The sequence below is a fragment of the Tetrao urogallus genome, assembly GCF_951394365.1.
Source record: "Tetrao urogallus genome assembly, chromosome: 7".
Lineage (NCBI taxonomy): Eukaryota > Metazoa > Chordata > Aves > Galliformes > Phasianidae > Tetrao > Tetrao urogallus.
This window is the reverse complement of record NC_136820.1, coordinates 6,557,845-6,618,792: the sequence shown is the minus strand read 5'-3', so window position 1 is coordinate 6,618,792 and position 60,948 is coordinate 6,557,845. Positions and strand designations below refer to the sequence as shown.

At 41.5% G+C, this 60,948-nt stretch overlaps 1 protein-coding gene across 1 annotated transcript; it reads right to left on the bottom strand.

Moving 5' to 3' along the window:
- Nucleotides 1-746: 746 nt before the first annotated feature.
- Nucleotides 747-43,639, bottom strand: TRANK1 (tetratricopeptide repeat and ankyrin repeat containing 1; the record flags this gene model as incomplete). Its single annotated transcript, XM_079538367.1, has 23 exons — nt 747-859; nt 2,048-2,149; nt 3,095-6,165; nt 8,061-8,206; nt 9,168-9,300; nt 10,855-10,958; nt 12,559-12,647; nt 13,236-13,392; nt 14,076-14,219; nt 17,804-17,941; nt 18,392-18,591; nt 19,208-22,081; nt 24,131-24,307; nt 25,105-25,356; nt 25,694-25,846; nt 28,427-28,597; nt 30,371-30,502; nt 35,991-36,129; nt 37,963-38,046; nt 39,883-40,001; nt 40,281-40,431; nt 41,788-41,911; nt 43,506-43,639. The coding sequence occupies 23 exons, from the start codon at nt 43,637-43,639 to the stop codon at nt 747-749; spliced, it is 8,907 nt and encodes a 2,968-aa protein (XP_079394493.1).
- Between the last annotated feature and the right edge of the window lie 17,309 nt (nt 43,640-60,948).

The window sequence follows — 60,948 nt, the reverse complement described above, 5'->3', positions numbered from 1 at the left end:
CATTACAAAAGGCTTTCTTTGATTGAAATTTATAAAACACCATGTAATACTTTTAAAAGAGAGATTACCTATATTTCAATACGTACAGGTAACGGTTTATATCAAAACTTTATGAAAGAGAAGAAACTTCAAGATTTCCTTGCTTATCTAATTAGAAGTATGTACATTGTCAAAAAAAAACAAACATGAACAAGTTTAGGAATGATCATTCTTGTCTATAAAAATATGGAAGAGAGGTACCCCAAGTACCTCACCTGGCGACTTAAAAATTTCCAAGCACAAGACAAGGGACAGTAAGTTTACAATGGCAATCTAAAAACAGAAATTAAAACCTCTTAAAATCAGAGAAGCTGTCTTTTTTTCTGAGTGTTCCAGCTCAGAAGAATGATTATGTCAATTAACAGAGAAGGGAAAAAAAAAAAAAGAAGACTTGGTAGAAAAATACCCCTGAGATAAGGCCAAAACATGACTGCTTCTTCCTACTTGCTGGTTTCTTTGGCTTTTGGTTACTTTTAAGAAGCAATGTAGATGTGAAAGGAAATCTGTCCTCTCATAGGTTTTATCAGCTACATCATCAGCACAAATCATTATTCTGACAGAAGTGTTAACAACTGAACAAGTTGCTTTTTCTTCACATTCTTACAATTTCTGACCCCAACACTCTATTCTTCTTTTTAATAAGCCTAATATTTTATTCTAACATTAGGTTACCAGAGGACAGAATAGCAGCTGCATATTTTTTCTGATCACCATTTCCCACATCTTCCTTTTTTTCTTGATGGTTTTTTATAAGCAAGTTCTTCAAAAGCCATGCTTTCATCTTCTACTTCATTTTCCAAGTCTCTATCATGCACAAAGTCTGTATTTAAAAAGCAAACAACAAGAAATTAATGCAAAATGGAAAGACATGACATCTTTTCTCTCTTAGTAGTATGACAAGATCTACCACTAGGATTTTATATCAGCAAAATATCTTCATACGCATACTGTCATGTTTAAGTGCTGTGTTTTACATGACAAAGCACCTTGCTGCTCTAGTTGTTATTTTTACACTCAACATCTGTTTTGATGCTATAGCTTTTGGCTTTTTAAAGAAGAGCGTCTTTCCCCTCTCAAGGTTCAGTTTCAGCAGTAAATACATTTGCTTACTGACTTCTAAAGAGGGAGTGACAGAGTATAATGTTGCTTGTAAGACCGTGAGAGCATTCTCATGCAGTCTTATCATTCTGTCATTATTGGAATAGAAAATTGTAACACAAAGCTTTATCACAATAAAATTCTCTAAAATAGAGTCACTTTGGTACTTTACATACCGTGCAACTTGTAAGCACTTTATTTCTGCTTTTTTATACAGTTCTTGCAATTCTACCATTAGAATATGTGCTTATCCTTAAACATATGGGTAGGCACAATGAAGTCTTAAACTTGCTAAAAGTCTCTAATGCAATTGATAGCATCCAAGCATATTACTTTTGATCTAATACAAAGTAAAATGACCAAAACCGAAAGAAATCTAACTGCATATATTTTTACTTCACAGAGGTCTTAGAAACAAGCTGAAGATCAGTTTTATTAGGACACTGGTTTTCAAGTACTCGGGGACCACTTAACTGCCAATAAAAGCAGTGCCAAAGCACAGTTAAAAGCAGGTGTAATAGGTGAAAACGAAGACAGCTGCTCTTCTGTCCCCTCGCTCAGGTTTCTATCCTAGGACTGCCCCTGAGCCATAGCTACACACACAGCTGTATGCACACACACACACACACACACACACACGCTCCATGCAGGCTGGGACAAACTGAGTGCCAGCAGTGGGGCCCTGCTCAATCTGAGTCGCCCTGCAGTCAGCTGTGAGGGAAGACCAAATTCCTCACATTTTCCCTAATCCCCTGTGGAAGTGCCTGTTTCTCATTGCCTAATGTTCTGTGTTGCTGTGTGAATATCCACAGCACTGCTGACCAGGGGAGTGAAGCAACTAAAGCTAAGAGACCGTTACCAAACAGGGACCACTAGAGGGCACAGAAATCTGTGTAATTTCAAAACGTACCTTCTTCCTTTATTCTCTGTAAATCCATTTTCTTCAGCCACTTACAAGCCTCATCAGTGACAGCAAACAATTTGCTGGCATGTTCAGTTATTATTTCTTCAGCTGGAATGGAGCACAATTAGCATTCTGTAAGAACACCTGAGTGTTCTGAGTGACAGACAGGAGCTAACAGCCAAGCATGCTGACACAAACATGTGTACAATAATGATGCAAAGCAAGAAGTCTTCATCTCCAGTGATTTCATGTACAGACCAAAGTCACTACTGGGGATGAAGAGGCTGTATGTATTACTCTCCGAGCCAATTAACACTGCTAACACAGAGAGCAGAAGATCACCTCTCCATCCTTGTGCGGCCCTTTGAAGGTGTACCTGAAACTCTTGGAGGACGTATTCTGGTTTATCTATTTTGGAGAATTAAGATTGCTGGCTTTCATTATCCCTCTGAAATTCTACGTGTCAAGCAGCAAGGACAACTGTCATGGTTCACTGAGCAGAAACCTAACTAACGAGCAAAATTTGCACATTTTATCCTTATTGAAAAGGTTTCAGTTAGGAGTGAAGATAAAGCTTTTACAGTGCAGTGAAGACCACAACCTAACATTTAGTTACAGATTAACGTATTGTGCTGGTAAGAGCTGAGGAACACATAGAACACTACAGTTTTTCATTACTGCCAGCCATCACAGTGACAACTTGACAGGGTTGCTGGATTTCTACGCTAAAGCCAGTAACAATATTTTGATGTAAGATGTCACTTTTGCAGAGCAAGTACCCCAAACAATTTTGCTTCTAGGCTACTCACTTGGTGATTCAATTTTGCTTGCAAAAGTCATTATAGAATGATGATTTAAGCAATGAGAAAGAAATCCTATATCAAAGTATGTATCTCCTAAGTACCAGAACTTACTGATCTCTGTACTGAAACATGTAGTGGTTTTTTATTTCTTTTGACCACATTAAGATTTTTGAATGGAGCTTTGTCACGTCTAGAAGCTTGGCCACAAATGACATATTTCATTGTTTAAAAGAAAAATGAAAAGCCTCACCTTCAGCCCAGGCTTTTCTCTCATAGATTTCCACTACTGCATCTGAAATCTTCTTAATATTCTCTTTGATTTTTCTCTGGCGTAAGTTGGAACCTTCTTTATAGGCTAAATGGTCTTGAGTATAAGTCTTTTCTGTAATGGCCTCCACTACATCCAGTCCGTCACGTATTTTCGGATCTATCTTTCTTCTGAAAAAGTCAGCATAGTTTTTGTAGGCAGCGTTATTATTTCTGTGCTCATCTGTGTTTCTGTGCTCAATATAGGCCTCGTTGGCTGCAATAATTGCATTTCCTTCCACCTGCATCTTTTCTTCCGTCGGTGTCACAGCTTCAGCAGTGTCTGCCTCCACGCTTTCAGCCTGGCCGAAATAGTTCTCAGAGCTCTGGATAAATCTGACTCCACACAGGTCACACTGGGTTTGGTCAATGTCTGCTTTTTTGAAGATATCTGATAAAAATTCCTCTCCTTTCACTGCTACAGGCTCTGCTTTGCAGCAGGCCTTCCTTTTCCACCTCATGCACACAAAACCAAAATGGAAGACGCGATACAGCTGGCGTAGAGCAGATGCTTTCTGCTCTTGCTTCTGTTGCTTGTTGAATGCAATCACTTCCAGGGGATCCTTCTGGTCCTCTAAGCACTGATCGCTTTCGAGTTCCTTCTCTATCTCATCAGCATATTCTGTTTTATCCAAAGAGGTTATAAACCTGTCAAAATTGACGTTTTCATACAGGATACCCCGGATGGGTGCATAGCCCTGAGTATACACACAGTCCCACCTCCATCGGCAGTCAAATAAGTACTCCTCATCTCGCTCTATCAGAAGCTCTTGCAAGCTTGCAGCCACTTCTCTTACACTTGAAGCATCAGCCACTTGTTCCACGACCTTCAGTAATCTTACAGGCACTTTTGAGGGAGAGTCTTTTCTCATTGATTTCAGCATCGCCTTTATTTCAGGAAAGAGTTGGCTTAGCAGATATTTACACATAGAATTCTGCACCTGATCAGCATTCAGTATCATCACTAAGCTCAGCACTACAGTTCGCTCAGCCTCTCCTGAAGTTACACAATCAGGATCCTCAAAAGCATCCAGAAGGACGCTGAAATTCTCATGAACTCCACACAAAATTTTTGCCAGGTAACAGAGATGAAACCTGAAATTCTGTTCAGCTACAAGTATGTCTTTCGGTCTATACTCTTGTATAATGGAAAATGTCTCTGTGAATTCTTTGCTACGGCCCTTGTTTCTGAACAAAAAATCCCAATAATGAACGAGAGCAATGTAACTCTTGGGAAGGCACAGAGTCACATTCTTGTTGAGTCGCATCAGCACAGCACAACAGATAATATACTGGAATTCCAACAACATTACTGTATTTCCTATGCTTGGAATCAGGTACCTTGTGCATTTCTTGACCAGGACGTTCATAAAACGGAAAAACAGCCTTTTACAGCTTTCAGGGTTCTTATAAACATAGAATTGCTCAAATGAACTTTGAAGGAGTCGAATGAAGCACAAGTGTGTTCTTCCTGCATTTTCAGTTTTTTTGTCAGGTTGCAACATACCATGCCTGCCATCTATTCCTTTGATCTTTCCTCCTTGGCTTTTACTTTTTGGGGAGTTTTTTGCCTTTGACAAAGCAAGGCTTAGCTCTCTGTTATAATCGTCCTCTTCCTTAAAAAGCAGCTTCTCAAATTCTTCAGGATATCCGGAAGATAAGAGAAAAACTTTCATGGCACTTAGCCACAAGTCACTTGATTCTCTTCTGGCTCTAGCATCTTCATTTTTGAACTTAAATGAGATGTATTCATTCAACATTGCTCGACATGGTTTGGAAGTAATGTTACTAAATCCCAGTATTTCTTTACATGCCTTTGGGTTCTCTGACAGTATTCTCAAATGGAAATGATTAGGGAAAAATGTTTCAAGAAGGGATTTACATGACACATACTTGTCAGAAGTCAAAAGACCATCAAAGCTTTTGCAATGAGTCAGCAGCTCTTTAGGGAAAGTGTGTGTGGCTTCCAAGAGCAGTCCATATATTGCTGATAGATGCATTTTACACTGAAATACCATCCTTGCTTCATGGCGCATCAAGGGCTTATGAAAATCCTCACAGGTTGTATCCTCACAGTTCAAGCCAACAATGAACTTCATACAAATATCGGGGTAATGCTTGTTCAGTAACTCATGGGTGACAGAGCACAACCTGCTCAGCAAGTGCTGCTTCAAAGCTGATTTTACTGCCTCTGTGCTTACTGAGAAATTGCCTTTTGTTTTCCTCTCTTTCAGACTTGCCTTATCTAACAAAAACTTAAGGATGGGTTCGGCTTCATTTTGAGACACCTGGCAACAACTGTCACCTGTTGGGATGATACCAAAATAGGCAAAGCATGACTTTACCATATCTTTCTCTACATTGGTGGTTGCTTTCTTTAAACTTTTAACCAGATCCAGGAGAGCCATTAAGCCATGTGTCGCCTTACAGAGGATGTCCTGGCTTGGTGCGCTGCAGTGAGATAGCACAAAGAGAACTTCAACTGCACCAGCAGAATGATTCACAGATAGAAACTGACAGTATGCGTTGCTCAGCTTTTCAAAGTCTCCCTTCAGAGCTCCCTGCAAAAACAAAGCCTCAGCAATGCCTGACTTCTGATTAGTTTGTTCACAAAGCTCAAGGGCTTCTCTTAGCATGACCTCTTTGTCCGCCAGGTCAGAGGTGGACTCTGAACAAGTTGTACCAGCACGAACTGCAGCAAGCAAACAAGATGCACGAAACTCCTTTACTGCTGTGAGGTTAGCTGCTTCAAGAGCAAACCCATGTTGTTTCATTAGTTTTGCAGCTTCTTCTTGTCGACCTTCTCTTTTCAGTAAGTCTGCAGTCTGGTGCAAGCATCCACGAGACTTCAGAAACTCAAGCTGATCCTCTATGTCAAGTTTTGAGAGGACCTGCATCATTTCCTCAATTCTGTTCACACATAGGTACTTTGCAGCTGCTTCCAAATACAACTGGTTTGCTGTACATGAGAGTTTGGATACCATTTGTCCTCTTGCACTTAAGATCTCTTCATATCTGAAATAAAACATATGTCAATTTACTACTACAGATGATCAACCTAGACACAAAATCACTGCCTTTTTAAAAATTGCCCCAGCAAGGAACAAATAGCTACCCCTAGACTCTCTTCCATGAAAAATGACAACTAGTTCAACTATGACTATTGTTTATCATGAAAAAAACAATCACGTAATCCCAAAAGATTTTAAAAAGGAATTTAGTTAAAACAACAGAAGGTTGCCTGAAATAAGAACATTAAAACTTCTGGTAAGAACAAGATCACGAGGTTTACAGCATTAATTAATCTTTCTCCACACTGACAAATTACTTCAGTCACTTTTTACCAGTAATAATCTGCTTGTTAAAGTCACCCTCGATGCAGAGTGGTTATTTACATGAACAGGGACCAGAAGGAAAATTGTCTTACGAGGAACAGCTGACAGTACTGGGATTGTTTAGGCTGGAGAAGGCTCACGGGAGACCTTATTGCTCTCTACAACCACCTGAAGGGAGGTTGTGGTGAGGTGGAGGTCAGCCTCTTTTCTGAAGTGACCAGTAGCATGAGAGGGAATGGCCTTAAGTTGTGCCAGGGGAGGCTCAGGTTGGATATTAGAAAAAAATTGTTCTTAGAGTGGTACGTCACTGGAACAGGATGCCCAGGGAGGTGGCAGAGTCACCCCCTCCCCCAGAAGTGTTCAAGAATTGTGTACAGGTGGCACTGAGCGACATGGTTTAGTGGGCATGGTGGGGATGGGTTGACAGTTGGACTAGGTGGCCTTAGAGGTCTTTTCCAACATTAATGACTGTATTAAATTAGAAAATAAATCAGTTCTCCATGAGGCCAAAATACATAGTATTCTGCAAAATGAACATACACCAGTCAGTGTGGAAAACTGTTTCAAGTCTGTCATACATAGTCTTTGCTGCTTACTGAGTGCCTGAGCAAAGTGCGTGGCTGCATCTTTCAAAACACATACTTTGAAACATTCAGTTATTAATTACTTGTGGCTGATGTCAATTTATTAAGATACTCTATAAGCCAGTCTTGCAAAAGGATTCTCTCTTGCATGCTGAGAATGAATAATGTCCTGATGAGTGTCTCCAGTTGCACTGCCTGCTTTTCTTGTTGCATCTTTTAGCAATCAAGTGCCTGCCACCTGGGTATGCACACTGGCTGTGTGGTGGCTGTTTTTTCCACAATAATCCCTGCAGCCTGACCTGCCCTTAGAACTCAGTAGGCAGTAGCAAAAATCAGTTCTTCCTGGTTGCTCAACTCCATGAGTAGCTGTCGAACACAAAGGCTTGCCAAGCAGGATACGTCTCAGATGGGTGACACTGAACAAACTTTGAGACAAGAATGCTCCATACAAATCTCTTACAGTGAGTAAATTGTCATTAGCTTTTCATTGCTATTACTTTTTGTGATAAACGTGGGAGTGCAGATTTTTGTACTTTTGATGATGAATTCATATAAATGATTTGGGGAGGCTGGTTTAAAAAAAAAAAATCATTAGTTAGTAAGGTGAGTTTAATGCTTGAAGCTTTGGACCAAACTATCTCTACACACTAAATCAGCTTTAGTCCTTTATTACTATTATTAGACATTTTTGTTATATTTACCATAGAAACCTAGTTCAGAGGACTGGTCAAAGAAGAATTTACATGACCAGTAACACAGGACTGGAAAAGAATTCTAGGAAAATCAAACTAGTTTCCGGGCAAACTGTGAATGCAGTAGAATGTTTTGCACATTATCATGACCCCGGTGAGAATTCTGACAGTTAATGAATTTATATAAAACAAAGTCACCAGCCAAAATTCTCATTAAAACCTTATGGAGAGCCAGCTGTATTATGCTGAGGTTGAAAATGGAAAAGAGAATTATTTTCCAACACGGTACTGAAAGATACCTTTCAACTGCCTTCGCTGCTTCTTCATAGAGCTCCTCTTGACAATACATCTTGATTGCCAGATCAAACTCCTCGATTTGTTCGTAACATTCAGATGCTTCTTTGTAGCACTGGTTTTTCTGATAGTACACTGCAGCATCTTTCATCTGCAATGCAGAAGTTAATAGTGAAATCAAAGGGCTCTAAACAGCCAAAACTACACGAATAGAATAAAATTAGTAACTCTATCACTTGGGCGTCTCATACACAAGCACACTCTAATAAAATGTAATCAAAGCCTTTTAACCTAATCAAGTACTTGCTAAGTAGCCACCAATAAAACTGAAGAGATTTTTTTTTTTAAATTAAAATGTAAAAAGCCTTCAAAATACTTGCATTGGAAAAATTAGACCTTAAAATTAAGGATTTACAAAGTATTTGCCATTCTCCACTGCCTGTTATTGAAAAACACCACACATACTTTTGTTGAGTTTCACACTTCTCAAAATCAACAGGAGTAAATTAAATGAGAACAGTTCCAGCTGCCTTAACCTTGCATCCTAAAGTTTAAATATTTGGGAGCAATCATTTTAAGATATTTTGGTGGAAATACACTGCAGATAAAAACAAAAACCCTCACAAGCCTAGCAAATTGTTGTTCTCAGTACATTTCTTAACCCATGCAAATTTCAACGTTCCACTTAGATGTCTGTAATCAGTGAAGCTGCAGCATCATCACAGTAACATACGAGAGAAACAGCAGCTTGTATTTTGTGAAATCAGTCAAAAATCAACTTTCAACTGTAAAGCAGAAATGACTGATGCTGACATTTGAGGAAAGCCAAAGAAATAAATCTAGACTTTATAACTGCATTGTCCTCTTCATTTCTCTTAAAGCTATTCTGTGACAAATGCTTCCTTGTGAATGTGCTCATCTTGAATGGCCTAGCATAAGGAGCTGTTTTAGTTCAGCTAATACAGGTCACAGAAAGACACTGTTGCTTTACCAGCTCTGAAACAGATCACCTTTAAAAATTCTATAGGGTCGTACAAGCACCAAATTGGAGGGGAAAAAAAGCTGTAGGAAAATGAAAGAGGAAAGCAGAGTGCAGGGTAAGGATGCAATACCTTTCCCAACTTTTTACACAGTTCTGCACAAAGCCGGAACTCCTTTGACTGAAACAGACATTTTAGTGACAGTTTTGGTTCTCCACATTCCAAGTAAGTTTTAGCCAGTGACATATATTCCATCTGTTTTTCTCTGTAGAAATAAGTAAGAGAAAATTATCCAAATTAAATGAAGTTTAAAATCACAAGATTATAACAAGAATCCAACCAACACTGACATAATGCATTCCTCTTCATAATTAAACTGATGAGGCATTACTTCACAATTAGCTGGATTTTGGACAAATGCTGCTCTGCCCAGAAGGCTGTTTTCCAGAATTTCATGAGCAGTAAAAAGCTCTTTTTTAAATTCTCAAACCAAGTATAGTAAAGGCTAGTATGGTTTTGATTTCTCATCTTGAGCTTAACTCGCTCCTTCATCCTTTCTGCTGTTTAGCCCCTATGTCATTAAAGACAATAATCAAATTTGTTCTGTCTTTGTTTTATATGACTAAGCCTTCTTGGTGTCCATGCAGCCTATCTTCCTCCCAAAACTACTTTGAATTCACCATTCTTGAGTCGAGAGAATCAGAACTGTACAGAGCATCTCATACCATAGAGCACACAGGAATTTTATTCATGCTTTGTGCGAGAGCATTAACATTTTTAATTTTAGAAAGCCACGTTTACAGCTTCATTATTACGTTCTGTCAACACATCTTGTTCTACACCAACTTTCTTTGTATCATCTTGTATGTCATCCTACCCTTTGTCGATTTATTTTACAAGTTATCCTAGTTAACCTAACTTCTCAAATTCTGCCCATCTGACAAGCTTACAGCCAACTAAAAATTTCAGTCCCCTCAACAAATTTTGATCACAGAATTTTATGCCTATGCTTGTACTTCTTGCCAGTGCTATTAATATAAAACGAGCCTTTTACAAAAGCTAATCCTTAATAAATTCCAGTCGTAACATTTTTCCAGACTTTCCTTCTTCTTCCCTCAGTGCTGTGTTCCTCTGCTCTGGTCACATTCTGCTACAAGCTATTTCCCCTGTCTTACACACGTCAAATCTCAAACAGTTTTTCAACCTTTGACTTCAGAGAACTGCAAACTTTCTCTCCAGTCCAGCCCTGGAGCAATTTTGCACAGCTGACAGAATAAATAAATGATTCATCTCAAAATCTGTCCCCTTTTTAAAACTGCTCTTTGGTTCAGATGTAGTTCAGGTTGTTTAATTTAGACTGACTCAAACACTAATTCTACTTGAAAGCTCACTCTTCGTTAGCAGCTTTTCTTCCCAAATGTAAAACACCATCCCTTCTTCTTGGTTAAGCAGTAGGATTAATTGAAATTGAGAACTGCTGATAGTATATGCTTTCATATCTTCATCTGAGAAAAAAAACCCTCTTCTGGTAATTCAAATTCTGTTGCATTTTCTCACGGAATCTTGCAATGGTCACATTTGGTTTGGACAGCCTACAGTTTACAATTGCCTTCACTTCTTCCCAAAGGAGGCAGCAACTCAGATCCTGCAGCAGCTGTGCTGAACTTTCCAGTTTCTTCACAAAAAGCTGTAACAGACACCTCACCTACATGCCTATTCCAGGTCTCCAGTGTGGTCTCACAGCTGTGGTGGGCATCCTCCCCAGCACACTTTCATCAGTCTGGCACCCCAGAATGATGCCCACCCGTGTTATACTCACCTGGGGCTGCTTTTCTTCGAGTGCACTTTGAGAACAGCATCGTGTGCCAGGGCCAGCTTTGACTTCTCAGCTGCTCCTCCCTTTTGGTAACATTTGGCTGCTACCTAGAGTGAGATCACACACAGAATTTACCCATGTGCATCCAACCTGCGGCTTATCACATAAAAGCAACTCTCAATTTTACAGTCGCTGTAATGGAAAACAGAAAGACCTCAGGGTGCATGGAAGAAGGAAAAGGTGAAAGACAGCGTATTCATAGGAAAAAGGAACAGCTTTAAAGTCAGTTCACATGAGACTGTGTCACAATTAGAATTACAATGAAAGCATTCTATAAAATCGACATGGAAGCCACAAAAGCAAAATTCCTGAGAGGCTGATGGCACAAATAGCACACATGATTTTGAATGATGATCCAAGTCATGAATTGGCAAGTCACTAGGCATCTGCCACGTTAAATCTATTAATAAAAACTAGGAAAAACAACTTGTGCAAAGTTAAATCAGGCGATGTGTGGTGGGAAGTTTATTCATGCTTTTACCATACGAGTCCCCTTGTGTGATAAGTTAAAGGGGATCATCGAGAGTTAACTATGCACCTAACAAGGCTGGCTTACTTATCACCTTTCTCATTTTCCCACATCATATTTCTTTATTCAAACCATCAATTTTGTTTTATTCTGTTGGGAAATTCCACATCGCAAGCCATTCACACAGACACACTGTTGCCCAGACAACTTCCTTCTGTGAGCAGAAATAGTAAAAAATCAAGGTTATGAAAAAAAGAGAATGGCAGATAATTTGGGTGTTATATTTCAGATTTCAAGATTAATTTATTTTTCAACTTTTTAAATGAACAATTTTCTGTCCATTTAGAAAACTGCCTTTTTTCCTCCCAGGAGAGATAAATACCATCCGTGCAAAGGTAACTTATTATTTTAATTTTTGCCTTCTTACAAGTACCTATTTTCAGTGAAAAAAAACTATGCTGCCATCATTAAAAAGTGGAAGTTTTCCTTCTTCTATCACCAAAATAAGTATTCAAAACTGCTTTTGCACTCTGTTAGTTGTCATGCCAAATCTGAATTGTGTAAACTAACAATTTAACAAGTAAATAAATGTAAAACCTCCACGTTCTTTAAATAGTAAGGGAATATAACAATAATTTTGCTGCACTTTTTCCAGATTTCTTGGTGTAGCAAATTCCCTTAGTTCTTACATGTTGTTCCTCAATATGCATTTTGTATCCATCCCTAATTACTATTAAAAAAACAAACAAACATAGTAGAGCACTGAGATCATCCCCAAATCAATACACTTCAAATAAGTGCCTACAGGAATCAATGTGTAATGATAGTGCCATGCATGTGGTTTAGATTCACAAGCTCCAGCACTTTGTATTGTTGCTGACAACTGTTTCCAATCATCTTCAATTTGTGCATATTAAAGTTTCCCCCTCCCTGCCCTACACGTTTCTGTCTGTAATTTACAGACAACAGGCTGCTCTCCCCTTGCTTATTTCTTGCAAGTTGTTTATAATTTGTCTGTAGACATCTATAGAATCATAAACCAACAAATAAGAAAAACACTGCAATTGAGCCACTAAAGGTTTACAGATAATTTTACAAATGTAAAAAAAAATAATAATAAGGAGGTTTCAGAATAGGCAAGAATCCTTATTTCAGCACATGCTACCACATGCCCTTACCTCCCAGAACTGGTGTTTAGCATAGTAGTCTCCCTGTGCAATCCATTCTTCTGGAGATGAAGTTTTAGCAAACATGCTATCATCCAAATCTAGAACATTACGGGAAAAAAAACTGTTGTGTTAGAAGAGATAAATAGCAGAAATCAGTTGTTATGCACGAAAGCTAAGCACGAATATCTCATAATGTTCCAAATCCTATGTTTTGTGCTCACATCAGTAATGGTAACTGTGAGTTAAATAAATTTTTATCTCTTCCAGTCAGTCCTGGAAATAAACAAATAGTTTTGAAAAGCCTATAAAAATTCTGCTTAATAGATAAAACTAAGTAAATCCACTGTCTTTATAGAAACCAAATTCTCTGATTTGGTAAATCTCTTTCAGCCAGCATGGTAATCCACAAACTATCTTTAGTTCTGTGCAGGAAAAAATTATACCTATGAATTAGCAATTCTGTTATTTATTAACACATACAAATGATCTTTAGAGCCCAAACAAGTAAGACCCACTGAAATCAGTGAACATTTGCAAGGGCAATATCAAAGCAGGGCAAAATCAATGGTCCCTCCTAGAGGGACCAAAGAAATTAACATTCTTTATTATACAGCTTGAAAGCAAGAAAGCATTCAGAAGGTTGTCTTGTATTAAACTCTTTTATGGAAGCTTTAGTATAACTTTACCTTTATTTTCATCTGTTTTGACAACTTGAACAAATCCTCTTTTGATGAAATACTTAAAAGCTGGCGCTCGTTTATCACTGTTTTCATCAAAGATCCAAAGATTGACCCTGGCTCTTGTAATGGCAGTATACAATTGCTTCAGTTCTCCATTCAGCATCTGAAGCAGAAATCACCACACACACACAAATGAAATAGAACAAAATAGAACAAAGTTTAAAAATAATAAAACAAATGCCAGATTACCTGATTTTTTATGAAGTGTCATGCTTTGCAGTTTTAAGAAAACAATGAATATGTACACAGAATGACAAAGAAAGTACCTCCAACTAAGCAAATCTAAATATGAAATACATGATTTTTTAAATGCCTAAGCAACTGTTCATACAATATGCAAGCAACTATTACCAGGAATCCAGTAGCTGCAGGTGTGACAGTCTGTATTGTTTCTAATCAACTGCACATGCAATTACTTGGTTTTTTCCCCAGTACAATTCTGAAAATATCTGATTCAAGTGAGTATAAATAAAACATCCTTAATCTTGAAGTAATGACAATGATCTGAAGCCAGATTACAGCAATAATTAACACTGACAAGATGGTTTGCTATTTGTTTTAACCGCTGTATATATACCTGAAAGTCTAGTTTTTGTTTCTTACCACATTGCATTCACAGAAAAATCTTTAAAAATCAAGTTTAGATTATACAAGTAGGAACTACCAAAAAGATAACACAACCTCAATAAACATGTAACTAAAAGATTGATGTAATTCTTGAAGAAATCTCCCTACTTTTAAGAGTTTAGTGTAGCCTTGCTATTCGCAATGTTATGAAAAACTCACCTTGTACATTTCTACGTTAAAAGAAGTAGGTCTCTTCTGCATAGCAGTAGCATCCTCTAAAGGCATTTCAATTAGCAGTTTGCTTCCTACTTGCACATCTGAATCAGGAATGTAAGAAGAAATGATTTTCCATTCTTTGCTAGCCTAAAACATCAAAAAAAAAAGAGAAAGATTACATGTATACAGCAATCAGTACTGCCCAAAAATGCAAAAGATAAGGTCATATTTTGTGAACAATAAACCCCCACAACTGAAGACAATTTCTCAATTTTCTCAAGGAAGAACCTAAAGACAATCAAAAAAGCGGAATTCCATCTCAACACATGGGATACTAGAGAGTAACCTTCGAGGCACATGTCTGTATCAGGTCATCATCAGGTTTTCCTGACATAGCTATTACAAAATGATGTCTCCCTGAGCTTGTCAGCCCAACACAGGGGAGGTAAGCAACTCAGCTGAACACAGAATAAAGAAACAGAGCAACAAACAAAGCAAACCTGGATGAGAGTAATTGGCTCGAGCTGGCTTCAAGCTACATTCTCCTTTCCAGAAAGTGCGGATGTCTAAGGCTGCAACAGTGGAGCATACAGGGACTGTCTGAAAACATACAGGAATCATGTCTGTATGACATGGCTCCTCTGCGTACTGCCACTGTTATACCATGCTTCTCTTGTCATTTCAGCATACTGCTGAATTAGATTTCGAAATCCAAATCACATATAGCACCACGTGTATCAGTTGTCATCATCTGGTACTAAACATGAAATCCTCCTTGGACAGCAAAAGCTGCAGATACACCCCTACAATGGATGGCTCATCAAGGAGTACATCAGCTTAACCTCACCATGGACAAGGCTCAAGCTGTGGTCCTATGGCCAAGGATTCTTCTGCAAAGCCCAACACTGCAGCAGGCAGACTTACTGTGCCTGCTCCCTGCCTGGGATGGGTTTCAAAGACACTGGGAGAATGCTGACAAGTTGCAAACTGCTGTGCTAAAATGTGCCATGTAAGAAATGTTGAATAAATCCAAGCCTGAAGGATGAGCAGCTGCCAAGTTTCCGTGGTACTACAGGGCTGACAAGCTCAGTGAATCAGTGAGTTGCAGACAGGCTGGCCCACAACTCACTCACCTCATCCCAGAAGCACCAAGGAAACCTGCAGCAAGCAGTATCCAGGCAAGCAAAGACAAGCAGCTGCTGTTCTTTGGATGGTGCACTTAAGAGGCATTTCTCTGAACCACTGACTCAGTAGAAAAAGGCTGTGGATTACAAAAAGGGACATCTGGGACGTTACCTTTCACAAACAAATCATCTGTGGTGATTTAAATCATGATGGGCTGGAGCCCATGGACAAAACAAGGGGGCTGAAGTCATGGAGGTGGATCCACCAGTAACGTGTATAGGTTTATGTTCTCACCATCACTGTGTACATTCATGAGATCTGGCCAGTCATGCAATGAATTTATTTAGGCTCAGTGTGCAGTGCTGGTGATTGCTAGTGCTGGTCTGAGCCACAGGGTTGACCCTAAGTCACCAACACATCCCCCTCCTTGAAAAAGGGTTAAAGAAGAGCAAAAAAATACTCATGTGGAACATCTAAAAGAGCCTGGTTGGATCGTATTGGATTGTGAGACAGGTATATGTGAGTAAATATGAACCTGCAAAAGTGCACAAACTTGCTTGAACATACATTCATCATGATTCAGCACGGCAGCAGATTTCTGTTGGCCCTCTCATGCCATGCAACAAATGCCAGATCCCAGTAGCACCTTTTGCTTGATCCCCCACAAAACTAATAAAAAGAAAATCACGTTCTAAAGTGTTGTGTTGATTTTATTTCCTTTTTGGTGTTCAAAGGAAAGCTGACTACAAAGTGCTAAGTTTGTGCCACAAACTTAAAAACACACTTATAATGCTAAAACAGCTTTGTTTTCTGCAGCCCAGAGCCCTAAGCAACCTAGCAAAAATGCAGGACATTTGCAAAACCCTTCCTGAAATTCTGCTTACAATAAATTATCAGTCAAACCATTTCTAAGCCTGTTACAGATTATAAAATGACAGCCAGATAATGGAATAACTTCGGGACTCATTCCAAATCTCATTTTCAAGCTCCATCAAAACAAAATCAAGCAAATGATAAACAGCACATAGCAACATTTGCTTTCTTCACAACAGTTCAGAGATTCACCTTTTCAACTCAGAAAACTTGTGTGAACTTCTCTTCCCTACTTATTTAACTACTCAATTCAACTCAAATACTCATGACTTGCCAAAAAAGTGAATATTTATATGAAAGCAGTTCTCCTGGTCTGACATAGAACAGTCTAACTAAATTAAAAATGCCCAAAGCATTCAACTCTGTATTCTGCTATTAGTTCTTGTTCTTCTAAGCTCAGCTCACATCATTCAAAACATATCAACTTCGAGAAATCTGTCATGACAGCCAGTATCGCAATGTCCCTGAATCTCAGTAAGCCACATTCAAGTCATTTACCTCAAGCTCCCTCTTTTCACCCTCACCATATAGTGCTCACTTTATGAAAAACCACCAGCAAGCGGCCCTCAGTTTTTATTTATACACCTGTGGTCTTCAGTTGCTGCTAGCCATCTCTGAAACACAGTTTTGAGAGCTCTAGCCCAAAGGGTATCTGCAAGAGAGATATTCACACAGAGTATTTAATTGCATGGTAACTCAGCAATGGGTGTTTATGAGCCAGCAGGCATCTCCAGTAAGGATACTGGCTACTGCCTGGCCACAGAGGTTCAGTGATGCTTCAGCAACAAGTGAGACTGCTGTGGTCAATAGCTCCTCGTGGGGAGCCCTGAGGTTGCATCCCTCTGACTGACAACTCTCTCAGACACATGGTTTGACTTTTGGTAGCCTTATGTGAAGCCAGGAGTTGGACTTGACGATCCCTGTGGGTCCCTTTCAGCTCGGGATATTGTATCTCCACTAGGTGCTACTGGAAAACCTGGGCAGGGTCTGAGCTTCCTGGAGAACCACAAAGGGGAAAACAGGAGTAGACAAAACTGTCAGCACCTCCAGGAAAGAAAGCCTTCTTCATGCAAGGCCATCCTAGGGAAGATGGTCTCTGCTACAGACTGTTAGACCTTCCAAAGTTTTTGGAGTTAATCCACAGACTGCTATAGAGAATACTTCCCTTTTAATACACGCACTTCCACCCTTCTGAACATAGTTGTTTTACAAAACCTTCAATTAAAACAAAAACAAAACAAAACAGCATTCAATTTGTTTTAATTTGTCTCCAGCTGACAAATGATTTCAAGTCTGTAAGCTATCACACACACAAAAAAAAATCACTCTGTGAACACAGTAGTGATGCAAAGTAGGGGATCTAATGTGCTTTTTCAGCAGCCTAGTAAAAGGTGAAAGGTATGCAGGGATAGTAGAATGTCACTCCAACTGCTGTGACCTGAACAGGTCACAGGCAAGGAGGGACATGCTGCAAGCTAACAGTATTCTTGGCATGTGGCAGAAGTGTGATCCCTAAGGCTCTCCCTGAAATTGCAACAGCCAGTCCGAAGAAAAATTCAGAACTAAGGAAAGTCAGGCTCATTTCATAAAACTCCGAGTCTTTTTTCTACTGTGATGAAACTACCTGTCTTCAGAGGAAACTGTGCATCCTTCCACAGCTGGAAAGCCAAGTAGATCATGTGTAAAATCAATACATTAAGAAAAAAGGCAGAAAAGGGATAAGAATTAAGTACCTCTGAGTCTGTGAAAAAGTTATAAAGGAGCACATCATCAAATTCCAAGCCCTTTGCTTCATAAACTGTCAGTACAAGTGCCAAACTGAGTTCCTCGGGTATCTTCTCCTTTGCTGTTTCATTTGCAACTAATACTACCTATAATGAAATATATTAATAAAAATAACATGTTAGAAAGCCACAGACAGAAGGCATACAAACATGTCAAGATAATGCAAGAGGTTCCCCAAAACCAGGCAGCATTTAACAGAGACATTCCAGCACGCTACACAAAGCTGCCCCTAGAAGACTGACAAATGTGTGGTATGAAGGGACAGCTGCAGATCTGGTGTAGGATAATTTGGAGTTATAAAAGAATGGGACAAGGATCACATGATGCAATAAAGAGCTGATAGAGCCAGAAATGCATTAGGAAGAAAGAAAGAGAAACCGATAAAACAACTGTTTCAGAGTTTTAAAGGCATAACTTATCAGTAAAATGGAAGGGATTAAGAAAAACCCCTGTGGGCAGCCCATATAAAGTGATTATCTATTTAGCAGCACAGCTGGAACAATCTGCAAAAAGCCGTATACCTAAGAAAAGCAAACCTGATGTGCTCCAAATTCAATAGGCTGTGTTTTCCTTTTGTTGCCCCTCAGCAGAATTGCCAGGTCACTGAAACTGCAGGACTCCAAGACTGTAGGCTTTGGTCCATCAAAGAGACCACAGTCCTTTGGAAGCCGATCAAAAGATTCTGGGAAATAGTACTGAAGCAAATCAACCACTCCAGATGCAAGGCTGAGAATACCTACAGTAAGCAGAATATAGATTTTAAAGTTCAATCACACTGTCTCACACTCACTTGCAAGAGACACTTTTAAAAGATTTTATTAAAATGTTGATCATAAGAATTATAATTACAAAAACAAACATGAGCGAGAGAAGAAAGAAGCTGTAAGGCCCACCTCATGTTTCTGATATTTTGAGTAGACCTCATTCTTGAGCCTGTAAAGATCAGAAAGTTTGCTACAAAGACTTAGCAGTGCCCTCCTCACAACATGAAGGTCAAATGCAAAACTAATATGACAAGTAGAAGCAGCTCATCAATCCTGCAAAACCTAGCAATTTCAGGAAGGAAAGGAAGTGCATACAAGGGCATCTGATTACCTTTTGAGAAGTTACCTTCAAACAGACAAAACGTACATTAAGCATGGCTGTTCAAAAAAATTACAATTTTAATAACATTTGTTTGTGTTTTTTCCAGTCGCCACATCGAAACAAAAAAGCTGATCATCTGATCTCTTAAAAAACAAACAAACAAACAAAACAGCTGAATGAAGATGCTTTGAAATGGCTAACAGCAAACCTCAAACGTTAGTGACACCTGAAAAGCACAAGCTCAGATGATAAATTTCATACTCTACCTGAATGAGACCTGTAGTTTTGGTACAACTGATATATCCTTTTCGGTTTTCTAACACGCTGCTTCTTGTCCATGGTGTTTTTGCTTGCATAATGGAACAGTGACCTCAGATCACTAAACCGGAAAGCAACTCCTTTCATTATGCTCTGGGCAGTGTCACCAGTTAGAAACATGGAATTAGGGTCATTGATGCATTTCATTAACAGTGCTAATTCAGCCTGTGTGAAATCCTGAATCTCATCACCATAAAACTCATGGATGGACCATGGCAGCTCCCCAAGTTTTGAGAGCCTTTGAGATAAGTTATACAGCAAGTCTTCTTCATCAAAGTAGCCTCTCTGAGACCTTATCTGTTGATAAAGACAAAAGAGGTGATAGATTTCACTTCTGTCTTCTGTGAAGTTTGGTGATCTCTTCCGGCCCAGTTTTTTGTACTGCTCCTCTGTAAGTTTACCTCCGAAGCAACTCAGTGCCTCAAAAGAGCCTTTCAGAAAGGACTTTATTTCTTTCCACACAAGTGCAGGGTTGTACAAGCTTTTACCTTTTATCATTTTTGGCCAAATTTCATTTGCAAACAAATCGTAAGTCACAAAAGTCCGAAGGTCACTCTCCCTAGAGTATCCATCAGCAGTTCTTTCCTCATCACCATCTTCGGCTTCAGCATTACCCTCTTCGTCTTCATCTTGCCAATTTGGTATCACCAACTCTTCCTGGGGACACCAACCAACAATGGTTCTCTTAAGGCTCCCATCTTCATTCCTCGGAAAAAATGGGTCAGGCATAGATGCATCCAGTAACAGCAACAACTGCTTGGAGGTGACGAACAGTGGGAAATTTTCATCTTTAACGTCTTGTAGCCTGTGAACATTCGGCTCCAGAGGCTTGAAGTGACTGGTTACCTTAGAAGACTTGCTGAGTTCAATGAAATTCTTCTGAACTTCTTGGCACAAGACGGGATTTTTTGTTACAAAGATCTGGTGCAGATGCTCCAGTCTGTTTGGTTCTTCTGAATTACACGTTTGGTCTTCTTCATGGTCATCACACGGATTTGTTTCCGTATCAGTTGTGCCCGTAGCAACTTCTTCATCCTCACTGTCCTGGTCTTGCTCCTCGCTCACCTGCTCCTCACTTGAATCATCGCTGTCCTGTTTTTCTTCACGCTCTTCGTTTTCTAACCTAGGTTTTTCAACATCACTGCACTGTCTCTGCCGCCAAGTTTGCCTCTCCAGCAGAGGACTATTTGCCATGGTGGATTTTTCCCAGTACGAATAAAATTTCTTCCAAAGCCTATACAAACAGCAAGTCGTCTTCCCAGTCCCACTTCGCCCAATTAAAATGATTGGTTCCATGGGCTTTGGATTGAGGTCAATTACTGCGTACTCCAATTCCCCAACTCGGAAAGGGTACTCAACAGCAGAATGTACGTCATTTATAATGTTAAGTGCCATGTTAGTACTGAAGCTGTGAAATTTCATTATATTGTATTCCATTTCTGCTGCACTGGCTGGAGGGAAATACTCAGGGATAGTATGTTCCTTTGATTTTTCCCTCTCCAAGTCTTCAACATAACAACGTGGAACACGCTTATGTGTTGTCACATTGTAGTTCTGATGTCCTTCATTTATGCCTTTGAGCTTTTTCCTTAAGATGCAAGATAACCCACGATTGTAGGACAAGCATATATTGTCCAAAACACGGTTCAGCTTGCAGTGATCGAGAACAATGGCCCAAATTCTGATCATTTCTGTGTAAACTCTTCCTGATTTTTCTACAAGACTTTTTGTCTGTTCTGTCTCCATGATCTTTTCTGCACTCTCACTGCAACGAGGAGAAAAGTCAATCGCAAGTTCCCATAGCATTCTTGCACCTTTGCCCAGTTTGGCTTCATAAAGCTGGATATCAGCTTTTAAATGTTTCAGTGGCTTCTGAAGACCCCTAGTCCATTCCCCATTGCCAAGCCTCTTAATTGTCATTATAGTTTTAGTTTTCAGGTAATGAGGTACATCTTTGCTGCCCAAGGTCTTCAGTGCTTCAGGAGTGCACTCTATTTCCCAAGTCATGTTATCAAACTCCTGCACATACGCCTCAACATCCAGAATCTTCTCTTCCTCTGGTTCTTCCTTCTCTCCATTAGACAGGCCCACACTAAATTCCTGCACTCCCTTCTTTTTCTCTCTGTCATCTCCTTTTCCTTCAGAATAAACTATACTTTCACCAAGCTGCAAGGATGCACTTTTTCCCTCTTCCAAATTGGCCTGGCCTGAAGATTGCTTTTGTACCACAGAATTATCCTTCCTCAGGGCATCACCCCATTTCAATTGCTGAATTAGAGTTGCAATTTCCTGCACTAGACTTTCCTGCATAGTTAAGGGGTTGTTTATCTTTTCCATTTCTTGCTTTGACAACTGATCGTTTTTTGTCTTTACAGAAGACAGAGTTTTTACATCATTACGTGCTGTGCTGCCAGATGGTACTTTTAATAAGGACCCAGAAGACGAACGTCCTCCATTCTTTGTCTGTGACACGTCAGAAGCTGGAGTAGGCTTAAGTGTTTTAACTGACTGCCCTGCTATATCCTGCCGGTACTTCTTTTTCTCTGATACAGCAGTATTCCAGGCAAGTAGCAGTGGGTCATTTTTCTTAATTCTGTGCCTCACGTCTCTTCCTAATTTGTTCTTTATATTAAAGTTAACATCAAATTTTGCCAATGAATCCATTATTCTCTTTGTCTGCTTTGAAAATCCTCTCTGAAAAATAACATGCATCACTGTATTTCCACTATCATCCTGTATATTTGGATTAAGATACGGAAAGTCAGAAGGTCTTGAAGCAAAGAGATCAAGCAGATAGTTCAGGATGTTTATGCCAGTGCCATCTGAAAGCAAGAAAAAAATAAATCAGTTGCATTCATTAAATAAAAAATAAATCAGTTCAACAATTCATGGTAGGCCAAGAATTTTTAATGCTTTTTTTTTTTTTCAGCAAAATCAATTTGCTTTCAAAAGATAAATTTTACATCTCGTGTTTTTATGAAAGTTTGTTTGAAATAGCTCAAAACAGCTTTTCTAAAGTTCAGAAGAAATCATATGGTGGCAGCAAAGCTTTAAAAATCTCTCATTTTGTAGCTGCTTATGGAGCATCAGTCAATTTAATTCCTTTTAAACCTCCAAGTCATCTTCCAGTATCAGCTCTGACAGCTACCAAACAGAAGATGGCGACTCTGGTCATCCAGAAAACAAGCAGCTCTGATACAACACTAGGGTCATCTGGTTCATTTTACTACACTACCCAGAAGGAATCTGCAGCACATAGTCTTGAGTTACGTAACTAACCTGTGGCAAATCCCAACTATTTCCTGATACCTGAAGTTCTAGTGCAGTTTCTTACTGAGTAAGATTAGCCTGATGCTTCTTTAGGAAAAAAAGAGAGAGAAAAAAAGAGAGAGAAGGAGAGAGTGCTAATGCTACAGCGTTCCAGTTTTAATCCAAATAAATATGTATATGTGTATGACTTAATCCAGATTACCTGAAACATTTATTTCCTAATGAAAACAGTGATTCATCAAAATCATTATACAGGAATTTCACCTCAAAAACTTTGCACAGTGGAAAATACTTAGAGAAGATACCAGGTTTAAACTCTCGATTTAAAGTCTACAACTGACCTATGCTTTTAATCCCTCTAAAACTATTAATGAAATGTGCATGCCTTATAAATAAACAAATACAGTGCTTTAAATTATTTTACCCCTTCCAGTCAGAAATGCATTTTTTACTAATTTAAAATTAAACCTAAACTTGGGGCTTTATTTGACAGATTTTCAGATTTTCTCACATGTTTATGTAAGCACTACAGTCCTTTCACTCACTCCTCTGAACAAAACTCTGCTTGAGTTACAACTGAACAAAAACAGTCCAACGGATTTCAGATGTCATTGTCAGATTTCCTTCAACGTCTGCTGATTAGCCCTGCTTTTTCCTTTGTTTCTTCCTACATACTTCATATTTAAACCATTCCCATTTAATACAAATTTTACAGGTTTTCAGAGAGGAGCTTTGCTTTCTAAATCAGTTTGATTAAATAATAATACAGTCAGAAAAAAAATAGAAAGTGATGGAAACGTTACAGCTGCCTCAATCCCATCAATCAATTGACCAGCCATTAACCCTCCTCACAGCTCCAGGCATTGCAAATTAAAAGCAGTACATATCAGCTTAATAAAGTTTTTTGTCCATACCCTTTGGCCTACAAACTCTGGGGACTGAGATACGGCCAAACATCCTGGTCTGCTGCCTCTGCTATCACATGAAAAAACCAGCAGAGGAAGTGGCACTGAGCTGGACAGGTAAGAAATGAGATCATGAATCATCGTATCACAGAATAACTCAAGTCTGAAGGACATCATAAGGATGATTGAGTCCAACTCTAGGATCCACACGAGATCACTCAAAAATCAAACTGTATGTCTGAGAGCCCCGCCAGACACTTCTTGAACTCTGGCAAGCTCGGTGTCATGACCACTGTCTTGGGGAGCTTGTTCCAGGGCCTGGCCACCCTCTGGTGCAGAACCTTTTCCAATATAAACTTTCCCTGACGCAGCTTCATGTCATTCCTTTCAGTCCTGTCACTGTCACCAGAGAGCAGGGATCAACACCTGCTCCTGCATTCCCCTGTTAGGAAACTGTAGGCCACCATGAGGCCTCCCCTCAGTCTCTTCTTCTCTGGGCTGAAGAAACCAAGGGACTTCAGACACTCCTCATACATCTTCCCCTCTACATCCTTCACCATCTTTCTAGTCCACCTTTGGATGCTTTCAAGTAGTTTTATGTCCTTAAGGTATTTTCAACATTTGGTGTGAAAATGAGTGATGCCTTCCTGCTAGAGATATTTGTGTCCCCTAGACTTAAGCACACAAAAACTTTACCTCTTTTATCTAAACAGACGTGGACTGCTGCATGCAAAGGAGTATCTCCTTTTACAAAGGAGACATTTTGAGGATCTGCACCCTTGGTCAGCAGCAAATACACCAGTTCAAAGTAATTCTTCTTCAGGCAGATATGCAATGGTGTTTCAGATTTGGCTCCGGTCCCATCTGGCAAAGCTAGTGCAAAGGATATGAAAATAACAGGGGTCAAATATGATAAACCAGATCTGCAAACTACAGAAAGTGCTTGTCAGAGAAATGTGCAAATTGATTACTGAGCAGGCAGAAAGAGTTTTTGAGAATGAAAATCTTCAGAATCCCCTCTGGTCTCCCAATAATCTAAGCAGCCAGTCCTCCTGTTACAGCAGAAAAACACAGGCCAGAACTTCTTCAAGTAAGTTAGTCACTGAATTGAATAAGAAATCTCTTTGCAACCCCAGACAGTCACAAGGCTGCAGCAGGACCACGTGTCCCTAATTTATAGCTAGTATCAAGTTATAACGTGAAGTGAAAAATGGCAGAGTAATTCTAGCAATAGAACCTATGCAAAACAAGAAAAATGATCATGTTCACAGTTACTGAAAAAAAGATGCTTGGTCATGCCCTTGAATTCACTGAAGTAGCCAATTACTTGTGACATGACAACAGACTTAACCCCAAGACTGTGAATCACATTTTCTACCAGGCTCAGGACAGGGGAATTAAAGCTTAAGAAAACTATAAGCAAGGAAACGAGAATCTTTGGCCTTTTACCTCCTAATCTAACTCTGACAGCCAAAGATTTGAAAAACATCTTCCATCCTACATAGCCCTAATAGGTTTCCAATTAGCAGGTGCAGGAAAAGGTACTACACCTCAACAAGCTTCAGCACTTACACAGAGCCATAAAAACTATGCTTTCATATTTCTGAAACTATGCTGCTCCAAACATGCAAAAGAAGATATCTTTTTAAAAAATATCCTAATTTTTTCACCTCCTCTTTCTACCAAACATCTTATGAGGTGGACTCGCTCATCCAGTCTGTCACACTGCTGGATAATGCTGCCAATGTCAACATCTGAAAGACTGCAGGTTTTTAAGAGTCCTCCATCTGATGTGTTTTCCCCATTGGCTTTCCCTGTTAGCAACAGCAAAACTTCATGCCACATTTGCTTCTTCAACAACAGTTTTATGATGCTGTTAGCACAGGCCTGGGAGATGTTGCAAAGCACCCCTTCAGGAACTTCTGCAAGACAAACAGAACAAAATAACTCACTCAAAAACAGGCAGTAAAATCCATCTCAATGTAAACAAATTTCAGAATAACGAGCTCATCAAATTCAAATCACAGAACAGCAAAATTCTACACTTGTATCCTTTTGTCTTCATGCTGACAGACAAATCTGAATTTCCGTGTGTATTATTATGGGTTTTCACTGCAAAATACAGCAGTAAAAATAAGTGAAAGTACTCAGTTCCAGTAATATCAACTGTAGAAAGAAGGAAATGAAGGAAGGGTAAGAGAGCAAAAGCTGTATGTTAGCATGAAAACAATTAAGATGAGAAACGGGAACTCACTGTACCTTTCATAGAGGAAAGCAGTTTCAGAAATCTCTGAAACACATCTTCCTTCAATATATTTTTATGATGTAACCCATTTTCAAAACTGCAGAACTTGACAAACTGTTCCAGAGCATCCAGGAAAGAATCGACTACGGCTTTTCTTCTGTCTTCCTCTGCAAAACATTACAAGAATTGAAATTCCAGTTCTTCATGGTCACGTTTTCAGGGCAGGGTTGTAATACACCGTATTATTATATTTTGTATCCCAAAACACATCCGATACACTCATGAAACACTCTTTACATTAATACATCAGGCTGAAAATTGCAATAGTAGGCAAGCTGCTGTACATGCAGGCAGGACATTGCTGCCTTGCAATGATAAGAATTTTCAGAGTAGATGACTTAAGAACAGTGACAACTTCCAGCACACGTTTTTAATCAGATGCCCTGAGCTTGTCTGAATCTTCACTGGCATTTAACAAATACAGCTGAAGAGTAATTTGCCCTTTTAAAACTAAACCAAAAAAAAAAAAAACCACCAAAAAAACAGAACAACCAACAAACCCATCACAGCAAAATGACACCTACAGGTTTAAGATACTTGGGTAATGCAAAATTGCTGATTTTAAATCATATCCTAATAACAGTTTTTAAATGAAAGACTTGGCATGAATTTCCTGTAATTTTCAGGGAATTTAAGTACATCGAAGATAGACAAAACAGCAGCTTTCCCCCCTTGGACAAAGCAAAGGGTAAGTTACCTTTTTAGCAACCAGAATTATCCCCAGGGGTAAAGCAGTGTCTTGCTCTCCAGTCTCTTGCTTTACATTAAGCCTAGAAAACTCCTGGGGCTGCACATAGGGGAAAATAAACTGACCCCCAAAAACATGCTGAGATACATGGAATGCCAACTAAAACGGTTACCTCTATAAGGGCAGCGTTGTAAACCTGAGAACCACTGAGCTACGACCTGCTCTAGGAGAAGGGCGAAAGATCTCTACAGTAAAGAAAGAACTATGGGAATCTGCTTGCCAGGAGCCAGAAAATGCAACTGCAATGAAATACAAAGACTTCCAGTAAACTTGTACGTAATACACACGTGAAACCAGAGATATAGTCTATAAGTTTCATCTTTTCCTGAGTTTGATCTGCCTGTGTAAGTCTTTTCCTTCATGTATGCCCTAAGAGCTGCATAACACAAATAAGTATTGGTTTGAAAAGGGTATGCTTTGAGTTAATATGGTAATGCCACTAATACAGACATTACCTTGGCTAGGAAAACACGATCAGGCACCAAACCATCTCAGAAAGACTGTACTGAAGAAATGGTTTTAAGAAGAGCAAAATCCATGTTTGGGGCTTAATAATCTTCTTTTAAACCTTTCCATCACTTGCCACCTCAGTTCCTGAACCTCTTCAGTCCTGCAGGAACATCCTACCTAACTGGTAAGTCAGCTCTCATGTGGACACACAGAAGAGCTTCTCCAAACAGATTTCTACAATTGGATCCTCTGCTGGAAGTGTCTGTGCTCCCCCCCAATCTCCTTCACAGCTAGAATGTAAGTACCAACCAAGCTGCCATGCTGCCAAGACAGCACTTTCTGCAGTAACCCTTCAGTCCTGTGGGAAGACAATTCTCCATCTCATGTCCTAACCAGCATCTCCCTGAGTACACCGCAGCACTCGGAGAGAGGTGCAGCTCAGGCTTATGCCATTTGTTGAAAAAGACAGGAAATTATCTATGGGTTAGTCAGTATTGATAGTTTGACACTGAGGTCTTATTGTACAATTCGCACGCTTTCTGATTTATTGATGTCAAAGCAGAATTCCCTGTTATTTGGGCAATCATGCACTAGTTTCTAGAACAGAAAGTTACAGAGAACTGAGTCCTTTTCAGAACTGATGGGCATTTACAAGACTAGACTGAAAACCAGTTTAGTTTGTCAATTCATCAAACTCTATGTTAGCACTGGGAAAATTAAGATCAGCACCTTTCTATAAGACAACTGGTCTTTCACAAACTGCCCAGAAATAACAGTAATAGTTTTAAAAATAATTTGCAGTTTGCCCTTACTACAAGAGTGCAACTAAATTTTAGGTTCACTGCTTTGGTTACAGGAGGCTCTCCAATAGTCCGCTCTGCTGTTCTTGTCCCTTCTCATGTGAAGAGATTTTAAGCTTCCATGTAACACAGGAGTTTCAGCTGCATGTCACCCATGTGGAGCAATGACGACTAAAACTTTCTGAACAGGGAAGATCTCTCACTAAAACATTTTGTTTTCAAAATAGGTCATCATCTTTTCACATACACGTTCATCACTTCAGGCCTTCTCTTTTTGGTCAATGCTTTTTCTTTATTTAAATCATTTTAAATATGTCACGGGTGTTTTTACTAAATGTTTCATTTCCCAAACTCTAAGGTGAAGCTAAGTGGTCAAAACTGATAAAAAGATCAAAAAGATGCAGTTTCTATGGCAGGAGGGGAGCCTTGTGCTAAGGAAAAAAAATCCAGCAATGGCTTATAATAACTTCCAGCAATTTGTAATTACTTACTGCATGATACATTAAGAACATTAGCTGGACAGCAGACACCTTCAAGCAAGGACAAAATGTTCAACGTTGTCTCACCAGGGTGACAACACATACAGAAAGTTACATAAATTCCACCTACTATCGCCAATTACAAATAAAGCAATTTTGCATCCAAGGGTTATAATTTAAAAACAGAAAAAGCACCGAGTCCATAAGTACCTTCCAGTTCCACAGAGGAGGAAGTGTGTTTCTCAATGTGACTGCTGACTGCTTTGACAGCATCAAAGTTTTTATTCTTTTTCAAAATATCTATGACGCTTCTTGCCCGTGCGTCTGGAATGGTAGGATCAGCCCCAAAATTCAGAAGCATGAGCACATCTTCTGTTTGACCTAAAGCATTATAAGAAAAAGCATTAGAGGGGGAATAATCCTCATTGTTCAGGGGCTGTTGTGTTTTGTTTTCTTGTTTTCAAATGTGGCACAATTTCTAGCACACACACACACACACATATATATATACTCACATATATATATAAAATTCATCCAGTGTCTTAAGAATTGTTAGCTATTATACCAGAAGAAACTCAACAAACTGTTAAAAAATAATTATAAACTCTCTTTGTTATTGTAAGTTGGGAAGTGGGAGCACTGAAACACAAAGTGATGGGGTGCCTCAAGAGCGTCCCGTTGATCAGAGGCAGTATGTCAAAAGCCTCTCCTTTGCTATGCCCCAATCCTTTCTCCAGTTTTTAGGCAAACTGCTCTGTACATAAAGAAAAAGCAAAACAGGAGATTTTTCTATTATTATTGTTATTCTATAAGTCACAAGGTGACTTAACAAAACTGTCTATTTCACATATTCAAGCATGAATATGTACACCTGTGTACTGATTTTCTTTCCTGTGCAGCAGAAAACACTTTTGTGGTAATAAGCCTTGTAACAAAGATTCCTAGTTTAACTAATGGTGTCATTGCTTTTAACAGATGTCACTTTAAGTGCTTTGAAATGCTATACAGAAATACAGAACAAACAAAGACAAATATAATAGTGACTGAAAGTTTTGACACATTGTTTAATAATTATTCTCGAAGATGAGAAGCTTTCCTCTTACAACTTCCCACTGCACTTTACAGCCCTGCAAGCAGCAGTACTGATCTTCCAACAGAACAGCTGGAAGAGCACAGGGACACCAAATCATGCAGTGCAAGGGAAGATGAAGAAACGCTGAGCAAAGAATTGGTAGATCGTTACACTTCCCGAGGCACAACTCCACAGAACACAATCTCTTTAATTGCATGCACTGAAGAAAAAAATCTGGATGAGAAAAGAGTGATGCAGACTAATACAGCTGCCATGCTTTACCTGTACAAGTCTTAACATTCAAGCCACCTTAGGAATTATTTTTTGTTAATGGGTGGAAGTAAGGGTTTTAATATATTTATAAACATATCTCGAAATATGTACATGGCCTCTTCCAGAAACACAAGAGTCTTATAGTAAAAGATGTTGCAAAAGAAGTATGACTTCTTTCCAGGAAATGAAATTTGTTAGATAGGGACTGCCTGCATCTCATTCGTACTATTAAAGAGAGCCATCAGAATATCACTGTGTTCAACGACCTCGAAGAGTGGAATTATCTTGGCGTTGATGCTTGTTTCCTGAGGCCACCTAGTGGGCAGCGTAAGAAATACAAGGAAGAATGCCAGGCTGAGTTAACGTAAAAGAAACCTGACAGAAAACTTGAAGGACACCTTTTCATTTTTCATCTCTGACAAGGTACACTGCTACTTAGGTTTTAAAGCTTCACCTGGTCAAAACAAACAAACAAGCAAACAAGAGAACAGAAAGATAGGATAGGTCTCCAGGAGATCAAGGCATGTTTAGATTTAAAAGGTAACTAAAAACTGCAGGGTACTTACTGGAAAGTCATAACCAATCACATCAAGAAGCAAAAATTAAAAAATGAAGCATACAGACTTATAAGGGAATTACTGAAATGCTTATATTTAAGTTATTATGTTCAGATAACAGGGCTTTCTCATTTTCTTCCTTGTATGTAGTAGTAAACACTGGGGTCTGAAATTTTCAGTCATTCTTCATTTTTCCATTAGAAAAAAAAAACAACACAGGAGTAAGAATAAAGAAAAAGGAATTGCATTTACTGCGTTTCCGGGAATAGTCACTGGAAGATGCCACAATGTGCAGGAGAGTGCATCCATCTCTGTCTTGCTGGTTGATTCTATCCTTCAAGTCTGGCCTCTGAGACAGTAACCATCTGAAAATATGGTTCTTTTCTGAAATGATAAAAGAAAACATTCGTTATAGTAAATAGATGCAGTAGAAATAGTTACTGGCTTTCCCCCTATGGAAAGTAAAGATGCACCTGTATGAAAGCTTTTCTCATACATGGGGAGTAAGGGAGGTAAAAAAAGTAAGCAAGAGAAATGATACCATGAGCCAGCTGCACTGTGGGAGACCCAACACTAAGTTCTCACTGATTCTCAGCACGCATCACTTACTTGACTCATGAATCTTCAGCACATACAGAAAATGTTGTTCCACACTGAGGTGGCAGGAAGAAATACTTAATTTTTGTCAAAGTTGGCATGCCCAGGATCTGAAAGAACCTCAATCACACAATAGCTCCAAAACACAGAAGAGAATATCCATATTAGGTTTTTATTGCTAACAAGCACAGATAACGAATAATTTCAAAATTCTGAAAAATCACAGAATCATAGAATGGCTTGGGTTGGAAAGGACCTCAAGGATCATGTCAACGATTTACGGGCTGGTTCTGGCATTTACCAATGCCTCTGTCAATGGCTGAGTCCCTAGCAATGCCACCCAGTTGGCGAGCTTCTCTACTATCCAGCCACACACTGTTGGCCCCATTGTCCCAGCATCGAAGTAACCAAGTAGCAATAGGCTCATTTGGGTGACATGAGAAGTCTTTTCTCAGACTTCGAATTTCATTCATTTTCAGAGATCAATCAACAAGGGTAACAATATCTTGCTCACCTCTTCCTCTTCCAGGACTTTGTGTTGCCCTCGCAGGCGTTGGTGACCATGGTCTTATTGAGGGCCCCTCCCCTGGACTCAGGGGAGCTTCTCCTAGACCTTGGAGCCACTCCTCTGGACCTCTTTCCTCCTCTTTCTTCTGTTCTAACCGAGTTGAGATTCGTTTCGTTCTCCATCTTCTTACAGGGGCGACTGACATCTGCTGTGGTGCCTCCTGTGGTTGATCAGGCTGATCAGTTCTGATGTTCTCACCCTCTAGCTCTGCTTGGAGTCTGTCTTGTTTGATTATGAGAGTATTTAGTTCAGATTGGAGGGTGTCTCGCTCAGTTTGGAGGGTGTCGAGTTTGGATTGGAGGGAGTCTCGCTCGGATTCGAAGGCATCTCATTGAGATTGGAGATTCCTTCTCTCAGCTCGGAGATTCTCCCCTTCGGCTTGGAGACACTCTTGCCACGTTTTGAGATTCTCTCTCCTGGCTAGAAGACTCTCCTTCTCAACCTGGAGATTCTCTGTCTCGGCTCGGACTCTCTCCTGGAAACTCTCCTTTTCAGCCTGGAGACTCTCTCTTTGGGATTTCAGGGCGTCTCTCCCGATTTGGAGGGCATCTCTCTCGGACTCGAGGATATCCCTCTCAGATTGGAGGTCTTTTCTCTCAACCAGGGGACTCTCCTGCTCAGCCTGAAGATTCTCCCTCTCTGCTCTCAGACACTCTCTCTCAATTTCACAATCTCTCTCTCTCTTTGGGATACTATTGAATAAGGCCCGATAAGCATTAGCCAGGCCCCAAATCATTTGTGCCTCCTCAAATCTGCCTGAGCCGCAACATTCCTGTCTCAAATAAATGCTTAAACTCTCAGGGTCTTTCAGGTGTTCAGGAGTAAAGTTCCATGACACTGAAGATGTCCATCTCACTAAAGTCTCTCCCAAGCCTCTCCACACTCCCTGCCACTCAGTATTCTCTGGTTTTGGGGAAGGCTTCCTCAAAATACGATAAATACAAATACTGACTGAAATAATGAACAGTACATTTAGGGAGATTAACAACGTGATCAGGTGAGCATTCAAAAACTGCATAAAGGATTCAAAGGAGAGACTGGGAACCTGTTCAAAAATCCCAAGTTCTGTGAAATTAGCAGCTCCCTCTTCAAACAGGTTTAAAAGAGAAAGCAGAATCATTTTTTTTTTCTCTTTACAGGAGCAAGATAGCAGTGCTCAAAGTTTACAAATATCCCAGAACGCTGGCAGTCCGCCTAGACTTTCGAGGTCAAGTTTTCAGTGAGCACCGGTGAAAAAGGTAAACTTTCCCAACGAAGCTCTCTGAGACCAGAGAGAGATTCGTACTAAAAAGCTAAAAAACAGCCTGTGCCCGCATTTTCCACCAAGAATGTCAACGGTTTACGGGCTGGTTCGGCCCGGTTCTGTGACAAGCGGGGCGGAGGGATCCGCAGATCCGCACCTCCGGAAAAAGGGAAACAAGGGACCCCAAAATAATTTAAAAAAGCAGCACCGATCTGAGGAGAAACAAACTAATTTACTAAGTATATTATCGGAAGCAAGATAACGCACTATAATACAATATAATCAGAATTGAAGCTAATAAATCAAATATAATGAGAGAGAGAATGTCCGAAAGGGCGGACAGGCCTCACCACAATGCTGAGGTGAGATGCGCAGTCCAGTTGAGCAGCAGGGAGACGGGAGCAGCGCCCACGATGAAGGGCAGGCGAGAAAAGAACACATCAGGTGACCTTGCAGGAGTTAAACCTCCTCTCTGTGACTGCAAAGTCCCCTGGGGAATGTAGTTCTTCTTCTCTTCTGGGCAGGTACCCAGGACTTCAGCATTAACAGTTAAAGTCCCAGTGCCCCACATGATGTTATGATGTGGAATACCGAAAGCCAAAAATCACAAAACCATGACAGATCATCAAGTTCCAACTCTTCTGCCACAGGAGGGTTGCCAGCCCCTAGATCAAGTACTAAATCAGGTTGCCCAGGGCCCCATGCAGACGGGCCTCAAAAACCTTGAGGGATGAAGCATCCACAACACCTCTGGGGAACCTGTTCCAGCACCTCACCACCCTCAGTAAAAAACCTGCCCCTGACATCTAACCTAGATCTCCTCACCTTTAATTTAAAGCCAATCCCCTTTGTCCTTTCACTACCTACCATTATAAAAAGTTGATTCCCCTCATGTTTATAAACTCCCTTTAAATTCTGCAAGGCGACAATGAGGCCTCCCTACATCCTTCTCTTTCTCAGGCCAAACAAGCCCAGTTCATTCAGCCTGTCTTTGTAAGAGAGGTGCTTCAGCCCTTAAATCATCTTTGTGGCCCTCCTTCGCATCCTCTCCAAAAGCTCCACATCTTTCCTGTGTTTTAGTGATACATGTAAAGTCATGCCAACATGATATGATTTCATTATATTTGCTTTTGTCATGGTTTTATGACGTGACGTGGGTGACGTGAAAAGTCTTTTCTCAGACTTCGAATTTCATTCATTCTCAGAGATCAATCAACAATGGTAACAATATCTTGCTCACCTCTTCCTCTTCCAGGACTTTGTGTTGCCCTCATAGGCGTTGGTGACCGTGGTCTTATTGAGGGCCCCTCCCCTGGACTCAGGGGTATTTCTCCCGCATCTCGGAGCCACTCCTCTGGACCTCTTTCCTCCTCTTTCTTCTGTTCTAACTCAGTCGATATTTATTTCATTTTCCATCCTCTTACTGGAGCAACTGACATCAATGGTGGAGCCTCCTGTGGTTGATCAGGCTGGTCAGTTCCAATGCTCTCACCCTCTAGTTCTGCTTGGAGTCTGTCTTGTTTGATTATGAGAGTATTTAGTTCAGACTGGAGGGTGTCTTGCTGAGTTTGGAGGCTGTCCTGTTCAGATTGGAGGGGGCCGAGTTTGGACTGGAGGGACTCTCGCTCGGATTCAAAGGCATCTTGTCAAGATTGGAGATTCCTCTTCTCAGCTCAGAGATTTTCCCCTTCGGCTTGGAGACCTTCTTTCTCAGGTTGGAGACACTCTTGCCACGTTTTGAGATTCTCTCTCCTCTCTTCGAGACTCTCTTTCTCAACCTGGAGATTCTCTGTCTCGCCTTGGAGACTTTCTCTTTGGGACTGCAGGGAGTTTCTCTCGATTTGGAGGGCATCATCTCTCTTGGATTGGAGGTCTTTTCTCTCAACTAGAAGACCCTCTTGCTCAGCCTGAAGATTCTCCCTCTCTGCTCAGAGTCTCTCCTGGAAACTCTCCTTTTCACCTTGGAGACTCTCTCGCTCATTTTATACTGTCTCCCTGAGACTCTCCCTTTCAGCTCTCAAACACTCTCTCAATTTCAGAATTGAGATCTCAGAGATATCTCTCTGAGATAGTATTGAATAAGGCCCGATAAGCATTAGCCAGGCTCCAAATCATTTGTGCCTCCTCAGATCTGCCTGAGCCGCAACATTCCTGTCTCAAATAAATGCTTAAACTCTCAGGGTCTTTCAGGTGTTCAGGAGTAAAGTTCCATGACACCAAAGATGTCCATCTCTCTACAGTCTCTCCCAAGCCTCTCCACACTCCCTGCCATTCAGTATCCTCTGGTTTTGGGGAGGGCTTCCTCAAAATACGATAAATACAAAAACTGACTGAAATGATGAACAGTACATTTAGGGAGATTGACAGCGTGATCAGAGGAGCATTCAAAAACTGCATAAAGGATTCAAAGGAGAGACTGGGAGCCTGCTTAAAAGTCACAAGTTCTGTAGAATTAGCAACTCCTTCTAGAGCTGTATGCCACACTGTATGCAGATGCCAGGTACATATTTCCATCAGTGTTTTCAGTAGACTCTACATACCTATGGCTCCACAGAGCAGAGTGGCAAACTTGAATTAAGGCCCAGCATGTTCTGAGCATTAAAAGAGAAAAAATTATGGAATGCAATCCCTTGAAGAGCAGTTTTAGAAGAGAAAGCATTTTTTTTTCCTCTCTTTACAGAAGCAAGCTAGCAGCACCCAAAAAGTTTACAAATATCCCAGAACACTGGCAGTCTGCCTGGACTTTCGAGGTCAAGTTTTCAGTGAGCACCTGTGGAAAAGATAAACTTTCCTAACAAAGCTTTCCGAGACCAGAGAGAGATTCGTACTAAAAAGCTAAAAAGCAGCTTATGCCCGCATTCTCCACCAAGAATGTCAACAGTTTACGGGCTGGTTCGGCCCGGTTCCATGACCAGCAGGATAGAGGGATTTTGCAAAATCCGTGCCTCTGGAAAAAGGGAAACAGGGGACCCCAAAATAATGAAAAACAGTGGCAAAGATCTGAGAAGAAACAAACTAATTTACTAAATACAGTATCGGAATGCAAGATAACGCACTATAATATAGTATAATTAGAATTGAAGCTAATAAATCAAATAAAATGAGAGAGAGAATGTCTGAAAGGTGGGAAGGCCTCACCATAAAGCTGAGGTGAGATGCGCAGTCTGGTTGAGCAGCAGGGAGACGGGAGGAGAGCCAACGAAGAAGAGTAGACAAAAAAGCGCGCATCAGGTGACCTTGCCAGGAGTTCAACCTCCTCTCCCTGACCGCAAGGTCCCCTGGGGAATGTAGTTCTTCTTCTCTTCTGGGCAGGTACCCAGGACTTGAGCATTGACAGTTAAAGTCCCAGTGCCCCACATGATGTTATGATGTGGAATACTGATAACCAAAAATCATACAACCATGACAGCTTTTTCTCTGAAGACGACAACATTTGGTTCATTTTAACAGAGGATGTCACTTACTTGCTTTGATACACAGTCTGATAACAGCATGAAGGGGATGAACTCCAATGGATTCAACTTTTGCCCCAATGGAAATCAGCCATTTGACTAATTCTGCTACATTTTGCATCGTCTCATCACATCCATACAACTCAAAAGTCTGATAATGAAGAAAAGAATTACAACATGTTATTTTATATTCACAAAAGACGTTCCTTTAAAAACACAATTCCACAATATCATTTTTTTATGAATTGGTCTGGAATTGGTGGAACAACCAAGAGTAACAACCAAGTCCTATTCATTGTAAAATGAAACATTTACAACAAACATAGCAGATCCAGTAGAAGTTCAAAGCAAATACATTTCTCCAATGAGCTGTTTGTGAATTTTGAAAGACTCTTCTCCTGCTCTGAAAAGCACTGAATTTGAAGCCTATTTTGTACTACATATTTCTGTATTTCTTCCCTGTAATCGATGGCAACTTTCTGCCATACAAGTCTATCAAATGTTACTACATTCCATTGCACATGTTGCTGTAAGTAGGTACTGTACTGTTTAAGCTCAGATGAGGCAGCTTCTGCAAGCAGTTATCCTAAAGCAAGAAAAGACTGAAGAAATGTTTTAAATTGGAAAACAGGAATTACAGACTGAGGGAAGGAGGTATAGACAACCCAGGTAACATCTCATACAGCTCAGGAATCCCAGCAATAGAAAGAAGGGCAATGCCTCATTCTCTCATCCAGCCCAGGAAGCATCTAGCATTATTAAGACAGTAACGATAATGAAACTGTTCACACAAAGAAAAGCTGTATGAATTTTATGAATTGTATGAATTTTACAGGGAAATTTACACACCAGGACTGAAACACAGTCTGAGAAGGAAAAATTTGAACCAAAAAAGGATGTTTTATCAGGGACTTAATGAGCTTCAAGCACAGCCTACAAGCAACAGGGACATTGACACAGGAATCTGGAGGTGAGCAGAAGAAGCTCAGAGGGAAATTGAGACAATATGCCAGGAGGGTCTGGTCACGAGGGGGTGCTCAAAACCAGTGTTTTGACATAATTGCTCCTCTTGTGCCAGTCATTTTTTAAATAGCAGGCTTTGCACAGCCTTCCAACATCCACAAATAAATCTTTCTACCACCTCATGCCAAATTTTGACTGGCAAGTATTACTGTTTGTGCACAGTCACAAAAATAAAATACAGCAAACTACAGGGTGGCAGCAGGGGAAGTTCCAACTGTCAAACACCACATTTTCCTCTCATTTTTGCAAAAGATAAGCAGTGCTCATTCATCGATCTTTCAGGGCCTGGACTCTGACCCACCTCTCTGCCTGCAAAGAGCTGATCAAATGCATGAAGTATGAAAGAGGGTAGCATGAAGTCCCACTTAAGCTCCTCGAGTGGCATTACCATGGCACACTTGTCCAATGCTAGCTAACCATGGCAGGCTTGTGTAAACATACCTGCTTTGTAATGGTCCACAAGAAATGCTTTACCTCAACTGTTATTGAAACAGAATAGACAACCACTGCATAGTAGCAGATACATGCACTGTGTACTGCTTTCAGAAACTACGCAAAACATAATACCACCCTAACCCAGGAATACTAAAAGTCATCCTGTTTGGAAAACACATTCAGCTTAACAGATGTCAAACATTTTTCTACATTAAATTTAGTGTCAGGTTCCAGGTCTGACATGAATAGCTTGCTGCACTTGAGAGGAAGATATCTTTTGGCGACCAATAAAAAGGAAATACTAAATTGCATACAAAAACTATACAAATTAAGGATACTTTTAATGATCAATGAAAAGAGACAAAACAGACTATTTAACATTATCATATATTATTTAACATAACCACGTATTATTTTTCATTTTATTTTTCTCTCTCATCTGCTTTCACTTTGCCCACAGGATGGATCTTCCACTGAAGAGAACAGAAAGAAATAGACACAAAACTTAAAAGGCTTGTCACTTTACCTCAAAGAGATTTTTCAGTGGTAACTGGTTGACTCTGAGATTGGTGGGCAAGTCTTTCTTCTTGGACAACAACAACAGAAAAGACTAGGAAACAAAACAGTGGTGATAAGTGCACTTAGAAACTTTGTTTTTCACTGCATCACTAGACTTTGTAGAGAGCAAAACATGGGCTAACAACATTTCAAATCTTTTTTTTTTTTAAGATTGTAACACATCACTGAATTTCCCTTTTCATTTATCAATTGAGCTAATGTATTTACAGTGGACTGTGGGAACCTATGACCAATTAAAACCTCATCAGAAATAGAAACCACATGGAAAGGATCATGTCCTAAAACTATCTCCAGTACACCTTTGGTAGTGATTCTTTTTCAAGGATAAGAAAGAAGATCTACGTAATTACAGGCCTGTCAGTTCTATTTCAGTGCCTGATAAAATTACAGAGAAGATCATTCTGGGAGTTACTGAAAAACATGTGAAAGACAATGCACTCACTGCTCACAGCCAGCACAGGTTCATGAAGGGAAAGTCCTTTCTAATGAATAATTCTTCCTTCACAGCAAGATTACACACCTAGCTGAACAAGGGAAGCCAGTGGATGTGATGGTTTTGGATTTCAGCAAAGCTTTCAGTACTGTTTTTCATGATGCAATGGGTGAGCTCAGGTTGGGCTCCAAGGGTTACAGTAAGCAGGACTACATCAGGCTGGCAGCCAGCCATCACTGGGGTTCCTCACGTAAAGCTTCATTTCAGGGCCAGTTCTCTTCAGTGCTTTTATCAATGACTTGGATACATGACTTGCAGGTATACTAAAGTTTGAGGATGACACTACATCGGGAGGAGCTGTGGACTTCCTAAAGGGCAGAGAGATCTTAAATGTAAGGGCTGAGCAGTCAGCAACCACACGCAGTTAAACAAGGCCTGCATCTCCTCACAGGGAGCGAAGGGCAGCGCTGAGCTCTGCTCTCAGTGACAGTGCCCAAGGCAACGGCATGGAGCTGTGCCAGGGGAGGGGTAGCTGGGCATTAGGGAAAGGTTCTTCACCAGAGGGCAGTGGGCACGTATTGATCATGTATTGATCCACCTAAGTGTGTCTTCAAATCCTGAATTGCACTCTTGTGAGTTGACCTTGTAAGGCTGCCAGATGCTCCTCTTCTTCGATCCTGGTGCTCACAGGGTTTCTCACACTTTTTCCTCACTTTGCCATGCAGCATTTTGCCTTTTTGTAGACAAGTTTCCCTGAGGCTCCTGCCAGTGGCCACTGGATCCAGCCATGCCCTGCAGTGTGGCTGTTGGAGCAGGCTGGAAATTGGCTTGCCGAGCATGGGGCAGACCTGGCTTCACCACACACTGTAGCCCCACAGCTCCCTGCCAGCTCCTTGCCACCAACACACTGTAATTATGGCAATGAACCATTTTTCACACAGTTATTGTTTAAAAAGAGGGTTAGTATGACTTCAGGTGATTCTCCTTCTGATTGTCCAAAATAATCCGGCTTTATTGAACAACTGTGTGCTTCCACTGAGTGGATCTTTCATCCAAAAGAAAAAGACATTACAAATAAATACATGTTTTTATCCCTTCAGTGTCTTTCAAGAATAATGGAGCCCCTAGGTAGGATCAAAACAGAGACAACAGCAGGAGACAAGTGGGATCTTAACTTTGTTGTATACCTTTGAGAAACGAATTTTGGAAATTACTTTGAACTAAGAATATTTTTCAAGTCTAAAAATCCAGACAATTGATTCAAGGAACACTAAAATTAATTGCTTTTTTATCTTAGAGGTAACACAAGCTTACCCTGAACAGGTACCAATGACTACGTTTTTGTGCAGCAGTACTACACTACACTTGATCTTAGCCAAAAGACTAAGCAGCGAGTATGTAACATTTGCTTTCTCTTCACTGGGACAGACTTACCTGCCACTTCCCTTTCTGAGCCAACTTTTCCATCACAGATTGCCAAATCAGTGCATCAAACCTTGCACTGAAAATATAATCACATGCAGGGTAGAAAGTTTGTGGCAAGACTCGTTCATCTGCAAGAGTAAGCAGTTATGAGAAGTATGTAGTATATGCAGTGCTTTTAAAGTTGTGGTCTCCAACTAAATCGCTTCACTGCAGAGCGACAGCTTTAGTATTAATACCCAGGAGAATGCTAATAGGGAGCAAACATCTGACTTTTTTAGTGTGACAAACGTTGGCCACCAAACTGCACCTTTTTAGTCACCAACCAGTCTTCTTTAAACACGGAAAAAAAATGAGTCCATCACCACTGAGGGGTTCTTAAAATACTTAAGCTTTTAATTTGAGCTTACCATTGACACTCGTGAAGATTCCTGCTATAAAATCAGCAACTTGAGCTTGGTCTACAGAAGCATTCAGAAGAGTCAAACCTCTATGAAACATAGAAATTGCATTACAAGCATTTGATAACATGATCAGCGAGTGGCCAGCTCTATAATAAGCCTAGAAAAAAAAAGAAAAACAAAAAAGACCACTGTTAGGAAAACATTCAGAGATCCTGACAACAGAATCTCAGGGGTTAGAAAAGATCTCTAGAGATCATCCAACCTCCTGCTAAGGAAGGCTCCCTGCAGCAGGCTGCACAGGTAGGCATCCAGGTGGGTTTTGAATACATCCAGAGAGGGAGACTGCACAACCCCCCTGGACAACCTGTTCCAGAAAAGTTAACAAAAAGTTATCATTTTCTCTTAAATTGATTAAGTATGGTATAAAATGCCATGTAGTGCTATTTTCACAGCTTCTCACACACATACATCCTCCAAAAAAGCAATCGAAATCCCTTCTAATTCACGCTGTGCTACTGATGTCATTGTGCATGCTATGAAAGAGCAATAGATACAGATATATATGGAAAAGATAAATAAAACAGTAGAAAATATCTTGGAAAATAACTGAAGGATGAGAAGACATACTGTTAGCAACTATCCTGGACAGAAATGCTTCTTGTCACAAGGTCCAGAATATACATTCATGTCATTGCACAATCAGTAGGTGTACAGTTGTATAATCAACAGGTATACAGAGGTTAGGCTTGGTAAGATTATCATGATAGAAGGATAATCAAAATAAATAGAAATGCCCACAAGTTCACAATAAACTCCACAAGGAATGAACTCCAGCAAGAGATCCTTCCTCAGTGATGATCAGCACTTAAATGGGATCTAGAAGAGATGCAGCCAGGCTCCCCCCTTCTGGTAGCACAGGTGAATTGCCTTCACCTGTGTTCCCACAGCTGACTCACTGCTTGTCTCAGGTGGTCAATCAGAGGTTCAGGCCGTGATCAGCAGTTCCCATACAGTCATTATGACACTGCTCAGTAGCATTGTGCAGTATTTAAAACAATGCAGATGTTCTTCAGCAAATGGCACCTAAACACATTTACGTTCACCACTGAAGTAGGTTTTACTATCTCAGACTCACGGTGGAGTCAACTTGTTCAAAACATTTCCTGGTCAATCCTGCATCACCCTGGGTCCCCAGCATCAAAAGAGTGCATAAGATTTTATTATTTGCTATCACCTCATCTGTGACATTAAAAAGCCAGTTATCTTCTCAAAAGCATTAGTACCTTTCCTGCTGGGATGAGAAACAACAAGCAAGCAAAAGAGAGCTGCTTAATGTTATTAGTAGTATTACAATAATATTAGAAGTCATTTTTGATGTTTGTGTGCACAGCCAGATACTGATTCTGTAATTTTTATGCTATGGTACATCTTAAAACACAACAAAAAGCAGATATTGGCACTTGGTTTAAAACATAATACAGGCAAAAAGTTGCCAGCTTCAACATGTGAATACCTTAACATACTCTGGATCCCAGCGTAAGCTCTCAAAGGCTGAATGCATTGCTTCTCTCCATTTACCAAGATTGTACAAGCAAGTTGATCTGTTGCAGTATAATACAGCTATGTCCCCAGAACACCTGAAAAAAAAGTTACCAGCATTACTGCTTATTCAATTAAAAAAAAAAGAAAAAAGGATGTAAGGTACTTTGTAGTTAGTAACAAGAAAAAGTGCACACATCACCCACCTAACAAACTCAGAGGGTAAAATAGAGCTGTAGAAAGCGAATGCAATTTGAACATCAGCTACAAAATCTCTCAGTGGCACCCTAATGGTATCTGAAAGACATTCTTGTCCCTTCTGAAGCAGAAGGCTAACCCACTGGACTATTGCAGTAAGTGCTGAACTCCACGATCCTTGATCCCTTCCAATGCAGTATGTTCTATGATGCTATGAGGGTTTAGTGACAGTTTAGAAAACCTAGACACATCTGGGTATCTAGTGAAAGGCAAAGCCAGGAATGGAAGAGGACAGGAATGGGAGGAAAGGTGAAACAAATGCTAGACAGACTTTAGTCATCAAAGCATAACCAAAAAGTGTTTTACTGTATCATCAGTTGATGATGTCATCAAAATTATATATATTTATGTCAGAAAGAATGAAGAAATAAACATATTTCAGAGAACTGAACATTCTGAAATACGTGCATCTGGGTGTAAGAATTTCTGGAAAAAGCTTCCCAAAATTTACAGTACTACACAGGGTAGCAGGGAGCCTGAAAAGTCTATCTCGTCTGTGCTCAAATAGCTTGTGGCATGGTGCTGCATCCTCTTATTCCTACCTAGCAATTTACACTCAAGAAAGTTGTTTCAACTATATTGAACATGTTCAGAGCACACTCTCACATGTATGCAAATCTTGCCAAGGCAATCTACAGCAAAGGGAAAGGGAATGCTCAGGAGCAGATCCCAGTGGGAAGAGAAAGCCCTGCAAAGGGCAGAATCAGGGCCTGGTGGAGATGGCCTTGTTGGCTCTGTCTCACTCCCAGCACAGCTCCAGACTACATTTTACCATCCTTTGTCTAATGGCAAACAGTCAAACCAAATCAATGGCTGGTGTTACACCAGGTTCATAGCGTTGCTAATACATGGTAATAATAAATATTTAAAAGTTAACATAATGCTCAGCTACTTAACCATTAACCATCACATTAGCAACTGGTGTTAACTGAAGACAACAAACACTTGGCATTTGGAAAGAAAGAGCCACAGAACTCTTTGGCAGAAGCTAGTTTTGAACAGATTTTACAACACCAGGAAAGCTCAAATACCAAGAACAAAGTAACCTGCATGAATTGTTTTCAAAAAGTCAATGATCCATGTAACAACAGACACCCACATTCTCCCAGTAACTGGCACAGCAACATCAATCCATAACATCTCATCTGCAATGCAGAACTAATTTAACACGAGCCAACATAATGTTTGGAAAAATAATTTGGACCTTAATTATAGTTATTAATAATGTTCATAAAAAAAACCATTTAGATTAAAGTTGCTAACTTACACATCAAGAACAGCAATTCCTCCTTAATTATAAAACCAATACACCAAAGAGTGTGACAACAGACATAAGAAAATCATGTGTCAGGGGAAGAAATACAGTTCTGAGTTAACCACAGAACTGAACACATTTAATTACAAGCTCACAGCTTGTAATTAAAGAATACTTACAGGCCCCATTGCCTTAACTGAACGAGCATATACAGAGCTTGATCATACTTCCTGATGGCCAAGGTGTAATTTCCATTTTTAAAATCCTGATTCCCATCTTGTTTCATAAACTGTGCATATTCCATGGCATCCATGCTAACTGCGAGAGGAAAAAAAAACAAAATAAAACCAATAACCAGAGATTCATGTGACACATCATTCCCCAAAATCCACTTCAACTTTCATTTTAGGTTTTGCACCTCCTTGACAAGTAGGACAAAAGAGTACATCTTTTTGCTATGTTGCAGTTGGAATAGTAAAATGTAACTCAGGTACCAACCTCATCTATGCTTTTGATACATCAACTTTCCAGCTATTTTTTAATCACACTTTTCTCATTGTTTCCTTTGGGTCTCGAACTTTCTTTCTTAAAATTATAATTATTAAAATTATTTAAATGCATTCACCCTCTTTAAAAGCAGGATATGAATCTGAGACAACACAGCTCATATAGTTAAGAAATACATGAAGCTGCACTTTTCAATTAGTTAAAGACAAAACTAATTAACTTGCTTTTTATTTACCTTTATGACTTTTCCTTTATCCAGCCTTTCCAGCAAGACATTTAATAATCCAATGTACACAAAATCGCTTTGAAACTTGATTACTGCACGAAACTGCAGTGATGTCAGTCTATTATCAGTGCCTGAAGACCTTCGAAGAAATTGAAAATCGTTGCTAAAATAAACACATCCAGCACTCGGAGAAATCAAAGGTTGAAACAGGCATCAACTGCAAATGGTAGAAAAAGCATTTCATAATTAAAACTGTAAAATTAATCTCCTTACATAAAAGTAATCGCCGTTTCAAGAAGCAGGTAATCAAATACAAGGGGAAAAACAGCCACACGCATGCTGTGAGACAGCACGTCAAGCTCACAGACGAAACAATCAGAAAGTCTTGAGCAGAATCATTCTCCACAACTGGATTATACTTTTAAAAGCCATCGCCGTTACCTGTGAAAGTCTCTTTTAGTCTCACAATCTCAATACTAGCAAATAAGATTAATAACCCCAGAAGGAAAGCACAGGTTTACTAATTATCCTGGTGTTAACCAGCATGGAACAGAACCAGAGACAACCTGTAACATCACAGCCTACTGATAGAAGCTGTAAAGGCTTTTCACAGCAGACCAAATGAGGTATTTTTAAGTATATGAGCCCACAGACAAAGCACAAAGTAACGCTGACATCTTCTCCATAGGTTCTCAAGGCAAACCCAAAAGGCTGCTGTACTGTCCAGAGGATTAAGAGGCGTGCTATGGGTGGCACTGTGCCTCGTCTGCATGGAGATGCTCCATCAGGTGAAATGCAGTGAGCTCACAGGAGAAGCAGTGCACACCTCTGCAAAGGCAACAACAAGAGAACCAGGTGCTACAGCGAAGCTCAGAGCAAGAGTGCTTCTGTCTGGCTGCAGAAAGGCCACTCAGAAATTAGGCCTTATTTATTTCAAGGAATAATGCTCCGTCATGATGTATGCAATGCAAACGCTGCAGGAAGAACTAATTAAGCTCCTGGATATAGACTAAACTGACTATACACTGACAAATAAAAGGTTCCATCTATGCAAGGTCAGGGGAGGTATGATGACAAGGCAGTACTGGAGGAGTAATTATGACAATTATGCCATGCAAATTAAATCATCACTTCATTGAACCACATGCATATAATATAGTTTCCTTACGAGACAGCAAGTCAAGCGTTCTCATAGCTTACGTGGGTCTTCTGGACACTGCATAGTATGAACATTATTTAAGGGGGAGAAATAAAAAGGGAAGAAATAAAAAACAAATGCTAAAATATAGTTCCACCTTTTTTTTTTTTTTAACACCTTCAGAAGGTTAAATAAGAACCTCCCCACTCAGAGCAGATTTCCATCTGAACACATATTCCCATGCTTTTCCAGCTTGCCATCCAAAACCCCAAACCATAGGCCATTTAAATCACTGGGATGCCTGCTGAAGGCTTTAGCAACAGTACCCAAGAGATGCACAGACATGCAAATCTGACATGTAAGTAAATTACCCAGAAGAACTGCTGTACTGACTAACACAGTACGTCTTGCTATTGCCTAACATTTTCTTGAAGCATACACAGTTTTAACTCAAAAAACAGAAGACTGACATCTAGTGCTTAGTGTTGAGTGTGGCTAGCATTGAACAAAAATGTCACCCATTCCTATGCCTCCCATTGGCACAAGGAAAGAGAAATGCCTGGACCACAAATGCATCTGAACATAACTAATAAAAGACTTTGCTTTGGTAAGAAAGGTTCCTTTCCAAAAGTAGGGGTTCCATGACACCGAAGATGTCCATCTCTCTACAGTCTCTCCCAAGCCCCTCCACACTCCCTGCCATTCAGTATCCTCTGGTTTTGGGGAGGGCTTCCTCAAAATACGATAAATACAAATACTGACTGAAATGATGAACAGTACATTTAGGGAGATTGACAGCGTGATCAGAGGAGCATTCAAAAACTGCATAAAGGATTCAAAAGAGAGACTGGGAGCCTGCTTAAAAGTCACAAGTTCTGTAGAATTAGCAACTCCTTCTAGAGCTGTGTGCCACACTGTATGCAGATGCCAGGTACATATTTCCATCAGTGTTTTCAGTAGACTCTACATACCTATGGCTCCACAGAGCAGAGTGGCAAACTTGAATTAAGGCCCAGCATGTTCTGAGCATTAAAAGAGAAAAAATTATGGAATGCAATCCCTTGAAGAGCAGTTTTAGAAGAGAAAGCATTTTTTTTTCCTCTCTTTACAGAAGCAAGCTAGCAGCACCCAAAAAGTTTACAAATATCCCAGAATACTGGCAGTCTGCCTGCACTTTCAAGGCCATGTTTTCAGTACAGGACCTGCAGTACTGATAAGATTTCTAATGAAACTCTCTGAAAGCAGAGAGAGGTTTGTTCTGAAAGAACGTCTTTTCCCAGCCAACGTGGGCTATACCTGCATTCTCAAAAACATCAGTGGTTTACAGGCTGGTTCGGCCCAGTTCTGTGAGTAGTGGGGCAGGGGACCCATGGACCCACACCCCAGGAAAGGGGAGGATGGGAAAGGGTAGGAAGATGGGTCTAAAAACAAAGCAGCAGCAATGATCTGAGGAGAAACAAACTGATTCACTAAATATGATCTCGGAATGCAAGATAACACGCTGTAATACAATATAATTAGAATTGAAGCTAATAAATCAAATAAAATGAGAAAGAGAGCATCCAAAAACAGAAGGCCTTACTCTAATGCTAAAGGTGAGACAGCGAGGGAGCACACGTGCTGCTGAGATGATCAAGAAGGGAAAAGGAGTGTCTCGTGATTTACAGTTTTATCTCTCCCTCTGAACAGACAACGGAAACAGAAGAGTGAACAGTCCTCTGGGAGATGTAGTTCTTCTCTTCTGAGACAGGTATGCCCAGAACTATCCATAATCCACAGAACTGGAGCACTGGCTCTTTAACTTCCAGTGCACTACATGACGTTATGATATGGAATACCAAGAACAAAAATGACAACTTGCCACCCGTTAACTTTTTTGTACGGCTCCTGAGACCACTAGAATGACTGTGGCAGCAAAATGAAGCACATCCACTTACACTTGAGAAACTACAACACAAGATTATGGAGTTAAATCACAAACAATCAGCTCCAACTTCTACTGTTGCGCCTTGCTTTTTGCTGGGATAGGGTTAATTTTTCTTCATAGTGCCTGATATGATGCTGTGATTTGGATTTAGGAGAAAAAAGGTGTAGATAACACAGCCATGTTTCAGCTGGTGCTGAGCAGCACTGCACAAGGCCAAGGGCATTCCAGCAATTTGTACTGTCCTGCCAGTGAGGGGCTGGGGGACAAGGAGCTGGGAGAGGACAGGACTGGGACAAATAACCCAGACTGGCCAAAAGGCATATTCTGTGCCATATGTTCTTGTGCTGAGTAACAAAACTGGGGGAGCTGGCCGTGGGGCTGCTGGCTGGGCATTGGTCAGTGGGCGGTGAATAACTGCATTGTGCATCACTTCCTTTGGGCACTTTTTGTTGTGATTAGAGTTTTAGTTTGCGTGGTTGGTCTTTTTTCTTCTTTCTTTCTTTCTTTCTTTTCAGTTTAGTAACTGTCTTATCTCCTACCACAAGTTCTTGCACTTCTCAGTGCTCTCCCCCATCCCTCTGAGGGAGGAGTGAGCTGCGTGGCGTTCAGCTGCCTGCCAGGTTAAACCCAGCATACTGCCAGTGTGCAAAACGCCCATTTACTCCACTCTTGAGTTACCACAGTGCTCTACATCCCACTGAACTGCTTCAATCAGACTGTCCTCAAAAGCAGGACTGTTTGGGGGCTTACAGAGCTAAGTGTGATTCCTCTTCCTTCAGCAGATAAGCTTGAAAACCCAAACGCTCTGCCACAAAACTGATTTTTCATCCTTGAAAAATGTGGTGGTCCTTACACTGCTTCCAAGAGGCCATCTTGTGCTTTCTGAAAACTTCATAAATCTGAAAGTGAACCTGAGCAGCTCACTTGTTCCATCTCCATCCAGTTTACATGCTCTAAGAGACAAAACCTCCTAAACCCCTCCTCTCACATTTTATCATTGAGCTTGATGTGGTACAGCACAGCGTATCCCCTTGGCATTATCTGCCTGTTTGTGTCCCCTCCCAAAGTCTTGTGCACCCCCAAATCTATTCATTGGAGGACAAAGTGAGGAACAGAGAAAGCCCTGATGCTGCGCAAACAAACACTGCTTCAGCAACAGCTAAAACAGTGGTGTGCCATCAGCACTGTTCTGGTCACAGACCTAAAACACAGCACTCTGCCAGCCACTACCAAGAATCCATGTTGGTAGTGAATTAACTCCATCCCAGCCAGTGCAGCAAGTGCTTGTTTACAGAGGAAAAGAGGAAGTTTCTACACAGCAAGGCTTTTAATTATTGTTGGTACTGGAGGTCAAGCCTACAAGCCTCAATCCTATGGTGTTACCCTGTTTTACAATGTTTTTATTCTTGAGGCACAACTGCTTTCCATAATGCACCTTTCACCAACGTTCAGGGAGTCCATGTTTCCTCACCAGGCAGCCTCTAGGCACCCATTACCTGCCTACTAGCCAGGTTAGAGAAGTCTACCTTGAATGCGTGCACTACCTCTCTCAGAGTGAAAAGCAGAAAAAAACTTCATACGGCAGCTTTGCTTTTCCATCTCATACTGAAATGGCAAACAAAAACTCTTGAAACAGTCTGTGCTTTGAGAGGAAGCCTTGGAAAAGTGGCAGAGATAAAACACACGATTTCTGCAAGCAATATGAACGGGTTTGAAGTTACAAGGCCTAAGTGGACATACTAAGAGAACTCACGTGGAAGAAGAGAAAGAGACGAGATTTTGGCACGGCCATTCTCAAGGATCTATTTGGACTGGAAAATGTCATACTGATATTTGTGGATACTGAGACATTTTAATCCAGTGTTCTGGCAGTATCTCATACGGGCTGTTTCTAACCCTTGCCAAATATCAGCTCATCTTGGAGGAGCTGCTCCTTTCAAATTGTTTTATTCAGAAAGTAAAACACCTTCTCACTCTGCAATGCAAAACAACAACTTGCAAACAGTTACCTTTCTAGATCTGTACCAAGAATCCAGACAAAACCAGCAGTCCTAGAGGAAACTCTTCACTACAAGAGTGGTGAGACAGTGGCACAGGCTGCCCAGAGAAACTGTGGCTGCCCCACCCCTGGATGTGCTGAAGTCCAGGTTGGATGGAGCCCTGGGCAGCCTGGTCTGGTGGGTGACAGCCCTGCCTATGGAAAGGGGTCGAAACTGGGTGGGTTTTAGGGTCCTTTCTAAACCAAGCCATTCTGTAATTCTACAAACCCACCAAACCCATGGGCTATTGCCACGTTTAGCACCATGTCTCACGCACAAGTGCTATGCCTGTATCTGGAAAGTTAGCTGTGAGACTTTTCACCTCCACAGTTTTGCTCTTGAGATATTAAGCAGTTGCTGGTGCCTGAGCTAGATGAAACATCCCTGACCAGCTTGCACTGAGCTTTCTCCAGGTTCTGGATCAAACTGCTGACTGTAGGGCACAGACTTATTGACCTGTGGCACATGCACACCACATACCGGGGTACAATTAGCACAGACGTCTCGATGTTCCGTTACTATCTCGAATGCTGTGTACAAAGCAGATAAGCAGCAGATGTGTGCAAGGCCTGGGTGAAATGAGGGAAGCTGAAGACAAACACGAGCAGACAGACTCACACACTGCTCCAGGGCCCTGCTCTGGGCAGGGCTAGCCACAAAAACCTCCTGAGGTCCTCTTCTTCCAGATAATGCTGAGCACCGGTTTCTGTTTACGCACACTGTTATAAAGCAATTATTACTCATAACTAAGCCCAGCTGACTGATAACTCCAGCTCCTCACACACCAAACGCACGTAGCCAGCTCTGCTCGCAGCTCGGCTTTCTTCAGAAGCACAACCAGCAGCAGGGCCACCAAAAAAGGACTGAGCCCAGCCCAAGCACAGAGTCAGCCTGCTGCCTTGCAGCAACTTAAAAAGTCTAAACATAAGGTTGCTGCTAAAGTGTTACCAGTGAATCCTCAAGAGGCTAGATTGGTGGCTGACACGCATGCAGGATAGGCACTATGCCAGGAAGCAATATTCAAGCTCAAAGAGGGTAGATTCAGGTTAGATATAGGGAAAAAGCCTTATACAGTGAGAGTAGTGAGGAACTGAAACAGGTTGCCCAGTAATGTTGATGCCCCATCCTTGGAGACTTTCAAGACGAGGCTGGATAAGGCTCTCGGCAACCTGATCTAACTGTGGTAACCCTGTTCACTGTGGAGGAATTGAAATATGTGGCCTTCAGAGGTCCCTTCCAGCTCTAAGGATTCTATGATTTAAACATGGCAAGGCAACAGCAATCAAAAGCATGCTACCAGAACAAGACAACATTTTCCAATTTTTGTCCCAAGATGCAAGGCACCTGCACACCAGGACAGCAGCTCTGCACCTGCTCTCTGTGGAATCAGAGCTTCATATCCATTAGCTGCACTGCATAGTCCTTGCAGGCTGGCTCTCTACAGTCCAAATTTCCTGGGTCCATCCTTAATCCCATATGGTATCTTCATATCATCAGGACTGCATCTCAGTTTGGGAAAGCTCCTGGAAAAAAAGCCACTGACAGAAGAACTGCATCTCTCAGCTTGCAGGCAAGACCTTCACGTGTTGCTGACCAATCCAGCAAAAAAGGTCTTCAAACATAGCCATGCCCTATCATCCCTGATTTAGGGTGCTCTCAGCACTCTTCCTCCTTCCCTTGCAGTCTAGCACATGGGAACTGCCCCTCTTTAAAGGCTGCCTTGCAGTTGGCAGTGGTGTTGGGCTTGGCTTTGCTCCCCAGCAAACCTTGTTTTGCTAAGTGAAACAAAACAGAATTTTTTCTTTCAGTTTCAAATGGTCCTTCCCCTCTTTGTAATCTATCAGTAACAAATTACACCTCAGAGAAAGGGTGGTAAATACGGCAAAGGCAGAGTTGTGTTTTCTGGAAAAACACAGTGAATACATACAAATATTTACGAACTAGCACTACTTTAACAAACTCAGGACCTGCAGCTCCCATTTTATATACTCACACTGAAAACACGTCCAACATTCTATCCAGGTGTCATCACTGTTTTGCAAACAATCACAACAAAAATTCACAGAGCAGTGGAAATAATCTCACTTCCTATGGCCTGAAACAACAACCCCAAAATCCACCATCCAGCTCTGCCACACCAGCCCTAGCCCAGTCCAAGAGGGAGGTATTTACACTGCTGCTCTTGTTTACTCAGCCTGATGATGTTCCTGTCATCAAACAGTGATGACCCAGTAAGAAAGCAATGGTAACAAATGGGCTCTAGATCAGTTCAAGATAGCAAAACATCTGGAAAGGCGAATGAAAACTGAAAACTAACCAAAAAAAAAAACACCAAAAAAACAGCAAGATTTCCCTAACAGCAAAGTCTTCAAGCCTGTGCAGTTTGCAGCTCACACTTGGCATGTTTAATTGCACACAGGTAAAAGCTCTGGTAAGAAACACTTCTCTTTGCACGTTTTCTTGACAATGCAAAGCCTGTTCCCATTTGCACTAAAATCATGTCACCAACCTGAGGTTAATTTTCTGTGAATCAGGCACTAAATAAAAAGGTAACAGACCTTTTGGGTTTTGCTCTTCTGAAGCGCACACGGTGCTCCAGCTCCCTCTCAGATGAACAAGTCTGCTTCTAAGCGACCACTCCACGACCTCAAACACAGCACTGCTCTCCGGAGAAAGGATCCAAAACCACTGAAGACAACGCTCAGCCGGGGGGCCACACGGAAGCTCTTCCCTTTCAGCAGCACGCATCGCCCCCCGCTCCTCCGTGCAGGACTGCTGCAGGAAGGCCGGAGGCACATCCAGCTGCAGGGCAGGAGCAGCACGAACGCACCCCGCCTCCCCTCCGGCCGCCCCACGCACCGCCCGGCAGGCTTCCACCCCGCACGGCCACCCCTCATCCGGGAACTACGGCCCCGCTCCGGCCGCGGCAGCCCCCCGGCGGGTTCAAGGCGAGTTCGGGCGGCCCCAGCGCGGCGGGACGCCGCCCCCGGGGAGCTTCTCCCCGCGAGACGCAAGCGGAGCCGTGCAAGGCACGCAAAGCCGCGCAGGGCCACGCGATGCACGAAGCGGTGCAGGGCCGTACCACGCACGCAGAGCCGTGCGGCGCCCGCCCCGACCGCCGCTGGAGCTCCAGCCCCGCACGGAGCGGGCGCGGGGCAGGCGATGCCGCACCGCTGCGGACGCGGACCGTGGGCACTTACCCGCCCGCCGCCGAGCGCCGAAGCCCTCGGGCTGCGAGCCCGCTGCCGCCCCAAAACACGGCGGTGTCGCGGCCCCGCCCCACGCCCCTCCCTGAGCATCGCGTCACCCGGGGCCGCCCGCGGGAATCGAAACCGGGAGACACCGGGCCCGGGCCTCGCGAGCCGCGCGGACGTTGGCGGAGCGCCGAGGGGCGGCACTGAGGCGCGAACCGGCGGGGCTGCGTGTGGGGAGCCCAGCGCCGCGCGCTTCGTCTGCGCTACCGCGAGGTTCTCGTGGGCTCCTCACGCAGGCAAAGAAATCGATAAACAAATGATTAACGCTTCGTGAAACAGTGTCAAATAACCACGTCCAACCAGCACACGGTACTGCCAAGCCCACCGCTAAAACGTGTCCCTAAACACCACGTCCACACGGCTCCGAACCACCTCCAGGGATGGGGACCCACCACCTCCTTGGCAGAGTGTGTTCCAAGCCCTCACCACCGTTTCTGTGAAGAAATGATTCCCAGTATCCAATCCAAACATCTCCCGGCACGACCTGAGGCTGGTGCCTCACATCTTTTTGTCACCTGACAGAAGAGACTGGTGCCCACCTTGCTGCAGCCCTGTCAGATAGAGCACAGTAAGCTGCCCTGAGCCTCCTCTAGACTGAATAGCCCCACTTCCCTCAGCTGCCCCTCACAGGTCTTGTTTTCCAACTCCATCAGATTTGGTGCCCTGGACACATTCCAGGAATGGAATTAAACCCCTTCTTGCAGGGAGAGGCCCAGAAGTGGACACAGTGCTTAAGGTGTGGCCTCACCGAAGTTCATACAATAACTTACTCTCCTTGAACAAAGCTTACACAGGTCTATGTCACCGAGGGCCACAGTCTGCACGCAAATTTCTGACCAAGCATCTGTCAGCTGCCCATGTAGTGGCTAGAGAACAGGTGCAATGCCAACCTTGGCATGGGCACTGCTCTCCTTTTGCTCCATGCCGAATGCTCAAAATACTGGGAAAAGCCACTGTTTAAAGAAGTAGTCAACACTACTGCTAATAATGCTGTTTTGGAGCAGCATGGATACCCAGTGGGAGAACTGCAGCTCCCCTGCATGCACTTGTTTACTAACAGGTCTAAAAGTCCTCAGGTGGGACTCTTCAGTTCTTATGCAGCAAAAGTGCTCGTTCTTAAAAAGGGTCGGTGGGATAGAAATGCCTGAGGAAGGACTGGCTGACTGGGACTGAGGCACCTGGCATTCCACTGAACCCTAAGCTCCCTCTGGTTGTCACTGACAGGATGCTTCACTTCAAGAATCCTGCTGGTTCTGCTGCCTTTTGGTTCAGAGGGGACTCTGACCTGAACACTCACAGGCAACAGCCTCTTCTATGTCTATCTGCTAGACACTGACTTGTTTGTCAATCTCGTCACCAAACAGAAAACGAAACTTGGGTTTCTCCAAATGAAACTTGGCAGCTTGCAATTCTTCCTCCTGGGGTGTTTTCCTCCTGTGCGGGTCAAGTAATTTCCCCATGCTGTGTCCCTGCCACATACACGCTGCCAACGAGTGTCTGAGTCTGCAAATTATGGCATTTCCTGATTATGAACAGGCATGTAAGGAATAGAAACTGGAAAGTGTGGACTTATTTTCAGAGGCAGCTTTGCATATCTGCGTGCCCAGAGGGCAGGGTAGCCACCAGGCACGTGGAGTGATATGGGTGCTTCAGCACAGGAGTACTGGGTGGAGGTGCTCATAACATCCAGCAAGGCAGCACATAATGATGCATAAAGACTTTCTACCCAGCTCCTAAACACCTTGGGAAATGTTTCCAAGGGAAAAATATATTTTTTTTAAGATGGGAAAGTGAGAAACAGATCATTCCACACATTGCTCACCAAGGTATCCCATCTCACACCATCCTTGACACCATCCCAGGAAACACATACATTTCTTGTGTACCTGCATTTCTGTCAGTGAAAGTACACTGCTCACAAGTGATGCCTCCAGGTACAGCAGCTCTAAAGGCTGAAGTTTTCAGTGTGAGTGTGGTTCCATGAAGGTATCCACACTGCAGCTTCTATCAGTGAGATTACTTTAGGATGCTTGTTTGATTTTGACAGGTATCTCCAAACTGATGTAGTAGATGCTCCTGATGAACCCATGTGCACCCTAATTTGTTTCTGAGACAAAAACTTGTCCCAGATGAATCAGTATTACTTCAGTGTGATGGCTTTAAAAGAATTGCAGTGGAATCTTAAGCGCATAATCAGTAGAGGATAATGCAATACAACCAATGGCAAACACCTACCTATTTCATCACTTTGCTTCTAATTTGGCCTACTGCTGAAAAATCCCTTCACGTCTCTCCTGTATAATCCTTCTTGCCTATTATCCCTTCCTGCTACTCCATTTCCTAAAAGCCTGGCTGCTTAATTCTACCTGCGTCAGCATCATGGGGACTGGTCCTTTTGCAAACCATCTGAAAGCCTGCTAGTGCACCGAGGCCTCCTGGTCTGTGTTACTGTACAAGCAGTTGTCTGTGACACACAAAATACTTGCTGCTCTTTGCAATACAAAGGTTTTTTTTTTTTCCCTTGGGTTTGCCACCTCCACAGCCTGCAGCCATTTTCTGGTGTTACTCTTTATACATGTGAAACAGTTGTGGCTCAATACATCCTTAGCTGGGACTGGAGTCCTGTGACAGCCAGCACTGTGCATCCAGGTAGGAAAGCAATGTAATCTCTAACACCTGTGCCTGCTGTGCATGGAAAGACTGGTCCAGGGATGTATCTCAGCTGGACTTTGGCCTGGCATTAGAATTATAGCGGAAGAAAATGAAACTCGTTTAGTATGGCAAATAGTTATCTGCCTTCTCTGCTATGAGACTTAAGAGGAACTGACAGAAACAGATGACAACAAGAGGGCAGGAGGAGCAACAGATGTGTGTGCTCCTTCTGTACGTGTCCTCTCCATCCATATGTTGAGGGGGGAAAGTAGCTGAGCAAGTGGGAACTGGAGCGAAGAATGAAAGACAGAAAAGTAGAGAACTGAGAATGCTGGGGAAAGGCAGTCCCTGAGCTCATAGCACAGGCTGGCACTGTTGAGTTGCCCAGCAGCAGCAGCTGAAGGAATGTGGAGAAAGGGCAGTCACCTGCCAGAGGCAACAGAGCAAATAAAAACATGGGGCTTGTCCTCGCAGATGAATCATACTGTGAAAAACAAAACAAAGATGCACACTTCTGTGTTCTTTTGTTTTGAAGTAAATCATAAGTTTGCCTCAGTTCTACTTCTGGTAATTTTATATTTATGTCCCTGTGCTTCCATACCGCTCTGTTATTACAAGGTGCAGACCTACGGATGGTGTGATGCAGAAATGCAAAAAGTCCTTTTTTTGCAGACAGATATCTAAGATTGCATGAAGCTAATCATGAAACCGTAGGAAAGGGCCACCAGCTGCTTTGGAACATGGAGGTGAGAAATCAGCTGGTGAAGCACATCTCTAGCTGAACATGTTCTTATGCAGGTTGGCTATTAAAAAAGGTTCTTCACCAGAGGATGGCCAAGATCTGGAATAGGCTTCTCAGGGCAGTGGTCACAGCCCCAAGCCCCAGAGTTCCAGAAGCATTTGGACAATGCTCTCAGACACAGAGTTTGAATTTTGGGCAGTCCTGTGTGGAGCCAGGAGTTGGACTCAGTGATCCTCGTGAGTCCCTTCCAAATTGGCATATTTTGCAATTCCACACTCTAGGACAGGAATGTAAAGCGGATGGGGTCTTATCAAGAGAGAGAAGCAATGAGCCTTACTCCACGAAAAACAGAGGAGTGAGCCGGGGTGACAGAGATGAAGACGAATGCTCCCATAAGAGATGCCAAAGGCTAAGAGATGTTTGTGCATCAGGAATCTGGTCAGGAAACTGCACGGGCTGACCAGGACAGCTACCTCAACTCTGTTCTAAGAACAAACATTCTTCTCCTGGCTGCAATCCAGACGAGATTGGCAGGGATTTCTTTCTTTGCTTTTGTAATGAGAGCATGCCAAGTTTTAAGCAGCAAGTGTTTGTTTTTACTGCCAACAGCAGGCACTGTTATGGGTGCAGAGAAGCAAAAAACTTTCTCAAATTTCTCCTTTTCGCTTAAGCAATTCCACCTTCCTAAAGAAGCTTCTGACACTGATTACTACCTGGCTGGAGAAGGACACCTTCTGCCACCTATCCTCCAGGGCTCTATCCCACAGAGCCAGCACAAGCCTTCCACCCCAGGGGCACAGTGCAGCTGTCATGGCTGCTGCTGCAGAACAGCAAGCATCCAGCCACCAGGGCACCTGCTTCAGCTCCATCCATGCAGGTTGCTTCCTCTGGCTGCCACTGTTTCTTCAGGCAGTGTCTAGACCTTTGCCTGGGTCTGTGGTTGCTGGCAAGATTTCTCCTTCATAGTCCTAATAGAGAGATATGCTCAGCCCTCTCCCACTCATGTAAATGTCTATTGTGTTAAATCCAAGAAGGAAGTGACGAAAAGGAGACTGGTTTTGTGTCTATTTCAGTTTGTCAAGGGAAGAGCCTTATCTTGCAAAAAGCCATGCCTTGCTTATATAGTTATACAGAAGAAATCTGTTACACTCTGATTACCTTGAAAAGTGAAAGGGATCACTTTAATGCCTGAGTACTACATACTCAAACATCTCACCAAGTTTTCCACGGTACTTTTAATTCTCCCATGCTTATATACCTGCTTAGCCAAAGCACAGGCAGGCAACAAGTTCTGAATTACAAACTGAGGGTATTATTATCTAAAAGGCCCATAAGTCTTTGCAAAATGTGATGCAATTTTTCCGCAACTCTGCTTGTGCCCCGGTCACCGTGCTCTTCTGATTACACGAATCCTCTGAAAAGCAGCCACGTCTGCAGCACGTGGGCTCCCTCTGATAGAGCATGTCATTATTTACCTTAGGGGTTTTTGTTTGTGTTTCCGTTTGCCATTTGAAGCAAGGGCTCTGCAAAAGTGAAACTCAAAAGTGAAAATTGCCGTCAGCAGCCCGTTTGCCCTCTACTCACTCTTTTTACTTCTTACAGTTTCCCCCTTCTTCCTCTCTTTCCTTTTCCTGCTCTCTTCACCATGTCTGCCTTTTGCAACCCACCCTGTGCAGAGTACAGCACTGCAGGTAAACCGCATGCAAACCACACGTTATGTTTATTCAAATACTGCTGTCAACACCATCGTCACAGCGGTGCAAACATCGGTGCATCCAAAATTCTCTATGTGCTCTCAGCTGGTTGAAGTCCGTTGTGCTGCTGCTAATCTTAATTTCCGTCACAGAAATTGAAACAGCCTGCAAATAGCGGTGATAAAAATTCCCTGGGCCCTTCCTAGTAATTGAATACAGTTACAGAAGTATTTAAATAGGATTTCTAAATTTTACAGCATGCAGGTCACTGACTGGAGATGAAAGATATATCTCATTTTGATGTATCTGTATTTAAATTTCATCTTAAAAAGTTCAGCAGCGTGATGTTGGCTTCCAGAGGCAATTAGAGAGCTCTTGGACCCAGCATCAGATATCCATCAAGAGCTAATTCCTCTACTACAGGAAAGGCATTGAAATCTCAGAATATTTTGCCCATTCTTGGGAGGTATTTAACTTACAGAGAAAAATCAAATTGGGCCTTTTTTATTCTCTAATAATCACAATCAAAATTAAGTTAAAACACCCCTAATACTTGCTGCACAAGAAAAGCACAAAGCAATTCTTCTTCCCTGCAGTCCAGTCCTGCAATAAGGGCAACTGTCTATAATTTCATGTATATTTTTATTCTTCAATTTCATTAGCTTATCACAATTCCATGTAGTTAATATAGCACTTTTTAAGAGTTAATGTAGTCATTTTATGTTTGTCTTAACCTTCTCCTAACTGAGACTGCTAGAAAAACTGGTCTTTCAGTTCTAGATCCAGAAGAAAAAACCAGGACACACAGAGCAGTAGCAGAATGCCCTCGTACAGAACTTAAGCACCAAGAGCTCACAGAATGCTCTCTAAAGTCTGGGGAAGTTTTATACTCCACAAAACAGTCACACAGAAAATAAGTTACAAAATGGAAGGAAGAAACTGGGACTTGTGTTTCATACTTCCCAACCGGACTAGGTTTTTTTGTTTGTTTGTTTGCTTCAAAGGAGAAGATGAATAGAATATCATACAGAAAAAAAGCATCATCATTAGCTTAGAAAAATCTATGGAATCATGCCATTGCTGCCACTGGAAAGAAAAAAAAAAAGTTTGCATATATTCAGTCACAAAATTTCCTGGGTTATGATGGCCTAAGTTAATTTTACCTTATTTTAGCAGTGAAAGCAATTCTCCAGTGGCCAGGTTGGGTTTAGTTTACTATAGTTTGTATTGACAACGTGTAGCTTTCCTTTTTTTTTTTTTTTTTATTTGAATGGATTGCATTATCTGTTGTCCTGGAACACATGAGAGGTACAAGAATCAAAACATGGAATGCTGCCAGGGTCCCAGCCCAAAAACAAAAATCATGTGGTCATTAAAGGAGTAGAGTCTTGCTAGATGAGTTCAACTATAAAAGAAAGAACAGGAAGACTAAATAATTGAAAACCAAGGAAGAGAAAGTTTACCTACACAGATTACACTAAAAGAGTACATAAACAAAATCAAGCAGTCTCTAAGACAAAGGAGGAAATGACCTCCAAGAGCAGCACCCAGCTCCTCCCAGGGAAGAGCCTTGACACTCTTTGTGTGTGTGTGTGTGTGTGTGAGACACTCTTTGCAGCCTCCCTGCCTCACACAATGGGGTCTGTCCATATGGGGACCCAGAGGGACACTGCAGGAGGGAGCACGATGCCAAAGAAAGAGGGCAGGTAGCAGGAAAATTCTGCTGTGGAACTACACTAACTGTATCACTCAGACTTTCCTGCATTATTCTGGAGTATGAGCAGTAGGAGTATTGCTACCAGGCTAATGTTAATGCATGTTGGTTAGTCTGCCTTCAGCTTCTATAGCAGAATGATATGTTTTTTTCAAAGAAATGCAACTCTGAATGTTTCAAGGTCCGTACAAATGTTCCATATAAGCAAGCAAACACAAACAGAACTAACTTGGACACAAGAAGAACTAAAAAAGACTAACTGTTCCCTTCCCTTCCCTTCCCTTCCCTTCCCTTCCCTTCCCTTCCCTTCCCTTCCCTTCCCTTCCCTTCCCTTCCCTTCCCTTCCCTTCCCTTCCCTTCCCTTCCCTTCCCTTCCCTTCCCTTCCCTTCCCTTCCCTTCCCTTCCCTTCTTTCTCTTTCTATCTCTCTTTCCCTTTCTCTCTTTCTTTCTGAGTTAACATCAAACATTTAATTCTCTGCAGCTGTGTTTAGTAATACATAACAAGTCATCAGTAGCTGCAGTACTATTGCATGGCTAGCTTTTCAGTTTAGACAGATAGTCAATCATTTTAAAAGAAATTTGCATTCATATTTTAGCCTGTATCCTAAAGCTGCATGAAATTCTCTGCAGGACCAGTGGATCTGTATTCAGCAATGCGGAGAGTTAAAAGAACTGTGTGGATGTGCTGGACATTTGTCAAGACAAGCTGAAAAGAAACAGTACTGTGAATCAAGGCTGTTCGGTTTGCATTCTTTCAGCTATCTCTTTTTAGCTAATTGGAGGCAGTTTTAAGAAGCTGTCATAAATGTTGCCTCTGCTTGGCAGTAAACACCGTAAGAAGGCTAAAAAATACAATTTTCCACTAAATAATAGTTAGAAGGGCAATTAAGAAGACATTTCCATAGGTTGGAATATCACCTATGAAGACAGCTTGAATTGCATGAATTTGATAAAACTCTTGGCACATGGGGAAAAAAAAAAAAAGCCAACAAAAAACCGTGGAATGCTGCTGAGCTTGTTTCTCTTTTAGAAGGAGAAAAACCCAAGCTTTTTTTGCTGGAAACGTCTTCATGCTGTAGCTTCCTATTTTGCTTATGTTGCAGCCTAAAATTCTACTAATTCTAACCTTTAACTTGATTTAATCAAGTTATCACTTCAGCAGATCTGCGATAATCTTTCAGCACGTTTTAAACAGAGGAACAGTTTTGCAGATAGAGAAAAATCAGCCCCTTCCATATTTTTGCTGTAGTGCTGCACTCCTCAGCCCTTCCTCTGCCTTTTTGAGGCCTTGTGTTACGCTGTGTAGTTTGGGGATCTTGTTTTGTAGGGAAGGCAGCAGTGTGCCAACCAGGATCTCGTTTCCTCAATGCCATAATCCTGTGTTCAAATTCTTTCTTAAACTGTATTTACTGTTTCTTAATACTGTATTTTAATTGCTCGAGCCAGATAAAGCAATGTTGATTTTGAATGGGTCACTGACAAATTACAAGTAAATTAAAAACTGCTTTCTGCTCTTCTTAATACACTTCAGTTGGATACTGTGCATGCTGCTGGGCAAGACTTGAAAACGTTATACAACATAGCAGATTAATCTTACCACAACAAAACAAAATGCACTTTCTATTAGAAATAAAAGAATTTTAAATCCATATTATTTACTGGCACTAGGACAACCTCTCCTCAGCAGTGAGAAGGATTCTTGCTGATCAGAGACAACAAACTGCTTTT